This window comes from Calypte anna, chromosome 1, assembly GCF_003957555.1.
Source record: "Calypte anna isolate BGI_N300 chromosome 1, bCalAnn1_v1.p, whole genome shotgun sequence".
In the NCBI taxonomy this organism is placed as follows: Eukaryota; Metazoa; Chordata; class Aves; order Apodiformes; family Trochilidae; genus Calypte; species Calypte anna.
The window spans coordinates 114,578,335-114,643,873 of record NC_044244.1 but is presented as its reverse complement, the minus strand read 5'-3'; the positions used below and the strand labels follow the sequence as shown (position 1 = coordinate 114,643,873).

The 65,539-nt window shown below is 40.8% G+C and overlaps 1 protein-coding gene across 2 annotated transcripts; it reads right to left on the bottom strand.

Annotated features, from left to right (window-relative positions):
• Positions 1-11,380: 11,380 nt before the first annotated feature.
• Positions 11,381-58,323, bottom strand: SRPX (sushi repeat containing protein X-linked). 2 transcript variants are annotated; one of them, XM_030452321.1, is made up of 10 exons: positions 58,210-58,323; positions 32,742-32,801; positions 26,341-26,532; positions 25,567-25,743; positions 18,643-18,769; positions 16,606-16,727; positions 15,899-16,078; positions 15,340-15,473; positions 13,958-14,079; positions 11,381-11,918 (listed from the first exon to the last, which is right to left on the bottom strand). In XM_030452321.1, exons 1-10 carry the CDS (start codon positions 58,277-58,279, stop codon positions 11,738-11,740), a joined length of 1,365 nt encoding a protein of 454 aa, XP_030308181.1. In that variant the 5' UTR covers positions 58,280-58,323; the 3' UTR covers positions 11,381-11,737. The 2 variants fall into 2 exon arrangements, with proteins under 2 accessions (XP_030308181.1, XP_030308187.1); XM_030452327.1 differs by lacking the exon at positions 13,958-14,079 and having other exon boundaries at positions 11,725-11,918; positions 58,210-58,303.
• Positions 58,324-65,539: the final 7,216 nt, after the last annotated feature.

Below are 65,539 nucleotides of genomic sequence, written 5' to 3'. Positions count from 1 at the left end.
CTGTCCCTTCTGGTGACTGGTGTCCAGCTGATGGGCACCCCTGCCTCTAGGGGGCAAGAAGTGAGCAAATTCTCTAGTTAGTTGTTTAGTAAGTGATGCCTGGTTTACTGATCTCCTTCTGGGTCCAAGCTGGCGTAGAAGACAGCAGTGATACAGTACAAGCAGATTCAGAGTGAGTCTGTGCTTTGGTATTTGAAAGAAAAGAAGCCATAATGTTCTGAAGGATAACAAATTATATTTCTTCATGTTTGCCTGTCGGGCTGTGGCAATGAGCAGGATGGCAGCCTTGGGAGAAAGCAACCCAACAAGGAAGGCCACTGCACTGTGCTGCAAGCTAGAAACAGGCAGCAGGTAAGCTGGTGCACAGTGCATGTGTTCTGGCTTTCTCTGGGTTGTTGTAATGCACTGTATAAAAGGCAGACTTGGTTCAACATAATCAGAGAGCCTCTAATGAAAATAAATTGTAAGAACCCCCCAGTTGCCAGAACTATGTAGTATTAGTGTGTTTTTCACTCAGTTGACAACTCTAAGCAAGATCTTCCAGTTGAACAGAGGGAGTGTATTTGCATACCTGTCCCCATCTGATGTGACACTGAGATGAAACGTGCTGGGTTTGGGCATAGTTAGCTAAGACCTTGATTGAGTGGATGTGTAGTAAAGTGATGTGATTAAGACACATGCCAGACACATTTGGAGAGCTGTGGAATTTTCTCTGAATGGGCTGGGATGCCATTGCAACATGCCCATGCACCATAATTATTAACCACAGTAGGACTTTTTTTTTTCTCCTAAACATAACCCAGTGAGTTAACAATCTATTGGACTACATTACATTGGGTTTTGGTCGATTCAATCTTTAATCTTAATTACTGTGACTGTTGTTCAACAGTAATTTTACTGTTTGGTTTCCTAAAGTGATTTTACACCTACTTACATCCCCCGTCCTTTAGGATTTTAAACAGGTCAGATGTGAAGACCTTCCTATTTTGAATAGTTGTTGTTGGCTAGTCCTACCATATTGAGATTCAATTATAATCTTTTTACAAGGACAGCACCTATCTGTGTGCAAGACTTGATAATATAATTGTATGGCATGTAAGACAAAAGATGATCAGTAAAGCTAGCAAACAAAATTTCTTCTGAATTTTTCAAAATTAGAACATGGCTTCCTATTTGATCTGGTCAATTTGTCTATAGTTATTGTTACCTTTTTATTTTTTTCTCCTGAATGTTTTCTTTTTGGAAGCGATGCAGTATTAGCACTAAGGAAACAAGATGAAATATGTGGAAATATAATTCTTACATAAATACATAAATTGCTTGAAAAAAACAAACTTTCAAGTAATGTATAATTCCCTGTAGATTAAAACACCAACATTCAAAGATTTCTATGAAGAATAAAGGCCATTAAATCTGACTTGTTTGACAGATACAGGTGGTGTTCTTCACAGTCAGAAAATTGCAAGAAACTTAGGTTGAACAACAGAATATGAACTGATAACTGAGCAACCAAAGCCAGAATTTTGAAATCTGTAGCTGTCCTAGTGTACAATTATGTCCATGTATTTAGAGTTGAATTCAAAATTTTAAGATTTAATGTCCATTACTTTTTTTAAATTTAATTTTTTTAAGATTTTTTAAAATACTGTTTTGGCTTGAATGTCTTGAAACTGACTACTAGATTAAAAATATATTTATTTTCATTAAAAATAGTATCTTAGTTTTAATAAGACAATTTTTCAAATGAACATTTTCCATTAATATTTTGATATGGCTTTACAAAGTCATTGGAGGTATTGCTTGCTCAGTTTGAGACTCACAGTTTTCAGAAATTACCTGCTCAAACTGGGCAGTGAAGCAAGACTGGTTTTGGCTGGCTTTTAATTTTATGCCATAGATGCTGTGAGCTGATAAATTAAAGCACAAATATCAAGCACACGTATTTTAAAACCTTTTTTTTAATGTAATGGTCTTTAAGGCAGTGTGGCTTTTTTGTTTGTTTAGTTTGGTTTGGTTTTGGTTTGTTGGTTGGGTTGTTGTTTTGGGTTTTTTTTGTATCACTATTCCCCAAATTAGAACCAAACCAAACTTTTGGCACCTAAACTACTTCTCTTTAACAGAACTGGTCTGAGTTGTCTTGAGTTTTTTTACTCCAAACTTGCATTTATTTTGGGAATAATAATATTATATTGATATGGAGGCAGAAGCTTGAAAAAAAATTTTTTTCAGGATAAAATTCCAGCTAGAGTTGTAGAGGAACATGGAGCAGTGGATGTTTGATTTTGTTTAATTTTGATGGTGAAACTGTGAAAATTATAAGAACACAAAAATTACCCCAGGCTGGACCCTGATATGGAAACCTTTTTCTCTTGCCAAACTGAAAAGCTTTAAGTATTTTTGAACTGACCTCTAAATGTTTTACTTCTACATGGAGTACAAGAGTTTGTCTAATTTTTGAATGGCCTTTTCTAACCTCCTAAGCATTACCTTTTTTTGCTAAATAGAATCTTGCTTTGAAAGGAAGAAGTCAGTGCTTTACGACTTGAGCTTCTGCCTCTTTTGGTTCTGTAGCAGGATTTGTGATGAATGGACTCATCTGGGGAGTGTCACCTAGCTCAGACATGGACTTTAAGTCCTGCTTTTTCCTTCCAAAGGTCCAAAATGTCACTTTCTGCCTGCACTTGAAATCATGACAAGGCAATGAACAGTCTGGGTGTCAACTGCAGTTCAGATACGAAAGGAACAGTTTCATCTGGGAAGTAATTTTGTCCAAGGTGATGGTGTTTGCCATCGTGTTTGCCATCGATGGGATTTGGGGTAATACAGTGAAATTACCTCCTAGGTTAGCAGTGACAATTCTGCATCATGGTAGGGTATATTAGGTATCACACTCCACCTCAAGTGAGGCTCAGAAAGAGGATGAGCACCATATAATCACAGGAGCAATTTGGAAAGCTTTGCTGTTTTGCGACTTTATTGGCACATTTGTAGGAAGTGTTTGGTTTGTCGAAAATGTCACATATAATTATATCTCTCATATCTCTGTTCTCTTCCTTTACAAAAATGATTTATGGCTTTGGAAAAAAAGCACGAGATGATTAACTGCAGATGTGATTTCTTCTTTCCCGGATATTTGAATTAATTGCCTTTAATTGTGCGTCATCACACACTGCCTGTTACCAGGCTGAACAAAAATACAGAAAGCCAGGAATTAGGCTAAAGCCTTCCTTTTGTATGGATCTTTATGGTACTGAAGGTGCATGAATGGCTTATTCAAGGCTAATTTTTGTAGACAATAGACAGAATTTTAACATTGATTCATAGACTCATGAGTAATTAGACATAGCAGAGTTGATGTTTCTGAAGTATTTCTTCACACAGAGTTGAATAAATGAAAATGCATCAGTAGAGAAGAAACCTCTGCTGTGATTTTTTTATAATGTGTTACATGATGCACTTTACCCTGATACGTATTTTTCTAGCAAGGTATCTACAAGGCTTTCATCACTAACTTCTTTCCCCTTGTGATTGGAGTTTAAAGGTTTGACCCATTGAAGAAGAATAAAAAGTACAGCTTTTACTGTAAAATGTCAAACAGCAACAGTAAGTACATCTTTTCACAATGTGGTTATTGCCAGCAGCTGTCAAAAAGAGATGAGGCCAAATGCTCTTCAAGCCCTGCCATCAGATTTTGGTATCCAGACCTATTCACTGGAAGTTTCTTTGGTCAGTTTATGAGCTATATGAGGGCTGTAGGCTTCTGAACATTGATGCTTTTTTTTGCATGCTTAGATCAAAAGCTGTCTGAACTAGGTTTGAAAATGGCCTCCTCATCTCCTCCACTGCCATCATTCTGTGTTTGAGCAAGGGTGGAAAGATGCTGGAGAGACTCTGACAGGCACTATTGCTGTCTTCCTGCACAATTCTAAATGCTATCACCTTCACTGAATGCCTTTTAGATGCCCCATGTTGATATTTCTTTCCCAGCTGGATGACTTAGCAGATGATTTAAGAGAGGAGGCATTGGGATGGTATGTTTTGATCATAATGCATTAGACTGGAACCTTATTCCTCCTGTGCCTCTTCCAATGCAGATTTTAGTGAAGTGGCATGAAAGAGGCATTTTAATGCATTATTTTTTATTTTTCTTTTCCTACCTGGCTAGGTTCTGCCAAGTGCAATTATTCTAAGTTGTATTCTGCAAAACACCACCTGAACTGTAAGAGCAAAGCAGCCATTAAGCATCCTCTAGTGCTAATTGCTAAGGAAAGGTAGCAGGAGTGTTACATTTAGACTGGCATCTTTTTGTCTTTGTGAGGGGTCTGTGTATTGCACAGCTTCAGGCATGTATAGCTTGCAGTTTGCTCTGTAGAGTCCGTGAAGAGAAGAGAAAGGCTGCTTGGATCTCTTACATCTCTGAAAAAGAGCTCAGTCTTGTTTCCACAGCTGTCTAATTTGTGGATTCACACCAGGTAGTAAGGGTTGTACCCAAATCTTCGCAGGGGTCTCTCTTCATTTCAGGAACCCATGCCAGAACATTTCACCTGACCATTAATCTCCACTCTCTAGAAGGAGGCAGTATGCAGCAGTTAAGGGATAGCCCCACCTATTTTCATCCATGCAAGGTAAAAACTAAAATATTGTTTTGCTCACATAGAGTATTGATTTCCTGCACGTTGTGACAATGACAGAAATAATCCTCTCCTTGAGAGCTGGTCCATGCAGTTTGTAACCCCTCTTTTGTTTCCATAGTTATTAAAAATTCTTATTTATTTATTTTTACACACAGAAATGTTACCACTTGAGAACACTAGAGAAATGGCAGTAAGAACATGTGCTGAACTCCCAAGTAGAATACAGACTTACTTATTTACAGCAGCGTCTTTTACCATAACTCAGCAGGAGATGCTGAGAAGCAGAACCTTACCACTGTGTCCTGTGGATTTCCTGCCTGGTGATTTCATGTTTGCAAATGCTGTTTATAGGTGGTGGTAATACAGTGTTAATTATACCGTGTATATTGACACTGAAACTGTAAACTTCACTTACTTTTTAGGTGGTTTATAGGTTGCTATTGAAAATCACCCTTGCTGTGTCTTGGTTCTTTGTTTAGATAAGTTATATCAACAATTCTGCTTTGTGGCAATAGCATCTATACAGCTGTCTGCTACTGTGCCTAAGAGCTTGATGTGTATTTTTGACAATAGTTCTAATTGTTTAGGTTTGCCTAAAGCCAAATGTAGTTATTAGTAGCAACAATTAGAAAATGCCGTGTAACCCTCGTTCTGACTTTGTTCTGGTTAAAATCTGTTGCTAACTATATGTTTAATTATTCTGCTGGGTGTGAACAGTAGTAGCAGTAAATGGCATTGCAGTATGATCAGTTCTGCCCAAATCTAGGCAAAGCAAAATGTTTCCTGCCCACAGCATTTTTGTACTCTGCAATGCATGTTCAGTTTTGTGGACAAAGATGGCTGGTAATATATTTTGTAGCTGTTGTCAAGATTATTATTCTATCTTTTAAATTAAAAGACTGAAACATCGCTGTGTCCTTGTCTCTCCTAAAATGCATTACAGCAAACTATAAGCATGTCTCCCAGGAATGTCCCATATAATCTCACTGAGGTAAAGATATTATTTGGCTTATGTGATGAACAGCCCAAGAGTCCTGTCATGCAGTCAAAGGGACTCCAAAGACAGTCTCTCTCTCTCTTTCCCAAGGATCCATGCTGTTTTGCTTGCCTTAATTTCTACATGTATTTTTAAGACAGTTTTTACTTCATAAGGATTAACTCTTTTCTTTTTAACATGTATTTCTAAGAAAGGGAAAAGCACTGTTCTCTTCATTCTTGCTAGAGAATAATTTTACATGCTTTAACCCTGCACGTTCAGCAGGTTCTCCTCTCCCAGTCTGAATTTCCAACCTCTTCCCTAGTTCAAGGTCCTGCCACCTGAAAATCCAGGTATGTTTAAAATTTAGCATTTCCATAATTACTGGTCCTGCTGTTTGTTTTTTTTCCTTAAAAAAAGCATTTGATCACTCTGTTCAGCCTTCCAGCTGAGTCATGTTCACTTCCTTTTACCTCTCAGAGCTGAGGGCTCTCTTGCATAAGGTAAGAACAACTGATGTCATCTACCTGGACTTGTGAAAATCACTTGAGACTGTCCCTTTTGACATCCTTGTCTCTTGAGTTGGAGACATGGACTTGGTGGATGGACCCCTGGGTGGATAAGGAATTGGCTGGATGGTTGCACTCAGAGATGCAGTCAATGGTTCAATGCTCAAATGGAAACCAGTGAGGAGTGGCATTTCTCAGGGGTCAGCACTGGGACCAGCACTGTTTAACATCCTTGTCAGAGACATTGGCCATGGGACTGAGTGCACCCCTAGCAAACTGTGTGGTGTGGTGGATACTTTGGAGGGAAAGGAGGCCATCCAGAGGAACCTTGACACCTTTTTAACAGCAGCACAATTGAACAGCAATCTCTCTTCCACTTCTCTTTGAGGTGGTAGGTGCCAAGTTCTCCTTGTATATTCAAAGTATGGGCCAACTTAGTTACTGAAATTCAGGTCTCGGTTCCTTTGGGCATGCATGGGTGGCAATGGGAGATAGATGGTGGTAACCAGACCTGCACTAGCACCTTCTGCATGAACACTGGCTTTCCCATCTGATTCCCTTGCATTTCACAGAGCATGAAGCAACTGGAGCACCTCTTGAACGAGCCCAGAGAAATGCACATGCTACCCACAACTGCTGATATTCTCCCTGGGTCCTCCAGCCCACCCACCTTTGTTGCTGTCTGCCTTCCAGGGTCTGTAAATGGTTTCCCACTCTTCCCTTTCCCAAGCTGCCATAAAACCCCCCTCTAGCCAGAGATGAGGATGGAGAGATGGGCAGCAGCTCCATGGCCAATGAAGCTGTGCCATCTCCTGATGGAGTGAAGCACTCTCTCCGTTCTCCCTGTGGATATGCAGCACTGGCAGAGCTGGGTATAAGTGGCTGGAAGTGATCTAGCACTGAGACTGCACAGCCTAAGCTCCATTATTTCGCCACCTCAATTTTATAAGTGGGTTGTGATCAAAACAGTGCTTAAAGGTACTTCAGGTTACTTTTTAGCCTCTGTGTTTTTGTTAATTATGTCAGGCAGTCTGACTCATGCTCTTGAGTAAGTACTGAGCCATAAGGAAGCTGCATGTTGTTGTCATTTATTGCAGAGCTGCAGCTCAGAGCTGTGAGGGTCATTGGTGTGTTCATTAAAACCTAACACTTTCTGTCCCAGAGAGGATGGTTTGAACTTCAAGAACTTGAAGGGATTTGCAGCTTCCAATTTTGTCTCTCCTCTTCAGGCAGAGAGGAGGTGTGTGACAGCAGGGGTTGCTCTCATCAAATTATATGGATCCTTGGGAGAGATCTGGAGAAAATCAGGCCATTTACAAAACAGTTTCATGCTAATGAGAAAGTGCTGCTTCCCACAATTTATCCCCAGTAGTTTTGATTGAAAAAGATGTGCATGACAGAAACATTAATTCTTTTCTGGTGTAAAATAGGAAGTCTTTTGGTTCATGTTCTAAACTGAAAAGCAGCTTCACATTGGTTTAAGAACCTTCAGCCCATGGCTATATCTACATGGTGTGATCTGTCACATCTCCTGCAACAAAGAGCCTGGAGATGGGAGTAAAAATTGCAAGACTTGGAAGAGGTCTTGCTTCTTGGAAACAGCCTTTAATCCTCCCAACTAGAATCCATGTTTAAAACAGTATCTGCATTTTGAGAGCAGTGGTAGGATTAGAGCTATGGCAAGAAGAGCCCCATCAGTACTACAATAAATACTTCACCCTCTGTGATTGAGGGAGCAGAATTTCCTGTTAAAAGTTAATAATAAATGCACTACTGTAGATACTATACCTTGTTTATGCTTGGGAACAGATGTCTACAGGATGAATTACTAGAATATATTTGAATATTTGGAGTTTATTTGAATAAACAGATGCTGGGCTAAAGCCAGAAATACTAAGTCCCTTACTCAAACATTCCTTTCCCAAAAGGCCAATCTGCCACATCCCTGCATACCATACAAGCAGGCTGTTTTGACTCCAAAAGCTGTGGCACATGATGTTTTTCACTGTTCTGTTTCTCCCCACAAAAATGCACAACAGAAAATGCCAGAAACCTTATATAACTAATCAAGAACAGCTTTTCTTAATCACAAGGTTTTAATAGATGTTCTGTGTACAACTATAACTAGTAATCCAATCACTCATGCACTTAATTCAATTTCCTGTAACAGCCTAGTGATTGCAATCACTTTCCTGATTGTAGCAATCATAAAGCCCCACTCCTGTTCAGCCAGTCATGAAAGAGGGCTGGATGCACTGATTTTGTACCTAAATTGAAATGGAACACCAGCAAACTGACAGTGCAGCAAAACAGTGGAAAAATCAGACCAATTTGATTTCTTTTATTTTTTTTTAATTGGAAATCAGTTGCTGTACTTTTTGGATGAGGAAAGGGGAGGGGGAAGCCCTGTCCAGCTGTACATTCATGCAATAAGCATAGGCATAGCAAAGCACCTGTGCCAGAGAATTGTGTCTAGCACACTATATGTATGGATGTGTCCTCAGGCTGTCTCTGTTCCATGTGTGACACTTCAGGCATTTGATGTGCCCCCAGCCATGCTTCATTTTCTTAGCCACCCCTATTACACAGGCAGCAGAGGAAAGGGAGTTTGGGGTACAGCTATTCATGTCAGCATCCTCTTTGCTCCTCATATTGGGTCCGAGGCTTGCTTTTTGCTTTGGCTAAGGTCTGAACCAAAACTACTGTCTCTGTTTTTGTCAGCAAACCTGGTCTTGTATCTTACTCCTATCAGCAACTCTCGAAACTCTCAGTCAGGGTCTCCTTGCTGTCCCATTGCTCAGCTTTGCAAACTTGGCATCACCACTTGCAGTGTTCAGGGTGTATCTAGATCTTCTTTGCCTTTGCAACAGCACTGCAGGCAGTCATCATCAGGACTGTGCAAGCCATGCTGTCATTCCTAGTCTTGGATATCCATTAACTGTCTCCTGATACTCCCAGAAGTAGCCCATCCTGTCCAGAAGATAACCTTCTACCCCCCCCCCCCTTGGTGCTGTTGCACTTCAGTTCACTACTGAGGTTTTGCTACCTAGGTCAGGGCTGACTTTCCTCTCTTCTCATTCATTCTCTTTAATTCAGCTGAAGGAGAAGCTTATATTAAGATATTTGCTAATTTCAGTGGGTGCATGACTCAATTCTTTGGTAAGGACTGCTTTGAGGATGCTGATCAACTGTTCCTCTGCTGCCACCAGAGAGTAAAATTAAATAATGTACCTTCCAGTCAAAGGCAAGCAAGCATTTGGTTGTAAAAGCAGGGCTGTATCAAGACTGAACAAGCACAGGCACTGGACTGCTGCATTTCAGCCATGTCAAATTATGCATCAGATCCTGTAAGCAGGTGACCAGAGCTGCAGCTCACAATTTTCTCTCCTTGTATGTTGCTTTCTTCATACACAATGTATATTCTTTGCTGCAGGTATTCAAGATAGTGGGCTGTAGTGAACCAGTAAAAAAAAAAATCTTGGTTTTTTGTTTTGTTTTGTTTTGTTTTTTTAATTGGCTCCTAACAATTTTTTACTGAGCAGGGAGCACTTTTGGATAATTTATATATGATGATTTGAAAACAAATATTTTCCCAGCTCTGGAAATGACAAAGCCTGGATTCAGTTTCCCTGCAATTAATGTTTCCCTGCCATCAAATCAACAGCCTGGTCTGTCTCCAAGATGCGGAGGGGAAAGAAATCTGTTACTCTGTGTCCTTTGGACATAAGGAGCCAGAAGCATGACAGGTAACAGCATATTTTTCTATCAAACACTCCAGTATGTGGCTTAAAGTAATTACTGCCCATCTACTAAACTATTTGCTGGTCCTTTATCATAATTCTTCTGTCAATGGCTTCCATAATCCCACTCTGCTGTTTTCTCCTCACTGCTGCTGAAAAGAGGTATTTGTGTTGCCTTTGTCTTATGCTTTGTGTATGTGACTGACTATACTACTAGTGAAACTGAAAGACACTGCTCGATTACTTGTGGACTTAAAATTCCTCTTGGAGATAAAAGTTGATGCATTAACTCAGCATCCTCCCACAGCATGTCTCCCACAGCATCCTCATGAAAAAGCTGTCAGCCCACAGCTTGGACAGGAGCACCCTGTGCAGGGTTGGGAACTGGCTGGAGGGCCGGGCCCAGAGAGTGGTGCTGAATGGGGCTGCATCCAGTTGGCAGCCGGTCACTAGTGGTGTCCCCCAGGGATCAGTATTGGGCCCAGTTCTGTTTAATATCTTTACTGATGATATAGATGGGGGCATTGAGTCCATCATCAGCAAATTCGCAGACGACACTAAGCTGGGGGGGAGTGTGGATCAGCTGGAAGGCAGGAGGGCTCTGCAGAGGGACCTGGACAGACTGGAGAGTTGGGCTGATTCCAATGGGATGAGGTTTAACACGGCCAAGTGCCGGGTCCTGCACTTTGGCCACAACAACCCCATGCAGTGCTACAGGCTGGGGACAGAGTGGCTGGAGAGCAGCCAGGCAGAAAGAGACCTGGGAGTCTGGATTGACAGGAAGCTGAACATGAGCCAGCAGTGTGCCCAGGTGGCCAAGAAGGCCAATGGCATCCTGGCCTGTATCAGGAACAGCGTGGCCAGCAGGTCCAAGGAAGTGATTCTGCCCCTGTACTCAGCCCTGGTGAGGCCACACCTCGAGTACTGTGTCCAGTTCTGGGCCCCTCAGTTTAGAAAGGATATCGAGGTCCTGGAGCGGGTCCAAAGGAGGGCAACCAGGCTGGTGAAGGGACTCGAGCACAGACCCTATGAGGAGAGGCTGAGAGAGCTGGGGGTGTTCAGCCTGGAGAAGAGGAGGCTCAGGGGAGACCTCATCGCTCTCTACAACTCCCTGAAAGGAGGGTGTAGCCAGGGGGGGGGTTGGTCTCTTTTCCCAGGCAACTTTCAACAAGACAAGAGGGCACGGTCTCAAGTTGTGCCAGGGGAAGTTTAGGTTAGATATTAGAAAGAATTTCTTTATGGAGAGAGTGATCAGCCATTGGAATGGGCTGCCCCAGGAAGCAGTGGATTCTGCGTCCCTGGAGATATTTAAAAAGAGACTGGATGTGGCACTCAGTGCCATGGTCTAGTGACTGCAATGGTGGTTCAAGGGTTGGACTCGAAGATCGCTGAGGTCCCTTCCAACCCAGCCAATTAATAAAAAAAAAAAAAAAAAAAAAAAAAAAAAAAAAAAAAAAAAAAAATTTGGATCAAAATAACTCTCTGTAGACCATTATAAAAGACATTAGCCTCAGATTTTTAGACAACCATTTGTTTGCAAAACAATATTTTATTAAGAAAAAGACTTATAAACAGTAAGAAATAAACCCCAATTTTACACTGAAAGAAAAATCTAAAATACATTTCTGGAGCCATGCTGCAGTACTTCGCTGTCTGTACAAGAAATTCCATCGGGCAATAATCCTACATACACCTTTCTCTAAATGAACTGAAAGTATAAAAAAGCATCATGCATACTTCTATGCAGAGAAGCTACACAGACAGAGGGACTTATCAACACACACACACAAAATCTGTACATCAGTGATTAAAAAAGCCATGCTTTGTGTAGCACCAAGGGGAGAATTCACTGACAACTCCAAACCCTGCCATCCTGAATTAGGGGCATGACTGGCCAATTTCTGCTTGCAGTTTCATCTCTTCTTTTCTCAAGGGGAAATTGTCAATAAGTGCAAAGAGCTCGGCTGGCGTTGCTGGGAAGGGGTAGCGCTCCTTGTCCATTCCGTGCTTGTCCATCACCACGATGTTGAAATTGTAATGGGGGATCCTCAGCAGCAGCCTGCAAAATAAGGAACTCGTTTTGTTCTACTGCCTGGGTTCTTCAAGCTATTAAACGGCAGAATCAGCTTGTTGGGCCTAAGCAAGAGAAGGTGGGGGTGGATGGTCAGAGGGGGCTAACACAGGGTCAGCTTTGCTTCAGCTGTAAGAAAAAGGAGTCAGGTAGACAGCAGTTGTCTGCATCTGTACCTTACCATGAGAGAAGGGCCTAGGTAACCACACTCAGCTCTATTTTCTTCTCAGATTGCTGACTGTTAGTACAGCACATGCTATTGCTATCACATGAGGGGGAAAAATAAGTAAAGCAAAAAAACTACTATACCTGTTGCCTAAAGAAATGCACTGTGAAGGAGCTAGACTTGAGGCTAGATGTTAGGAAATATTTTTTCACTGAGAGGGCTGTTTGTCAGGCACTGAAATGGCCCAGGACAGTTGTGGAGTTACTATCCCTGGAGGCATTTAAAAAGCATTTGGACCTGGTCCTTAAGGAGGTGGTTTAGTAGTTGATTACAGTGTTAGTCAAAGGTTGGACTGGAGGATTTTGGAGGTCTCTTCCAACCTAAACACTCTGTGATTCTGTGACTTACAGGTAGACTGTTCCCTCTCCTGGCTGGCACATAGTATAAAACCACAATGAAAAAAAGCAGGAAAAAAAATCTTTTGATTCAGTTTTCATCATTTCCTAACAATAAACATCAACTTGATAGTAACTTCAACTTAGGAGGACAAAAGCTGCGGCTAAGCATGTCAGAATCCCTTCCTTCTAAGGGGTAAAAGGGGTCATTTGAGCTTCTCTGGAGGTGTGACAGTAACACAAGTATATCCTTGATGCGCTTTCAATCTTTTGCTTGAAAGAGTAATGAACTAGAAGATCCTTAGACATGCAGTCTGTCAAGATAATTGCTGTGGGGAAAATAAACTCAGGTAGCTTTGACAGAGTGATGTTAGGACAGGAAAGCTGCCATAAAGAAGAGGTTCTGTGGAGGATTTCAGTAAGGTGGGAAGCATCAAATAGACCTTCCTCATCTTTCTAACAGGTTTGAGTACTCTAGGTATCTTCTTGTTGCAATTAAGGAACTTGGTTATTAAACTCAAAGTAAAATAAATTTGAAGCCAAGCTATGGTGATAAGAAACTATATTCCTCTTGTGCTTCCTCTCACCTAAGAGAAATGCTTAGCTTGTACAAATCCAAATCCTACCCTTCTGAGGTTTCTAAATTTTTAACTGGGGATATATGCTCATTGGTTTACTGACTGCCAATTCTGGACAGTATCTTTCTTCAAGATGTTAATTTTGATTTAAGTGCCTCCTGGAAATGGAATGCTATAATTCACAAACTGCAGTAACAACAGAGAAAAAACAAAAATCAAATAGAAAGCTAATTTGCACTAAGTGCAGAGCAGGTTACACCATACCAGTTTCGAAAATGTAGCCCATTAAATGTTGAAGGAGGCAGGGAATAAGGTGTTACCAGAGCTAGAGCTTGTGTTTCTAGAGAGACACAAGAAAATAATTTTGACTTAGCAAAATACTTTTACTTTTTTGAGCAAGAGAGAAGCTCTTTGTGGTCTCTTTTACTTTTTATAGAGAACAAATGCTTATGCTTTTTGCAATCAAAGAAACCCCTCTGCTTTGTCAGTATTTTTTATTGTCCCGAATTAAAACTTGCTCTACCTCCACAGACATATGAGAGAAGATGTTGTACTTGAAGTGTTTTCATTAGTAGCACCCAAAAGTACAGACCTGTAATGGATCAAAGGGACTCACAGAGAATTGGGCACACAGCCCAATTAAATGTGAAACAAGCTGAAGTCCATGCTCATAACTCTGTAAATACCAAATGCCTATTAATTTGCAGTAGCTCTTGCTCAGATAGACAGGAAGCTAATCCTAAAGCTTACTAATCCACCTTCCAGTGTCTAGCTGTGTACGTTAGAGTAAGATGTGTGTATTTGGAGAGTAAGATGCAGAGAATCAAAGCAATAAATACACCATGGATGCTAAGGTGCAAACACAACAGTAGCATGAGCTTACTTTACCTGAGTTGCAGGGCAAGTGAAGGGGGCAGGAGCTTCACACCTATTCTTCCTATCTGTGCAGGGAAGACACCGACCAATTCAACTACAGTAACATGTCGGAGGTCTAAACCACACTGTGCTGGCTGGGTTGAAAGAATAAAAAAGTGTTTTAGCTGTCAGAGTACAGGCAGTTGCTTTGAGCATGCAGTAAGCATTCCTAAAGAATCATGATCTCCTTGTGTTAGATAGTTTAAACTGAAAGCAGAGAATACTTTTGAAAAGTCTCTAATTCTCACTGTGGAGAACTAGAGCCTCGTGACTCCAGGGGGTGTTAAATAACATATTCTTATCTATGCTAAGAAAACAAACACACAGGGGCCACCAAAGAGAAATATAAACTTGTCTTTGCAATGACATGAAAATATGGTAGGGCATTAAGCACTGTGCCACTGATCTAATTGAGCAATAAATGTAAGGTATGTGAAGTGGAAGTGAACTGCAGAGAGTTTTTTTCTTATGCCACTGTCAAGAAGTGGGGAAAGTACTATAGTAATTAAATTTGGTATTTTAAACTATTGCATTTTGATCTATATATTGAATTTCCTTGCCAAGTTAATCAAACAGGAGAAAAGAAAAAGCTGTTGTTTTTTTTTTATTGCAACTGTAACTTCAGCCAGCACTTAAAAACCATCATCATGTTATATCACATTGACTGTTTATACTGAATTCTGTCACAGTTGTAAGATAAGAAACAAGATAGAAGCACTTGCTGAGGTGAAAGAATGCAGGACTGGCTCCTTTCCCTGAGCACACAGATACATTTCTGAGATAAATCCCAAAGTCTAGCAAGATTACCTCATTTACAACACATAGGAAGGGCAGTTACCCCAGTGCTATCTCCAGCACTCTGGATGACTTCCACACTGAATCTCCAGTTGTTTGTTTGCTGGTGCACTGGTTATTTCTGACGTTATTCCCACTTCCTTGCATTGTAGTTACAAAGTCACTAAGCCTGGTTTGCATGAACTGCAACCACTGACATGCTGGATGGTTTGGGGTTTTTTTCAGCTTCTTTAAGAGCTGAGCTAGGGAACAATTATCGACCACAAGTTCATACTAAATTAATTTGGAAAGGATGGAAGAGGGTTAGAACTGCCTGGGATTCAGCAACTGGTCAGTTAGAGGCAGCTCAATCCAGAATCAGGCTGAATTAGAGACTGGGGAGACATTCCCAACTCATACCCATGTAAAATAGGACTAATCCAGAACCACTTCTGCTTCAGCCAGGTACTGAAACTTAACAGCTGAATTTTGTGTATTTATACAAAACAGTGGAGCTTTTTACCTTTTGTCTTTCCTTGAAGAAAAAAAATAGTTGCACCCCCCAAAAATGTGGTTTTTACCTGCAGCATTCCCAACTGCATCCTGTAGAAAAAGTTGGCTGCAGTAGGAGTTGAAATAATTAGCAGTCTCCGCTTCTCATAAAATTGATCCAGAAGTGCAGCTGCAGTCCTCACATTCACATTAATATTCATGGCTAGAATTAAATTTAAAACAAAAGTTATAGGGCATACTGAAAACAGACCTATTTCTAAAAGCATAAGCTGTTAGACAGCAGAAGAACAAGAACAAGGAATAAAGAAGATATAGGTGAAATACTGGCTTCATTGAAGCCAACAATTTTATCTTAGGTTGTTCTGGCTTGCAAGGTGAATTGACTCCAGAATGAGAAGTTTTGTGAGATCTTAGAGCTAAAACACACCATCAGTTGTAAGGTACCATCATCATCCTGGGAGAGAGTACCCAAAGGTGGCAAAGACTTCAGCTGGAAGTGCAAAGTTTCTTTCAGGGCATTAAAATTTGCAGCTGAATTCCACCCCACACTTACTTCCTGAATTCTCAAGCCCATGAGAACCATTGCTCTTGCAGTCCTTCTGGTCAAGTGGTGAAATACTCACTTACGTGCACAGGTTGGCTCCACTCCTGACCACCCCAAATTGTACTGGCATACTCTAGCTGGGCTTCCTTGCAGCTCATAGCCACCAATGCAGGAGAACTCACATGTAGCACCATAGTTATTTCCATCACCTGAACACTTGATGTAGCCATTATCTGGGGCGTTTAATTTCACACAGCGCCTGACTTGGAGCAGGAGACAAAAAACCCAAACAAACAAATAAAAACAAAACAAGAAATCATTAATCACCCTGTGTGTTACTAGGGTAGCACAACCAGCAGAATATCGATATATATTGACAGACTTTTTTCCATTTGCTTTTTGTATTATTAGAGCTATGTTAAAAACTCCAAATGAGCAAACAAAAAAAACCACCCCTCGACTCATATGTAAACTGAAATGATACAGATGCATAGGTGTAAGAGTGTGATCGTGGTACCATGGTGGCAAAAGGTCATGGAGCACAAGAGGGATGAGGCTGAAACCTACAGGTATCATCTCTGTACACTGAAATCCAGATTTCAAGATCTGGACTTGGTAAAGGGTAGCCCTGCTTCATAGATGTGAGTGACAACTGAAAAAACCACACAGTTTATGCACACATATATATATATATATCAGACAAATACAGAAATAAGGACATTTCTCAAATTGCCTGCTAAGCCAGTTGCCAACCATTGACTGTAGATACAGGGTAAAACATCATTCTTACCTCTGACTTTAACAAGAAATTTGCACGTGCCTTTGTTTTCAGCTCTGTCATACACAGTATATTGTATTTTGTGATCACCTTCTGGAAAATGTGATCCTGGTGAAAGGCCTTTCAAAATAACACTGAAACAGATAAAAACAGCAGACATTCATAAATTCACTGGTATTTGCCTACTGACAATGCTGTAAATGCCCAAAGAGTGATGTTTGTGGCATGCTGGGATTGTCTGACTCACAACTGAGAGTAAGCAAAGAAAGAAGCTGGGCAGCAGAAACCACAGCACTGAAACTTGCCATGAACTGCCCACCCTGGAGACAGGCAAATGGGTCCAACCCTGCTGAGATAAGGGAGGCAGAACAGGCAGAACCTGCTCACTTCTACCCACTGTGTATCCAAGTGTCATGTCATGCCCGAGGAAAATCAAGCTTCCCTTTCCTTACATAAGGGAAATTAGAGATTGATGCTCCTTCATTTTAATCTGCTGTCAGGGGTGTAGGGTAACCCAGAGCCAGTGGAATGTAAGAAAACTTTCAACCTCTTACAATGGAGATATACTCCATCTGGCTGCTCCTATGACTGTCACTGCTCCTGTTAATATGTACAGAAATTGAACAGAAAATGAGATTTATTGTCACAGCAGAAGGGCGTAGTGATCCACAGCAGCATTTTCACATGGAGCTGTCCTGCACATTTTCCTGTCCTGCAAATGTGGCAGGAAATTTAGATGTGTTAAATGCATCCTCAGTACCAAAGCAGTGAGGCTGAGCAGTGTTCCACGTAGCAGAAAAGCTCACCCACTCACGGGACCACAAGACTCAGTGCATTTAAGGATAGCACTACACACTGTATAAACATCACAGTTTAGCAAGATTTCATAAAATAGAGATGTGATTTATGGAAAAACTTTCACAGATTCAACAGATTACCTATTTTGGGCTGGGAGCAATTACCTGTATGACAAAGTCTATTTGTTTTGCCTGTCAGACATAACTTCATCAATAAGACTTTGAAATTCCTTTATTCTGACACTTTTCAAGGATTTTATTTTATCAGGCTGATTTTTTTTAAATGCTGCTAATTGCCATAAAGTTATTACATCAGATTTTAACAGCAATATTGTTTTTAATGGTGCAATGGATACTTCTTTCTGATATTAGTTAAATGATGAGTATAAAAAGGCAATGTCATTGTGTCTTTCAACAGCTTTTTTGTATTCACATAATAATAATATATATTATATGTAAGCTTATAACTTTGCAATTTTAAGATTAATATACCACTAAAAGATGTAACTTGATTACTGAAAAATTTTCCATGCCCTTACCATTACAATAATCTAGACTGACGAAAATCCTACATGATAATGATGGGAAAATCAGAGACAGTGGTACCATATAAGCACACCTCACACTTGTGGAAAACATGACTGTGAACCCATACAAATTGATGAGGAAATGTTGAGGAAAGGGTTCTCTTTAAATCCAATGTTTAAAGCTAATGAATTTCAAAGAAACACTACTTTAAAGGTAACTGCAAATGGTGGGACAACAGTACCTAGTACTGCTTCAGAACGAAGCCTAAAGATGACTGCAGATATCAGTTTGAAACAATTCCCACAGGTTTTTTAAAGACAAGTAAAATTGCCTCTGCTGCTACCTCCAATGCTTTATTGTCTTTTCATTGTAATGTATACAAGGTAACTTGTATAAGAAAATTTGCTGACTATGAGACCCACAAAGAAGCTCTGGAAAATTTCACAGGTATAACCAAAATGCTGGTCTTGTTTATTCCATCAACTCTGAAATAACCACAACAATCTGCTACCCTTCATATAGAAACCATTTCCTGAAAGATTCACCTCCAAATTGTCAACTTACTCAGTTAAACATGTAATTCTTTACAGGCCAGTGACATACGACAGCTAAAATAAGCACCTTGAGTGAATTAAGGGGAAAGGGTGCCTAGTGACCTTCATCAGCTGAAAGGACCCAAGGAATGAAAAGAAGAAAAAGCAGAAGACTACAGGTTTGCACCTACTCTGTCAGAATCCCATCAGCAGTGTCCCGTCCCTCTGGGGTGTCCCAGAACACTCTGGCTGTCAGCTTGTTGGGCTCTGCGGTTTTCTCCTTCACGCTCGGGCACTGGATTCTTGGAGGTTCAGTATCTGTTGAAATAGATGTCACAGAAATGGGAACCTGTGTGTCTGTTACAGCTATGCCTTTTCTTCACACCTCTTGCCCTGCTGTTATAGCATGCCCTGGGACCACTTTCAGACAGCCCACCTTCAGGGACCCCTTCACCTTCAGACCAGTCAGCCTCACCTCCATCCCTGGAAAAATGATGGAGCGGCTCATTCTGGAGGTCAGCTCTAAGCACATGGAAGAGAAGAAGGTTATTAGTAGTCAGCATGGATTTACCAAGGGAATCAGGCTTGACTAATCTGATAGCCTTCTATATACTGAATGGGTAGATGTAGGGAGACCACTGGATGTAGTCAACCTTGACCTCAGCAAGGCTTTTGACACAGTCTACCATAATATCCTAGTGAGCAACCTCAGAAAATGTGGGATAGAAGAATGGACAGTGAGATGGATTAAGAACTGGCTACACAATAGAGCCCAAAGAGTGGTGATCAGTGGTGCAGAGTCCAGCTGGAAACCTGTAACAAGTGGAGCCCCCCAGGGATCAGTGCTGGGTCCAGTCCTGTTCATCATCTTTATCAATGACCTTGATGATGGGACGGAGTGTCTTCTCACCAGGTTTGCTGATGATACAAAACTGGGGGGATTGGCTGATTCACCTGAAGGCTGTGTGACCATTCAGCAAGATTTGGACAGATTGGGCCAAGAGGAACCCAATGAGGCTCAACGAGAAAAAGTGCAGAGTCCTACACCTGGGAAGGAATAACAAAATGCACCAGTACAGGTTAGGAGGAGATCAGCTAGAGACCACCCCATGGAGAAAGACCTTGGGGTCCTGGTGGACAACAAGTTATCCACGGGACAACAATGTGCCCTTGTGGCCAGAAGGTATCCTGGGGTGCATTAAGAGGAGTGTGTCAGCAGATTGAGGGAGGTTCTCCCCTCTACACTTCCCTAGTGAGACCACACCTAGAGTATTGCATCCAGTTCTGAGCTCCCCAGTTCAAGAGGGACAGGGATTTACTTGAGAGAGCACAACAGAGGGCTATGAGGATGACTGGAAAACCTGCCTTATGAAGAAAGGCTGAGAGACCTGGGGGGTTTTAGCCTGGAGAGGAGAAGACTGAGAGGGGATCTAATTAATGTGTATAAATAGATGAGGACTGGGCATCAAGGAGGCATCTTCTCCTTGTGTCCTGTGACAGGATGAGGAGCAATTGATTCAGGATACAGCACAAGAAGTTCCACCTCAGCATTTCTTTATGGTAAGGGTCAAAGAGCCCTAGAACAGGCTCTCCAAAAAGTCTTCTCTGGAGACTTTCAAGACCTGCTTAGATGCATTTCTGAGTGACCTGCCCTAGTTTTGGTCCTGCTCTAGCAGAGGTGGTTGGACTCAATGATGAGGGCCTTCAGAGGTCCCTTCCAACCCCTGACATTCTGTAATAGCTTAGTCTGATGGTTTTGACCATCTCTTGGGTTATGTCCAAAATTAAGTCTAAATCCAGAGGGTCACATACTAGCTTTAAAACTTAACAAAGAGACATCACTGCTCTTTACCTGTAATTAGAAAGCAATCCCTAAAACACTGCTTAAATTTAAAGGGTAGGTTATCTTTTCATTTGCAGGCAGATACAAAACATAATCTGGCTTGTTTTTTAAAAAAAATAACAATAATAAGATATGTAGGTCTTTATAAAGTAGCAAATATAAAAAATAATGTAATTCACCCTCATATTCTACAAGCAACACAGAATGCTTTCTACCAGCTTAACAAGGGCAAGTGCAGCCCTGCTACATCCCTTCAAATGTCCAATAGTATTCCAAGAACTTGGGATCCTCGAAAACCATCTTCTCTCTATTTCTACAATAAGAGCTTTCCTCTGATTCCAAACACTGCAGCTTTGTGAGGCACTTCCATAGGGAGAGCTCCCATCTTAATTTTGCACAGAAGTGGGTGGGGGAGACACAGGCAAGTTAAGTGTTGTACCAAAATTATTCAGGAAACACCAGGCATGTTGCAAAGTACCTTACACAAAAGCTAATTTTTTTGCTATTCTTTTGGTAAATAAACAAGAAAAATACATCTTCTTTATCTCCTTCTGTAGTATTGGGAAGAAAGCTGTTGATTTATTGTAGATCCTACTAGACAGTATGTGTAGCAAGCAAGAGTGGGTTCCAATGACAGGGAGTGGAGCTATGAAAAAAGAACAGGAGAATCCTCTAAACAACTTTTGAAGCATCCTGTACTTTACAAGAACACCCTTCACTAAAGATGCATAAAGCCCTTAGTTTTTCATCATGTTGTTTTCATTTTGGGAGTTCATTCACTCTTCCTTCCTTCATCTGCTATAGCCTGCAGATGAGCAAGGTTTTCAAGCATCCACTCTGGCTGCAGGGAGCACTTTCTGCCTCCTATCCTCATGGTTTTTACTCACTCCCTTACTCTTAGAGTACCTTCCCATTATTTGTGGAAACCTGTTCACAAGTCAGCCAGCAAGAGCTCTGCCCTCCTCTGCAAAGCTCTCTGCTGTCAGTAACCCCTCAGTGCAGTTGAATAAGGGCAGAAAATAACCCAGCCTCACCAAGGCTGCATCTGGCTCTGGTTAGTTTACTGTGGTGACAGCTCACCACAGTGCTATGGACAGTCTACAGTAAATAAACATAATGGTGGAATGAAAGAAGGAACAGCATTTCAGGATCCAGTGTTTCAAGAAAGTAATTAAGCAGAAAGCTCATTGTGTGCAGAGAAGACTGGTTGCTACAAACCAGCTTGGATTTCCAAAGTGTAAATATAAAAAATGTGGTTACTTTGGGAACCAACTCACCAAGAACCCAGGGGTCAGACAGCCTTTTTAGCTGGACTTAAAAATTCCTGGAAAGGCTGCTTTCTTTGGTCATTTCAGCTGCCTCTCAGCATTCAACAGGCACTAAATCAACCCCATCAGAATAGCTCTGCTTTGAAACAGACCAAGAGAAAGCAGCTGTCTGCCAAAGAGGCTCTTCAGCTGCCGTGCCCACTGGGTTGTGTTAAACCAAACAGTGCTGAAGTCTTTCTCTTTGTGCCCTTGCAAAAAGTTGCAGCCAACCTACAGCATACTAAGCACCTTGGCCACAGCTTGGCAGAAGGAAGACAAGTCTAAGAAGACCCGATGTATTTAAATGCAGAGAAGGTAACCAGAGGACATAAGGCAAATGCACATTGACAACGCAACCCTCCTCCCCCCCCTCCAAACAAAAAAACCCCCAAACTTCAATAAAATGTATGACTTGAGCAAGGTGCCCACTTGCAGCTTAGAAAACTAAACCAAAACGAACCCCAACAGAGGAACCCTCAGGACTGCTGATGGCTGGGGAGATTTTACCACAGGGAAAGTCCATCCAGTAAGAACCAGATACTTAGTAAGTATGCCTGGCCAGAGTTAAAGCCAGAACACATTGCAAGGTATCTGACCCTGTATGGCTATTCTGACACTTTTAGTCCAGTGTCACTACTAAAAATCAGATGAAAAGCCTTATTTAAACTGTTTAGAAGGGCTATGAATTGAATAGGTGAATCTAACCTGTTTAAATTGTGGGCAGGGAAATGGAATTTTCATTATAATTTGGTGCTGTTCAACTACATTCTTGTATACTGTTGCTTTTCTTGGCTACTCGGCAGCAGCAACTGGTGCTCTGTCTCCAAGTGGAGAAGTGGCATTGCAGACATGGCATCAGGAGGTGAGCCAGGGAATACCAAATTTGAAAGCAGCCCTTTTGAACATTGTGGAGCAAAATGCTAAGCTTTCAAATAGATTTTAGTTTAGTTTTGGTTTTTATTTTGAACATAGTTCTGGCACTGGCCATATTAACAATTTTGACAAAAAATAAAGAGCTTCCCAACTGCCTTTCTCTGAATTTGTTAAAAGTTTACATTTATTTGCTTTTGAATTTGGGACTACAAGGGGGATGAAACAGGGATGGTTTCTGAATGCCCACTGCTTGCTTATTCAAGAGTGGGATAGGTCAACAGTCTGCTGCTACATAAACACACTGCTATTACTGATTGCTGATGACATTAAATGATGGCTGGAAGTTAGTTCAAAACTTTAATCCTTAGTGTTGAAAACATAGAGATGAAGGGACTGGAATTTGTAAAAGGGGGAATGGAAAACATTCTCCTGCTCTCCCCACGCCCCTCCACAAGGCTTCACTCTGTATTTCAAAAGATCCACTACCAGGGCCTGTGTAATTAATGACTCAGAGCACAAAGACTGTTTCAGACATCTGTAGCTGGAAGCTGCTAGTTAACTACCTATCAATACAGTTTTTAGGATGTGACAAAAGGCTGACTGAGCATGGTGACAGCCATTTCCCACAGCTTCTGTTAAAAAAATCACCAGAAAAATTAAACCTTTATAGAAGGCAGTGATATTCTTCAATCTGCTGGAGGAAAATACCTATTTCAATCCATGTTACAGTGCATGAAGGATATAATGGAAATATTATTCAAGTGAATATTACCATTTTTAACTATCTGATAACCAATAGCTGTACGTTGATCTTTTAAAATCATTTATTCCAGCAACATGAAAAATATCCTTCTTCTAACAGGATGGGGACAGAGAACAGAGTATACTTTGTTAGGACAGAATACTCATTGTCTGTAAGGACTTATATAAGTGACTGCCAAAACATACCTGATTTTCTTTAACTGAAAAATGTTAGTATCTTTTTCCCCCTTTTAGTACCTGTCTCAGCAACGATGCTAGCCTTATGCCTTTCCCACACAGACCTTCACTACTCCACTGTGAGCCCCACAGTTTTGTGCAAAAATGCTAAACTGCAACTGTAGTACAAAAGGGTAAAGCCCCTTTTTTTCAGGAAGATTATAAATTCAGGCCTGCAGTAATTTTGCCATACCTGATGACATCAGCTGTGGTGTCCCCAGGCCACTTCCTTCCCTATTCAGAATGACATAAACATCACCAGCCCATTCCTATGACCACACGTAACATCCCCACTGTGCACAGGGCAACTGATTTCTTATAATGCTACTGTAAGGAATAAACCAGGTTCTTCACCTCTGTATTCCATTGCTCCTCTCACCTTAATTTTACTTCTCACTTGAAAGTGAGCTGCTCAGCCAATTCTCTCCTGGTCACTGGTAAGCTTTCAGAGGCTACACCTCACTGATGACTCTTCTGTAACTACTGAATTAAAACTCTTTCTCTGCCCCTCTGCAGGGGGTTGGAACTCTATGATCTTAAAGGTCTCTTCCAACCCTGAAAATTCTACAATTCTATGATTCTGTGAATTACACTAAGGGATATGTGTTTAGTTGCAAACTGCATTATACTGTTAGGGTCATGTCTGGTCACAAAAAAATCTCTATCCTACCTATCAGGAGGCCAGAAGATAACCTTATTAAACAGTTTGCTAACTGTGTAGATCCCTATTTACACAGGAACTGGGTGCATAGGTTTGAAGGGGTCTTCTCCATGCTGTGTAGTATTACCTGAACTTAAAAAATAGTATTCACAATCATACCCTTATGCAACAACTATCCTGCATTTTTTGAATAAAAAAGAAGTGTTACTGATGACTTAGCCTCTTTATTTTTGCTTAAGGCATACTTGTTTACTCTGGTCTACAATACAGCACTCCCTGTAATAAGCACCCTCTCTCTGCAAAGAGATGAGGTTCTGGAAGTACCAGGAAATAGAGAGGACAACATTTTATCACTCTCAGACTTAAAAGGGCTTGTTTTTCTTCTTATGCCCACACTATTGAGAAGGACCAAGCTTGTTTATGTAAATAAAAACAAAAGACACAACAAACAGTCTAGATCCAAGCAGTAGGCTAATTTCTTCATTTCTACAAGGTCAAATAACAGGAAACCTAAACAAAAGTCTACAAACATAAGCCACACTGAAGAAACTCCAAAGCCAGTCACTAACCTAGACTGAGCCACAGGCATTCTAAGGAAAACCAAGTTATCATACACAGAAAACACTGTGCACAAATACTCTACCACCCATGAGCTTAAATTACTGGCAGCCAATTCAGATGGCCAAAAAATACTTTCCTTTGTGGGTGGCTGCTGAACATTTTACCACACACTTCCCAGAAAAAAAGAGCAGCAGCAGAGACCTCACTATCTGCTAGAATCTCATTAGTTGGAAGGAAAGTTAAATCTCAAGGTTTGTTTATCTCTCTTTTGATTTATGCATTTAAAAACAATTACTCCAGCTGAGGTTCCTGGGAAACCACTTACTATGTAATCAAAGCTGCTGGCATAACTAATGTGAACAAGGCTGAAATCCAGTTTAGCTCACTGGAACCATGCTGGTAACTACAGTCATTAATATTCCCTGGATGTATTTGAAAACCATAATCCCAAGATTGAAAAACAACATAGGGGCTCAGACAAGGAGTTTAGTTTCAAACTTGTTCTATCTTTAAGTTGCAGAGAGCAGGGCAGACTCCAACACAGAGAACATGCTAGAATAACAGCACAGTAATTGCAGACTACCAGCAATCACCCAGGAGATCACCAAAGGCTGTTATAAGCTCTGTAAAGCACTGAGCATTTACACCAGCCTCATCTTTATTGAAGTGGTAATGCTTGGAGCTGATAATGTGTGTTTAAGGGACAAAGTACTAAGTGACAGGAAGCATTCTGTATCCCTTCAAAAACTGCTCTCTGCCTCCTCAAGACAGCTGCTTTCTTCCCCCAGGAAGTGGATAAAAGAGCATTCTGGAATTCATTTGGAGGACTCAGGCATCAGCAGATACCTCAAGACACAGAGCTCCCAGACTGCCAGCTCCCCATCCCACTCACCAACACAGGATGCTGGGCGGCCACTCCAGACTTTGTTATCCATGCAGGTTACGATGCGGTCTCCCTTCAGCTGGTACCCAGGTGAGCAGTAGTACTCACACCTTGAGCCAAAATAGGCACCATCCAAACACTTGAAGCCCCCATTGGTTGGCATGGACAGGGTGGGGCAGCGCTTTTCTGCAATAGAAGACAAAGATGTCTGGAAGCCTGTTGTCCCCCTTCAGAGCAATGCCAACTTGGCGTATTATGCAGAAACAAGGCAGCAGCTAGCAAGCCACGAGTGGGAAAAAGCCATATTCCACATGAAGCTTTTCAAACTGCTCTTATTAGCTGCATTTCAAATTTAACTCTACATACACAGTGGCCTAATACAATATTACTTGAGAAAAATATGACAGGTACCTATTCCTCCTCAGAAAGTGTTTACTTCAAGAGCCCACTTAGACACTTGACACAAAATCCAAGATGGGCAATATGTTAAAGCAGCTCTATGGCTCAGCTGTAAAATTATTCCCCCAAATCAAAATCCAACACTCATAAAACGTTCCCCATCTCTGTGTACCGTCTTCAGAGTATTTGTACCACTCATGATATTTACCACACCATGCACCACTGTAAGATATTCAGCAACAAGCAAATATACATATCCAAGTATCCTGTCAGTGTTTGATATGCAGGTAACAAGCCCAAGATTACTGTTTCAAAGGCAAGTGAAGTTTATTGTCTACTGTATCTGAGGCACAAGCCTCACACACAGATTTCACAGCTACTTACGTTTGCACAGCACTTTCCCAGACCAGCGTTTGCTTGACTGACAAATAAGCTGCTGAGGACCATGCAGTTCATAGCCTTTTTGACAGCGAATATCACATCTTGTCCCCAGTACATTCTTGTAATATTCCCCTTGGGGTGTCCTGCAGTTTGCATAACCATGTTTCACCTTAATGGGCGAGCACCACGGTGTTTCTAGCACAGTGAAGAGAAAAACATTCATAGTATTTTACAAAATGAGAACGGTCAAACACAAAATCACTTTATTCAAGGTCACAAAGAAGAAATTGGAAAAAAGGTCTTATTTAAAAAGCCACCAATCCTCAAAGTGGAAAAGTAACAGTTCAGCAAGGTGCACTAAGTCTTACACACCAGGTCAGCCCTGCAAAAACTAGCTGCTCTTTCTTATTACAAACATCAAAGATTGCACCCACTAAATTTGGAGGGGTATGGAGTGTGGTCTATGTTTTTCTTTGTTTATGGAATAAGTGTGCCACCACGTGGACATTTTTATGAAAACCAGACTTTTTTTCTACTCCAATTCCTCTTCGGTAACAAAAGTTTGCATTAGGGACATCTCTGGTCAATCTGTAGTTGTAGCCTTTACATCATTTACCCCTCACAACTGCCCATTTAAAATACAAAAATCTGCCATAATAATTTCTGCAGCAAAAGACACTCCCTTGGCTGAATTCTGTGATAGTTTAAGCTCTCCCAGAGTTAGAAAGGATGTGACTTATATCAACCATCTTGCCAATATGTCATCCTCCAAGTATCAGAATTACTACTCAGGGCTAAAGTATTGCTCAAGGTTTGCAAAGTTACTTCTCAAGTTAGCACCTAGGATGAAGGCTGAAATGGAACTTGTGAAGTATGCAAGAATTCTCAGCAGCTGGGCCATGCCACACTGAAACACACAAATGCTCTTTTGATTGCCAACAGAATAGCCTTTGACCAGCAAATGGACACAATACCATTGCCTTGATTAAATCTGAAGGCAGGTGCCCAATCCAAAAGATTAAGAACCCTTGAGAATGAGAAAGACCTGACCTTATTCCTCTCTTTGAGGTAGTAATTTGCAGCTTCCAAGTGCAAGATGCATTCAAGCACAATGCACATATTTAACAGCACAACCCCCTCACTTCCTATTATCAAATCCTTCAGAGAGAGTCAATGTTCATTCATGAGCAGACTGTAAATTTAGCACGTATTCAGAAAAGGGAATGCAAGCTGCAGAAATTTAAATCCAATTATAAATGTTCTCAAAGGTCTGGAATTCATGTATTACACTCTTCACCTCAGAAGACGGGTGGAGGATGAATGGACCTAGTACCAAGGAAATATAGCCTAAGGTACAAGAATCACTTTCTAGTAGCTCCTGGAAGCAGGGGAGTGACATGGATGGATGTGCCAAGTTGGAGGAAAGATGGAATTTGGTTGGGACTTCATGGCTATTGCTCCTACTGAACTCATGGGAAAACAGGGAAACACATGTACATAAAACTGAACCTCGTATAACTGGTCAGGGCTACACTGCAAAATATTAAGGATAGGGGTACCTACTTTTTGTGAGGATTTAACACCATACTGTGATACTGATGAGTGCGGTATCAGATAGAAACTTTCTCTTCCCAGCCAAAGCTTCATAATCTATTTTAGCTTTGACAACAGGGTGTACCACGCTTTTTCTGCAGCAGGCAGCTTCTCACTAGGAATTTCCTATACATGGAGTGACTAAGCTCCCTCCTTCTCAGCTCCAGGATTTCAAAAGGACAAATCAAGAGGGAGCCAGGAAGGAAGGGTGAGACTGCAAGGCAAAAAGAGAAAACGACAGGTCCTGAAAACCTGTGTGACAGTGTATGATATGGGAGGTACATGACAAAACTTTCAAAGTCAGAAAGACAGCTGGTGGAAAAAACCGAAACAAAACACAGAGTTTTAGCCTTCATCCTTATGAAATCACAGGAGACATCTAAAAATAATTTCTTGAGTATCTCTGGCAGATATCCACATCTAGCTCTTAATTCCTATAGTTATTGTATACATTTTTCTACAAAATATGGATAATCCCATCACATAAACAAACAAAAATCAATACAGACTGTTATATTTCTCAAACATGGAATATATATTCAGTGTGCAATGTCTCTAGGAAATAGTTACACTTTCCCAATGGAAACTACAGTTTGGTGTGCAGGTCCTGAAATAACCATCTAAGGACTAAAATTAGGTACTAATTGTCAAGCTTTTGAGTAGATGAAGACCACGTTCCTCTAGACTAGTCTGTTTCTGAAGCAGTCATATTATACTGACATACTTATTTTTGTATTTCACCAGTACACAGTTGCATAGGTGGTATTATTTCCAGTGTCACTAAGTATGCATTAACAGAGGCAGGAGAAACAAGTAGTCCAAAAAAGCCAATTAAATACTCCATTATTTACCTTACAGTTATGAAAAGGTAGTTTGGTGAAGAGTGGTTTCTGTTTGAGTTTTCTTTAAGAACTATTTCCTACCCTTCACATCCAATAGTTATGAAAAGACATAAAAAAACCCTAAACCTACCAACTGACTTGGACCACTTTGCTGACGAGTTGCATCACAGCAGCTCACACTTTTCATGCTTGCTGTGAACAAAATTACAACTGGGAGAGCAAGTGGGGAGTGTGAGCTATCCAGAATAGAAGTTAATTCATGGGAATTACACTGAAGCAATGAGTAATGATAGAACCCATCTCTGCAGCTTCTTTGGCTGCCTACCCCACTACCACTGTTGCAGTCTAAGGCACCATATCCAACCACTTTCTGGAGAAAACCACCCATGTTAGATTCACAAAGACACTCTCTGACTCATTCACCTCCTGGAGAAATCCTTCTTCTCCTGAGTTAACAGCAGCTTTTCTACAATCTCCCTTTCAGAGGTCTCATACGCAAAATTTCCAGCTTTTTCACCTCATTTGTTGTTCTCATGCCCTGAGACCCTGAACTTCTATTTATTTATTTACTTTTTTTTTTTTTTTTTTTTAATTGCTGTAGGATCTCCTTAGCTAAGGAATACCCAGTTTTTCTGCAGAAGGGTTTAAACCTGAAGTTACCAGGAGACCACTGACTGAAAGGGCACAAGGGGGCTGAAGAATCAGCCAGGCTGAGCTTTTACCTCAGCATTACCTTGGTAACACTTTAGCACATCAGTTCAAAATATTTATGCCTCAGGTCTTCCACATATATAAAGCACATGGCACGTTTCCTTTGTAAAGGGTGTTAAGGCAAATAGACTTTGCAACATGATAAAGAGGCTAACAGTAATTAAGGAAAAGCTAAAGCAGCTGTTTCAGGCATCGCAAATTGAGTTTTTCTGTAAATTTTTGTGGCTTTACCAACACGCTTGCCTTGAGGAAACTGCTGCAGATATATCTATTTAAAAAGTTGCTAACAGCTCACAAGTGCAGCTTAATGCATAAACTGAATACTGAATAAGTAAAAGCCCTTTGTGTAGTGTCATTGCAGCTATGGTGGTCTACAGAGAGAAACAGAGGAGGGCTCCTAGGGGGGTGTAATATGTCTTCTACTGGACCAAATGATACCATCATAAAGAAAAACAAAACCAGACATGCTTTTGGATGCAGATAACTTGAAAGAACTTAGGAGGAACATGTGTTTGATCTAAAACATTATTATTCTTACTCTAGAAAGGAATGTGATTAGAAGAAGGTGGGTGAAGAAGGGTTTATAAGGTTCTGAGTTCAAGTATTTGAGTTATACCAACTGATGTCACTGAAAAAAAACCCAGCTAACTTGAAAAGCTTATTTTCCTGAAAACAGATCAAACGATATAACAAAGTTTTAGATCAAAGTTTGTTTATTTTCAAGTGAAGGCACATATTGGCTTTCAAAGTCTAAGAAGCTACATGGAGTATTTATGGAGAGTATTAGTGCTGGATGGGGCCCCAACAGGTCACGCGCTGTTCCCTGCCAAAGGACAAGATTGTTGCTTCAGGCTGTTGCTGAAGGCTTTGGGATTAAGAAAAGCTACAGGTTTCCCAGGCACCTCTTCTGGAGCTTCACTATCTGTACTGGGCTCTGTTCACTTTGTTTTAATTTTTTAGGTACCAAGATTTATGTAGCGGTTTTTTTTTCCGTAGAAATTGTGTGACATTCCTCAACAATACAACAGCCTGCATTATCAGGTAATAGCAGAATACTTCTGAGACTTAGTCCTGTTTGAAAGCACTGGGAAGCAGTCAGCAAGCAGAAATGGTTGAAGCCACAATGCTGCTTCTACAGGTAGGGCCACCATTTGACCATTACAGTATTTGAGAACACGTACTAGGAATGAGGATCATCAGAACAGTGGCACTAAAGCCATGATGAACACAGGAACTGCTGTATTTGAAAAGCCCTTTCTCATCAAACATGATCTGAGACACCCATGCCAAGTGGCAGGAAGGAAAGCATTTATCTAGAGCATCATTTCCCCAGCCCCTCACTCCTTTCTCAGCTGAGCATTTCCTTCACACACAGCATACAAAGTGACTGGCTCTACTGTTGCTTGCTGGCACAACAGCAAACAAAGCTGAGGGTTCACTAGGGAAGAAGAGAAAAAGTCTTTAAAAATGCAGTGGGCACAGCAAGTCTCAGTGAAGTTTCTCTGGAAAGCTGAGCAAGATGAAAAACATCCAGATAAAGACAAAAGGATTTGGTAGGAGGTCAATTCCCCCCCCAGTAAACTGCTATGTTTTGTTTGCAGATGCCAAGAAGGATGAATTTGTGTGGTCGCTTCCATTGTTTAGTGAGAACATATGCAAAGACAAACCAATGCTGCTAATGCATGTAGACATCAGTTAAATACATTTAGTTATTTCTTACAGGGAAGATTTATTTGCTGAAGAATGGGCCATACCCAAAATGCTGGACTGCATATATAAGAATTAGCTATGAACATAGCTACTTAGCCCATATTTCCTTGCTTTGTCTTTCTCCACTTCCTTTGACCCAATCCCAACTTATTTAGGAATGCTAATGCAGTGTGAGCCTTTTCCACTCCAATGGTTTCTGCTCTTAAGATTCACATTGTCTGATCTTCAGCTTTTGGCAGCAGTGCTTCCAAACTTGGGGCAGTTTTTAATATCTGTGTGAATATCTGAATGAATCTGTGTGAATATCTGTGTTTCACTTACCCAGGTGGTATTTTGGCTGACATGAGCCTAATCCATTTGGGATTGCAATATAAAGGGAAATTACACAGAATTCGCATTTCACCTACTTGCCTGCCCTGGCATGAATTGGCATTGATTTCTCTTCATGATCTCTGAAATTCCTTTTCTATGTGTCTGCAGAGGGCTACATGTTAAAAGGCAGAGAAAAATGAGTTTACCTAAATAAATCTTTAGAGAAATATTTCTGCATGTGTTGGAAAGCAAAATTTTATACTGCAGTATTTTACTGGGAGGAACATAGGACATTTATGAAAGCCATACATAGCCATAGCACCTGTGGTTTCCTCGTGGTCATAAATGTCTGAACTACTTCATTACTTACCTAAGGTCGATTGATTCTTTGCAGCCAACCAGTAACAAGAAGACACCAATGCCCAGGTTTTTTAAGTAATCAAAATTATTACTTTACAATTCTATCATGCCCACAAATTAATTTACTAAAAAGAAACAAGTTACCACTTAAAGAAGCAAATTAAATACTAAATTTCTTTACTGTCCAGCCCTCCTCAGCTTTGTAGCAGAGGAGAAGGGTATGAGAAAGAAGCAGACTTTCCAAGAAAATGGACATAGAAAATGGAAGATTTACTGGCAGTGGCAAAAAACTTCTCCATCTTGCTGACCTGTAGATTAATCTCTAATAGGAAAGAAAACCTGAATTTGCATTATAAACTTGTCATTCCTTTTACTCATTCATCCAGCTACATAATTTGTTTTTCAAATACACATGTTCATTTGTTAAACACACTTCACTTGGCACTTCAGGTCGCTGGTTGACCTGTAATGTAAGCAATTTTGCAGGGAAAGAAAGTCATGAAAATCGGGTTCTCTTGCATGTACATACATTACCATCAGGCCCAGTTTTTAAGTCAGCTTATCATTGATGGTTTTGTCGGGATGTATGAAGAAGAAAGAGAAGCTCTTCCTAGATTTTCATGATTTAACAACCAGGTCTTCCAAGAGCAAAGACAGTGCAAAAGTTACTTACTCAGATGTATAAAAGAGTGGTGATCAGTGCTTGGTCGAATTTCCATTGTTAAAAAAGAGCAGAAATTAAATCTTGATCTAAAATTCCATGAGAAAAACTATGGAGCTGGATCACCAAGATTTTATAATGCATAAAAAGGACAAGAATGAAGCTTTCCCTCAGCAATCAGCTTATCTTCTTTAGTATATAAGCAAAGCATTCACCTTTATATCTATTGCGTGCATACACATCTTCATCATCTTCAAGGGGTGAATATCCCGATCCTACAATACAAAACAGAGAAAAAAACTGCAGCAAGAAAGGAAATATAAATTAAGAATAAAAGAAAGCTCTGTGAAGAGGCATGCAAGATTAGGGTGCAATAATCTATGCAGTGCCATCAGCAGTGATTTCTCTGAAGCTCAGATTCATAGCAGACCCAATTTATAGTGAATTCAGAAGGGGCAACTTAATGTGATAATCAAGTGAAATAGTGTCTCTTTCTCAGTGCTCCTAGGGCAGTGCTGTGCAATGCCACATTGCACATGTCAAGTCACAGCTCCTCTGGTACAGAAAGCCCACCTACCATGAAGCTGATCTACTGAGCAGAGAGAAGAGAGGAGGTACAGGTGAGGGGCCACATCAAAGGTTTCACTATAAAGTGGTTCCATAGTGTCAGTGGCTGATAAGAGCCATCAGGCCAAACAGCAGAAGTAAAATGTGCATAACCAAAGAACAATGTTCTTTTACAGTTTGTATTATCTTCATAGCAAGAGCAAAACATGGAGGAACATTACTTGCAATCACAAGTTACACTCAAAGCAAAACCACAGATTGGTATCAAGCAGTCTTCTGGAGTTGTTCAAAATGAAGACACAGCATAGTTCTGTACTTTTAAAAACCTGTGCAACAGTTAAAAGCTTAAAATAATGATAGAAAGCTATAAAAAACAGAAACCATTTGGAGCACCACCATTCAAGTAATTAATAAACAAAATACAGCAGTTTGTAAAAAAGCCTTCAAAATATCCTTAAGCAACATTTATTTAAAATCAGCAGTTTCGGAGCATGAAGTCTACTGTAAATTCTAGATAAGTCTTTTCCAAGAAGAAGGGATCACACAAATCTCCCCTCTGAGAAATCTTTCTAAAAGCCTTCCAGGCAGGTACTAAGGAGGCTCAGCATTATACTAGAGGAGCTTCTCACACATAGTATCTTGAGTGACAGCTATGGGGATATTTCATCATCATTTCCTGATGTCTGAGTCCATGGTCTGTACAAGCTGGTGCTACGTTAAATTAAATAATCCAGGCACTTCCATAAGATACTAATTTCATGTGCAAAGCACACTATTTTTCTGTGGAAATCAAACATGAGAGACCCTACTGTCTAGGATGGTTTAGCATAAGGATGCTACCAAAGCATTTTTGTCTGTCAGCATCTGTCAACAGATTCCACTTCTCATAAAATAAATAAGCAAATAAGCAAAACCAAACCCAAACACCACCAACAAAATAAACTGTCAACAAACCAGTGTAACTTCTTACTCTACCAGTCTCAGGAAAACCAGGAAGAGGAACCCAGCCCACATGTCTGCTGCTGCTCCACTGGAAGTGTTTTAGTGCATGGGGTCCATTGCAGTGCCTGCCCCAGCATCATCAGCATCAGCAGCACTGCTCAGAGGGGTTGGGACCACTTGAAGACAAGACACTGTGCATCTCCCCTGCCCCTTATTGCTGCATTACCAGGCTACAGCCATCAGTAGCATCTTCTGGGTACATGCAGCAGATATGTACACTTCACATTGGACCAAAATCTTGCCCTGATTTTGCAGCTATGTGAAACATTTAGGCTCCTGCATGTGAAAAATAAAGAGTTGTGTTTGCATGTACAAAAAAAGTAGCAAAACCCCAGAGAATTCACTTGGTGCCTCATTCAAAGCTTGATGTTATCCCTGGGAATCCTTCCACCAGGTTTCAGAAAGCTTCAAGATGGGACCTGATTAAGTGTACTACTGAACAGCTTTTTTCCTCTGAAACTGAGGGCTTTAAATACAGCACAGGCTTCCCATCACTTAGGAGCCTTTTATGTGGATTTCTTGTGTTTATCACTGCAGTTGAATTTTTGATGACTAAACACTGACTGACATCTGAGAAACTTCTCAACACAAAAAATGTTAAACTTTGTTGCACTTGAAGTCTTGTTGTGTAACATGAAAAGCAAGCTGTGATCCCTGAGGGGATCTTAGCTAATTAAACAGTTTGAGGGTTATAACACTGTTTCTCAGTGTCACCACTCCTAATTGTCCAAATTTAAGTGTGCAGAGACTTTAGCGCTTAAAACCAGTAAATATTAGAGCTATGAGGGCTGTTCCATACATACCTTTCCTTAGACAAGAAATTATGAAATGCTTTTGAAAGTCTTCTAAAAGAAATTGGCCTTAAAATGTTACTCACTAATCTTGCCCTGAAACAAGGCTCTCTGTGCTCATGGAATTTGACATCTCCCACTTCCAGCTCATTTTTTCTAGCTTGAAATGAGAAGACCTGTCCTTACCAGCCCAGGCCTCTACTGCCATAGAATCACAGAATGGTTTGGGTTGGAAGGAACATTAAAGACCACCAAGTTCCAACCCCCTGCCATAGGCAGGGACACTCAGCAACCCACCAGCACACCTGCCTCTCTTCAGCAGAATGACCTGGCACCTCATTTCCCACCGGTGCCACCCCATAAACAACCTGGAGAAAACTGCCATTTTATCCTTCATTTTCTCAGACACAAACCAAAGCATTTCTGCTTCGCATATGCGCAAACTGAGCTACCGAGCCACATAAGGACAAAGCATTGTTCTGCATTCCAAGTGCTAAAATTGTCACAGTACAAAAAGTGGGTACTTGAGGAAGAGTGACAAGGACAACAAGCTGCATAGCAAGTGCCTGCAAAAGCTAGCATTTTGTTCTGGCAGATGACAAGCAAAATAACATGTGAATTTAAAAATTAATCTATTATGAGATTAATCTATGGAATCAGGCAATTCTGATTCTGTTTGGAAGAAAGATTTCTTCATTCACAAAATAATCACTATATTTTTGTAACCGAGGGATGCATAGGAAAAGTCTCTTTACATATTATTTACATTTTATTAGGGCAGAAAGTTCTAATGAAACTACACACGATCTAGTAGAAAACATCTAGCAGTGTCTGCCACCAATAGCCTGTTCCAAATTAGTAATTCCACGGACACAGCTGCCAGATGGGGCAGGAGGTGCTATGACAGCAAGCTGGCAAGCCTTCTCATGAAGTAAAAATCCTCCTACAAGAAGAATTCATTATTAAGAGAACACATCTACCTTCAGTGTTCTAACTGGCAAGCTAATGGGACACACTCAGACACGGAACAGTTACCCATTCACACAAAACCTAAATCAGACCCTTGCAGGATTAGTTTTGCCTGTGTTTTGTGGTTGCCAAATCCACTCCAAGTGTCCTGATACCAGTCTTCAAGCCAATTCTCATTCAGCAAAACACTTCAGTAACTCCTGAAGTGGTCACACCAGCCTCAGAGAGATTACTTGTTTAACCCTAAACCCATCCAAAACTGATTACAGATGTTTATGTTCAGCATCAAGCATCTGATGAAGCACTCTGCTGCTTTGGTACCTCAACCTTGGCCCAGCAGAGGATGCTGTACTCAGTTCCTTATCATAGCTCCACTTCCACACTTAGAACCCAGCATTTGCTCTCCTGGCCAGAGGCCTTGGTCAGCTGGAAAAGAAAGGGAAGAAAATGGAGCATACAGCTGCATTCATGAATAAGCACAGATTACAACAACACATTCACATTTGCACACAATACAATAAATACACACCACCAGACAGGCACTGAGCAACGTACTTGATGTATTTTTTGGATGGGATGGCCCTCCCTATTTGCCTGTTTGTTAATAAGCCTGCAAAAGCTTTGTTTGCTACACAAGAGCAACAATCAATTTGTGTGTGCTGAGCCAGAGAAAGAAGACAAATAAATAAATGCCATCAGTTTGCAAAGAAAGTACTACGAGGACTTCCACTGGCCCTCAGTTTTGCTCAAAAAGTACATTATTCCTTTGTGAACTGCAGATTCCTGAGCAGATAAAGAGACTATTCCAGACAAAAAGATCCCAAACTTCATCACACTTGTCAGGCATACCAATTCTGGCCATGGCAGACAAAATCTCTCTAATGGGTAGGTAACCTCCACAATCACACCTTTCAGATATTACATGGTATTAACCTTTAATTGGAAAACAGCATTTCCATTCCCAATTACTTCCTTAAAGTATGGAGTGGAATTCAAGCCAGCTGGTAGCCAGTCACAAGTGATATTCCTCAGGCCACTCCTGTTAATACCTTTATCAATGATCTCAATGAGAAGATCAAGTGCATGCTCAGTAAATTGGAAGGGAGTGTTGATCTGTTCAAGGGTAGAAAGGGACCTGGACAGGCTGGATCAATGGTTTGAAGCCAACTGTATGAGCTTCAACAGGACTAAGTGCTGGGTCCTGCAGCTTGGTTGCAACAAGCCCAGGCAACTTGAGCAAGAGCAGCTGGAAAGATGCCTGGCAGAAGGGGACCTGGGGGTGCTGATCAACACCTGGATTAATATGAGCCAGCAGTGTGCCCCGGGTGGCCAAGAGGGCCAACAGCATCCTGGCCTGTATCAGAAATAGTGTGGCCAGCAGGTATAGGAAGGTATCACTCCTTTGTACTTGGTGCTGGTGAGCTCACACCTCAAGGGATGTGTTCAGTTCAATATAGGTAAGACATCAACATGCTGGAGCAGAGAGCAACAAAGCTGGTGAAGAGTCTGGAAAACAAATCTTATGAGGAATGTGTAAGAGAACTGGGTGTGTTTAGTCTGAAGAGGAGGCTGAGGGAGAAAAAGGCTCATTCCACACATAATCTGTCCTTCAAAACAGTAAAGAGTGCTGGGAATTCCTTCCATATTCAAACAGCCTATAATTTTAAGCATGTGTAAGAAGAGGATGACTACTTTCCACCAATAAGTCTACATCTAGATTTAGTTTCTCCAGCGTTTCACAGTACCCGAAGACATACTAAATATATGAATTTTAAAACTTAGCTTTATGTGCAGCAGACTGTAGAGCTTCTTGCAGTATGGCAGGGTTAGGTCATATTAAGACTTCAGAAAGCTGGAAGATGTACATGAGGGGCACAAGAGGGACCAAAAATGGTCTCAATCTTCACATTAGAGGGCTTTATTTAGTATATAAAAATACTTGCACTGATTTTATGATGCTAATAAAAATGGAAAGCCAGGTTTTTCATCTCATTCTTTATTGGTTGAACATTATGTTCCAGTTCTGCAAAGCTCATGCTTAAATGCCATTGGCTTTGGTGGGATTTCTATATTTGTGTAAAAACTGCCAGCACATTCAGGTTTTTTATTGCATCTGGTCTTCAAGGCTTAGAAAATAATACTACCATCTTTGTTTTATTATAGTAATCAAAGCAGAACAAATAGCAGAGAAAGAGCTGGCAAAATCAATTCATAAATAGCCAGAGATACCGATTTGCTTTGAACCTTCCAGCAGATGGGTTGATATAGAAATGCAACTGCTATTAATAAACATGCTTGAATGCAGATAATCTAGTGGCAGTTGCTCATATTAAGCAATCTTCAACATGCACAGTAACTCAAAATATGTTATCTGTCCTCTTCCCTCAAAGAATGTTCCCACTTCTCAGCCTCCTGCTTGACTCAGTATTCCCACCTGTCTTTGCAATGCATGGGAAAGCAAGTTAAAGTGCAGAAACTCGACAATATTGTATTCAGCAAGAGTTGTGCTGAACTGAGAAGCAGAGCAAATCAAGATGGTCATGGCACGTTCCTGAATCAAAACACAGCTCACTCATCCAGACCAAGTTAATAATACTATGTGCAGTTTAGTAGCCCTTCAAAGAGGTTTTGGTATGTCCCTGTATTTATAGTAAGACACACTTGTAGAGCACAGACTTGAGTTTCCATGCTCACCCACAAGCTCTGTGTCATTGTTGTGCTTCTATGCCTTGCAGGTGTAAGGTCTTTGAGGCACAGAAAGCAATCCCATACCAAGAAGATTCCCTCAGGGCTACACACATTAATTCACTGTGTCTCAGTATTGATTAAGATGCAAACTCCATGTTTTAAAGCACAGGTCTTAACTTGCACCAAGAGAGATGCCTCATACAAGATCCCATCAAAGAACCATTCTTTCAAAGTCATCTTAATAAAAGCAAAACTGAAAAACAGAACAGACAGCTTCAGGAGTAGCAAGTTCAAAAGAGGCTGGGGATGAAGTTTGCATGTCAGCAGTAACTCATACTTTGTGAAATAAAACCATTTAATTACACACCAATAGTCCATCTGATTAGGAAAATGCAGGCACAGTTTCTTTTCCCAAAAGATAATCTCTTCCCTTCTCCTTTGCCATCTCTGAGCCAGTGTGACTACGAAGAAACTTTGCAGCTGACACCAAGCCATGAAGGTGTTTTAAAACATTAATTACACATTAAGAAAACAATTGCTTTATACAGAAGGCAGCTAACAAAATAAAACTTGCTTCCTGTGCTGGCAAATAGTGTGTGGCAAAGAAAATACTACCCCTGGCCTAAGAAATATCATTCATTTCACTGAAGTCATACCCAGAAGCCAGCAGCCATGCCCACCCCGTTTACTCTCTTTTATAAAAAAACAGTGGTGGGATGGAAACTGCATGTACACAGAAGTCAGTGTCAGTCCAGAGAAGTTCTGTAAAGTTCAATTCAACTCTGCTTTCTTTTATATACACATGTAGATGTCTTAGATACAGCAAATCCAAAGCAGAAGACTTTCCACCTCTGATTTTGGTTTATTTTTCCCTCTCCCAGACAGGCAATAAAAATTGAAGTTGTTTCAGTGGCTCCGAGTCAACCCAGGCATAAGTCCTGTAATGCAGCAGTCAAGGGAAAAGCTGGCAGACTTAATGGGAAGCTACAAACACCTCTGCCAACATGCACATACGGTCCAGGAACCTTAGTGCTGTTGCAGGCTGCTCCCAGATATCCTGCTCCATTGCTAATGCATTTGCTTTCACTGCAATGGTGTGTTTGCTGGTAGGATGAACAGTGTATTCAAATACTCCTTGCAACAAACATGCATAAAATCACCAAAGGCCTTGGGTAAGTGTTTCTAAAATAATATTCACTTGAGCCTGTAAAAAACCAATATCCTCCATGAAAATTGTGTCCTTTTATTCGATGAAAATAAATGAGGCATTTCAAAGATTCTAATCCTGGTTTGCTCTGGATTGCTCTTGTGATGGGACATTTGGAATGATTCAAAGGGAAGTGAGGATTTCACCACATTCTGCTTAAAATGTAATTTCAGAGTTGTAAAACATATATACATATATACAACTGGTTTTCAAGAGAAAATCCATTTAAAGAAAAACTAGAAAAAAAGGTGAAACATCCAGATGAAAGGACTCTGCTATGGAAATAAAGTGTTGATTTCTGTGGGGAAAAAAAAAAAGCAGCTCAACAGGCTAGAAAAGATACACTTGGGAGCTGACATTGGATACATCTTCAGAAGAAGCATCACTCATCCTCTGTGTTGTTCTTTATTTCCTCTATAGGCCCTTGCTTGCTGCAGAGTACAACCCACACTTTTCAGCATTACCAGCGAGGGCTTTTTTTGTCTGGACTCATTGCCAAATCGAACATTTAAATAACTAGATGCAGAGAAATATGAAGAAGTTTGTTTTCATCATTTTTTAAACCATCAAGAGAAGGCTCAAAAGCATCTGCCCTCCCTTTTAAAGGGCTCCATCTAATAAGGATCTTGCAAATAAACTGGAATCCAGCCATACAAAATAAAAAACCCCAAAAGACAGTCAAACAAAAGAAGTCCCTAAATATTTGGAATGGCAGTTTGTTATGCCAGGAGACTAAGAGGGGGGAGGTTGGAGAAAAATGTTTCCTTTGTTCAGTTCAGACCATGAGGAACTAAAAGTTTCCTTTTTGCTTAAGGAAATCTCCAATAGATAATGCTACAAAAACCTAAGGGCAACATCTATCTCCATGATCAGGAACAGTCACGTTACCACAGACTGGTAATAAAGGATAAAAAGCGTCATGAAAACTAAAATGTAAGTCAGTTCAGCAGGAGAATAGGTATATTCTTTAATCAATAGGTTTAAGGAGGGTAAACACACTGCACTACAGCTACAACAGGCAGAGCTATCGTATCCTCACACTGCATAATATCGTATTTGCTATTCTAAGCACATACGTGGTCTGAGCCAGAGGTTAAACATTTCAGGAAAGCAAGGCTTAAATTATTTACAGCAGCTATGGGATTGTGCATGGAAAATAGACAGCTCTGCAAAGGCTGTCCAGATGTTGCCTGTGCTCTGGACATTTGCAAACAGAACAAGTTTCCTTATTGCTCTAACACAGCATCAGCCACCAGTAATACTTGTCTACAGCTAACCCAGGGCTCTGTCCTATCCTAGCTGTCATCCCACTTATTTGCAGTTTCCTCAGGGCTCAATTGGACTACAATAGCCCAATCTACTTAAGCATCAAGTTCTGGGTAATTAAGGAAATTCCAGCTACATTTTAACCCTGTCCTCCATAATCTCCACCTGCCCTCTGTTTTCTAGGCTAGCTTCTCACAGCATTTTTACTGCTGATATGTGTTTGGTCCTTTTCTCAACAGCCTTGGCTGAGAATTGCCCACTTATATCCTGCTAGCAATCCCTTTTCTTCTGCCAGGACTTTAGAGATTGCATGACCACCAAGAGATACGTGTGACCATTGCCCAGAGGCACTTTATTTCCAAAGCAGATTTGCTAACGGGTTCTGTTGACATTTTTGGACTCATGAGGAAACAACAGGTTTGCAGGGACCTTGAAAACTTTCACTACATTGAAAGAAAGCAGCACAGGTCTGCTGACAGCATGGTTCAGGTGTGCAGACCCCTTCTCATTCAGAACATCTCAACAGCTGGGATGGCTGAAGCCCTCCAGGACAGGGTAAGTTGTGAACAGCCACAGTGACAGAGTCTGCCTTCATGCTATCTGAAAGTGTGAAAGACTACCCCAGGAGCTGGGATGAAACCCTCTTCAAATACACAAGTTTTAATGCTGCAGTGGTTTCTATCCTCATTGGAATGGCACAACTCCATCAGGACAGCAGATCCTGTGGCACCAACTCTTTTGGTATAAAGGGCTTGCACAGGCCATTTGCACTTTCTGTGCTAAGCAGAAGCAAAAGGTTGGTTTGAGTTGGTTTTTTTTTTTAAACAGTTCTCATGAAATTCAGATAACTGAGTTTGTAATAGATAACACTTGAATTATACATAAAGCCTTACACAAATGAGATATGTCAGCAATATCTTCAGTGGGGAGAGGATGGGAGGAGAGGGTATGTTGCATTAGATTTACTAGAAGGCTGCAAGGAAACGGAAACTGGGACTCTAAAGAGGCAAACAAATGCTACCACATAAAGATAAGGCTGTTCCTTTTTAAGATTTGGAGAAATAATTCCTGTGACCACACCTCAATATGCTTTATTTCGCTTATACTGAGATATTACAGGGTCTTTAATGTAGGCCTGCATTTTAAGAACAGATTGAAACAACAGAAAAACAGGAGACCACCTATAGAAGATGAATAAGGGACTAAAAAGAGGTGTTACTACTGATAACTAAAAAGAGGATGAACTACTAGTAACTGGTTAATCAAGTAAAGAATATTTAAGTTGAAAGTCTCCTTACTGACAAGTTCCAGTGGACTTCGGGACAACTTCACAAAGGAAGAGATTAAAAATTAATCCAGATCTATTCTGAATTGGTGACTGATGGAAAAAAAAATTTTTTGTTGTTTTTTTAAATGCTGACAGTAGAAACTGACACATCACTGTATCTAACTTTTAATACTACGACACCAGATGCACTGCTTTCCTCTCTTTATCCCCAAGTCACATGTTACTTTTGAAGTTCTGCCATTTTAAAAGTATTTTTTAGATTTTATGAGGAAACTAAAAGAAAAGCTCACCAGGAAAAAAAAATAGGCTTGAAATATCAGACACTACATCAACACTTGAAATCTCCCATCATGGGCTGCCTGTAACCTACAGGAAACTCTGACAAGTTCCTAGAAAACAGGTGAGCAGAAAAAAGTGAAGTTACTGTAATACGCTCTTGCTTTTTAGTAAGTGGAGTCACACTGTGTCTGAAGCAACACAGATCTACTGCAAACCCTATGCTGGCAACAGTTCTCTTGAGGACTTCTCTAAGAAGCTCCCCCCTGCACACCTTTTCCTTATCTTCTCTGCTTAAGTCACAACTTAAAAAAAAACCCAAACACGTGTCTCCTGTTGTGCCTTATTACCCTCAACTGGCTCAAGCAGGACTTCTGCCCAAGGAAGCTTTAACTTGTCAGCTTGCACTTCCTCACTCGTTCCTTTCTTGTGAGTAAATATGACTGCAGCCCAGAATAACTCTGTCACAGCACACTTCATGTCTCACTTCCATGAGAGCAGCTTCCTTTCAGAGAAACTGGAAGCATAAACATTGGTTTACACAGTCCCTGCTCTAGAAAACTTGTAGTTTAATCCATACATCTGCAAACACCCTGCAAAGAGATGAAAGCATTAAAAGCTGTTGGTATTAGTACCCGAGGCCCTTCATGGAAGAAAAATAGACTTCTAAGGACTTCAAGACTACTCATGCTTTATTAGTGTTTTGCAAAGGTAGTGTGAAGGAAAAAAAACAGTAATTACACCAGGGAGGAAGAGCTGAAGGAACAACTCAGAGCCACATAGGGCAGTCATCAGGTCAAAATCTGAGCAAAGATAAGGAATTTAAAATTCAATGGCAAGCTAATCAATTGAAGGAAAAAGTAAACAACTACTGTCAAGATGCAGGAATGTAATTTATTTCTGAAGACAAGATATTAAAGTCAGCCTCAAAGAAAACAGTATTAAATACTGAGTTCATAGCCAAAAGCACAGAAGTTGTACGCACCAACTGATGAGAACTAGCTTGCTCATTTTGGTTAAAATAATTAATAATACTCATATCCTAAAGCAGATTAAAAGTTCTTTGCTACAGACTGCATAAAATAATGCATTTTGGATTTTAAAGAAACATCTGAGATACTCCCTCCAAAACCTTCTTCATTTTTCATTATTATTCATGACAGTGGCAACTCCCAATCTGAAGGATAATGTCCAAGCTCTCATTTCCATTGGAAAAAACAGATAAACAATTTTCCTTTTGAACAGTGTTTACCAAGGTTGTTTTTAAGGATATCGCCTTAGATGCTGCAGTTTCACTGACTAAACATAAGTATCACATGAGTATTACCAAAAAAAAGGCACAGTACTAATGGCTTTTGATAAAATAGACTTTTACCTTTTGGGGTTTCTTCTAAACTGTATCTATGGAAGTTTATGAGTCTTGAGAAGCATTAGCTTTATATTAAATAAATTATATTAAATATACTAAATATATTATAAATATGTATATTTAATGTATTTAATATATTTAATATAATTTATTTAATATATATTATATATTTATATATATATATATAATATATTTAATATACTATATTAAATATATATAACCATACAGCCAAAGGCAATGCTCAGAAACTTCAACTGAACTAAAAAGTAAACAAAACTAAATCAACAGTAAACTCTTGTCCATCTTTGTAACCCTAAATACTGGTTTAAGGTGAGAGTGCGATCAGCCCATTCCAATGTCTGATCACCCTACTCCAGGAGTGGGAAAAGAGCAGTGAAAATCCACTGCCACTACCAGAAGCAGCAGAAGTGACTTGGGCACCTAGATTGGGACCCTAAAAGAAACATTTTTGGAGAGGAATGTATGTGCCAACCTATAGGTTTTTCAAAAGGTATGAGCTTGAAGACAAATTGGAAAAATGTTTTTTCCTAGCCCTCACAGCAAACACTAAGGGCTTCTCCTTCTCCCTGGGGAACCTGATCTCAGCTCCAGCAGAGCTCCTTCACCACTCACAGAATCACAGAATGTTTAGGTTGAAAGAGATGTGCAAGGTCAGCCAGTGCAACCTTTGATTAACACCACAGTCAACTACTAAACCATGTCTTTAAGGTCCAGGCCCAAATGCCTTTTAAATGCCTCCTGGGCATTTAAATGCCTCAGCTGGGCAGCGAGCAACTCGGGAAAGCAAAAGCCAGCACATTTTTTGGTTAGTGTAGGGCAAGAGATGGTGACTATACCAGCCTACCTTGCTCCTCCTCTTCCTCTTACTTGCACCAACCATTACTAAACACCAAGTAGCACCCCTTTTCCTGCTCCCCTTCCCTCCCATCTTGCAAGTCCAAAAGCAGACATAGAGAAGCTGTGTCCAGCACCACAGTCCCCAGCAAGAAGAATGATGCCTCATCTCCTACAGCTTCTGGAAACACCTCCTGCAGCCACCACAGTATTGACAGCAGCCAGTCCAGCCCCAGCCTCCTGACACCAGGACATTAGGGAGGCAGCAGAGTTAAGCAAAACAATACCAAGTCCCTACATAACCTCGGCATGGCTTTGCTCAAGGTCTCTTTTGCTAAGGGGAGACTGATGTCTTACACTGATGAACAACATCTGGCAGGACTGACCACATGCAACCAGTAATGGGGCAGACACCTTCAAATTACAGAGGTCAGGGTTCCCTTTTAATGTAATTAGAATATAATCCTTAAAAAAAAAAAAAAAATAAAAAATCAGTTCTGTGAATTTTAGTTGCTGACAAAGTCAGTGTAGTACCAAAAAACTGCTCAAGTTTCAAAAATGTCCTGAAGACAGTAACCAGATACTCTCAGAAGGTACAAGTCAAACTCGTAGCAGAACACACATTTGTTAAATAACAGATTTATGGGTTCATTTGCATTCTTGTCAAAATATGCTATTCAAAGAAACTATGAACATACAGCATTTGTCTCTTGAACACAAGACAGGGAAACCATATTTCAGTTCCTTCCTCACAAAAGCACTGAAGTCTGGAAAACTGACTTGTGAGTGACCCACAAGTCTGTCACACATAGCAGAGGTACAGATTTAAAAAGGGAGCGCGTCAAACACCAGGAAAGCAAAGATTAACAATCCACACAAAAAGTACTAAACTGGTAATAATTCTCACAGAAAAATGAGACCATTTCCTCAATTGTTACTAGGAACTAATACGCTGTAAATAACGTGGAATTTAATCCAAAAATCCAGCTGGAAGTCAAAGACATGAGACATATCATGCCCTGTAATGCTCACACCAGCCCCAACCCTGCCAGCTCCTCACCCATCAGGGCCCCTGGCTTGGCCTTGAAGCCACTCTGTCCCTGCAGCAGGAGCTGCTCCCATTCCAGCTCTGCTCCCTGCCTCCAGGCACTGTGGGACCATATTCTATGTAGAAGAGAAAAATTTGAAATTTCCTTTATTTATTTTTTTTAATTATTATTTTTCAATAATTGAATTAAGAGTATTCCATGCCTCTCAACAAAAGATGGTTTCTCAGAAGAAAAATTCGGCTGGGGAGCCTGCATAGATTCTAGAAAAAGCCATAATGAATTGAACCACCCCCACAGAAAAAACCCAAAATCAAGTGGCCAAGTTTCTTGATTTAGTGCTCTGGCCTTCCATTTGTGAATCAGACCCCATGTTATTAAAAATTTTAAAAGGTTTCACGTGTAGACAGACCACACAATAACCAATGAGAACATCCACTTGCTTACCTAAAAACTTTGTTGATTTTTTTTTCATGATTTAAAATTTCCATTCTTACATATGATATTTTACTACGATATGCAAAAGTAGAAACGTACTGTACAATTGGCTCTACAGTGTGGTGTGCCTTGTGTGCAAAAGAAAATCAGTATTACTCCTTCCCTGTTCATACACAGCCCTGTATCATCCTTCTTACATCAAAGACAAGGAGATGCCACACTTAGCATGAGCTCCTAGAAGTCAAGGGGTTACACAGCCTGTGCACAACAAACACTCAGCCATTTGCCTCACACCATCTGCCCCTCTGCAGAGGAGAGGCTCTTCAGCACCTCTTGTTTGCAAAGGCACGAGTTCAACAGCAGCCTGAGAGAAGTCAACATCTGCCAATAGGAATTCAGGCCAAGGGCAACCTCCAACAAGATGTGACAACAAGCTCCCTGGTTCCAGCTCCCTCATCCAACCCACTCTGAGAACAGAAATAATTTTCTGGGAAAAAGCAGCTATATTACAGGTCGTTTCAACCATCCCTCTGGAGCACTCTCATTGCAGGCAGCTGAGAACTAAAAGCCCAAAAGATTTGCAGCCCTGTATGAATTTGTAAGCAGCTGTATACCATGGAGCCTGCCAAGCCCTCACAGAGCACCTCGCTGCCATAGCAGGGATTCCTCACAGCTCCTTCCACACTGGAAACAAGAAATGACTAGGAATTAGACAGGATGGTTTTAAAAGAACTGTTTGAGCAAATACAATCCAAAACATAACCTAGTGCATCAGCTCACACAAGGGCTTTAGAGTGGGCAATGAGCAAAAGAGCCTGCAGTTTGTCAAACAGTACTGGTGTGCAAGGATTTTCCATTTATGCAAACTGTGCAATAATTAAACTACACAGTTTACAAGGTCTTATTTATGCCTTCCCTTTGCACACTTGTGTTGCTATTTGTCAGTCTCATTCACTATAGTGTCTTCATCCATAGAAGACTGAGAACATTTTGGGAGGCACAGATTCCTGTGAATTGGAACCCCAAGAACCACCAGAGAACTCATTAATTATACATAAATTTATTATCATGTGTCACACAGTACAATATTTTATTTTCTATTTCCCATCTCATTTTATCTTTGCACAATAAATAGCTTTGGTAAAGGCAAAGAGAGCAAAGAGAGACAAGAGTTGTGCTTTAGAGATGACATTCACCCACTGCAAATAAATCAAACTCCATTTTCCTTGTGAGGAACTTAACAAGTATGGAAATATTTTATAACTTAAATGGACTTATTTTCAATTCCTTTGTACTGATACAATTTGGCAAACCAGTATATTCTTCCAACAAGGAAATTAACCATAAATGAATCATCTTTCTGATGAGTTAGCACATAAAATTTATTGAACACACAATATATATGGTGTGTGCTGTATGCTGTAACTAAAATGTCTGAGTCATTCTATAAGCATGCCATACACTGAAGATTTCCCTACAAACTGGTAGACAAAAATACAGCAAAGGGATGATTTTGGACCAGAATAAAGCAAGCCAACTTCTAGGACTACAATGAATGTCGTGTGCTGCTGCTGATGTCTAAAAGTTCTGAAATGCCTTAGAGCCATCTGAAGATATCACTTAATGTTCTTGCTTTGCCATTCAGTTGGAGAGAAGCACAGAATCCCCAATCAGAAGTATTTATCCTAAAAACAGAGTCAAAACCAATCCAGGTGTTCATATTTTCCAAAAACGTTCTCAGCCAGTTGAACACTGCAAGCTTCTAGCTTTATACAGGAATTGCCTCCCCTTCTAACAGAATTACTCATTATTTGATGCATTTGATTGGAAAACCTCTTAAACTCAAAGTCAAGACATGTTTACAGATACACTTAACTCCTATTTCTCCCTGGCACATATGTCTTACCTGATCACAGCAAGCATCAGGTACAAATGAAGAGCTCAGAGTGTGGTTCCTGATACCTACACTGAAATGAAAACACAGCCAGAGGCTGATAACTGAAGCAGTAATCAGTAATTCCTTAATATGTTGCACTGTACATGCAACAGCAATAAGAGTACTTGTCCCTCATATGAATGTTTTCAGCCAAAGATCTCCAGATAAACCATACACAGGCTAAAGAGCTGCCTTAATGTCACAAAAAGAAATGAGTGGCACAAACGCAAACTATCTTCAACAAGTTATCCTTTTTTCCTTTATTAAAGTAATAAAAAAGATCCCACTTTCTGAATAAAGTGGCCTTCTGGAGCCAACACATCAACTCCTTTCCCAGAAAAGCAAAGTGCGGGAAAGACCTTTCTATTATTTGTTGGGTTGTGGTTTTTTGTTTTGCTTTGTTTTAATTCAAACATTTCAATGCCACTGTAACTCAATGCCAGGCATATTGTTTCTGGTATCTGCCTCTGGGCAGCTCTGAACAGTGAACGAGAGCCAATATGTTCTTAATCTACAAGAACAGCTGGGCAGAGGCATGCTAATTCTGTCCTGTTTTACTTACAAAGTGGCACAGTATTAACTAGAGAGCCACAGTGGATGGACTCAAGAAGAGCAGAATCAAACCAAGTCTTTATTTTTAAAAGCACTGTCCCCAAGTTGAAAACTCAGAAGAAAACTGTAACTGGCATAGGCTCTTAACTCTGAGTTAAGAGTCGGAAGCTGCAGATCCCCCCATCTGACCAGTCAGTGTCAGGAAGTCTGATGAATTACCTCTGAGGGACACCAGGATGAACCACAGACCCTAGGAGATGAAAACTCTGATTGTACAGCCTAAAAGGAGACAAACTTTGCTAAGTGACTCTTGTTGCCAGCCCACACTGGTTAAGTGTAGGCTTCAAGTAAACCATGCAGCATGACAACGCACTGCTGGAGATACATGAATACATGACTACTTTCAAGCTGCAATGCTATTCTTAGTGAATATATATATGACATGTCTAAATCCAGTAGCCTTAAATGGCAATGGCATTTCCTGAAAAGAACAAGAAGAGGGTGAGAAGTAAGGAAGAATAAAATCAGATGTCTTAAATAGCATTGCTCACATTGTATGCAAAACTGAGTTGTGACAAATTTTACAGAACTGGGAAAAAAGGGTTTTCTTCTGTAACACCACCACAGTATTCTCAGAATCTTCAAAACAAATTTTCTTCATAGCACAAACTTCTAAGCTATCCAAACTGCGTATGTGAAGAGTGCAGGTTCTGGAGCAGAAGAGAGCAGTAACATTAAATGTACAGTTATATATTTTCATGTAGAGCTGTAGAAGTCTCATCTGTACCTCCCTGTGAAGGACACAGCTGCATATCAGAACTCAAAGACTACAGAAAGCAGAGACATATATAGATACATGCAGATATTTAGTCACCAGTTTAAATAAATGCATGCAATCAATAATCTTTATTATATACATCTTATGTGTTTCTGTTTTGGGTTTTTTTTCACTCCTCCTTAAAAGAGCTCATAACAACTTGTTCATGTCTCACAAAAGCAACAAAGAAAATGCATCTTTTCAAGCATTCTGATTTCCTTTTTAACTCTATGCATTGAGCAAAACTTGCCTTTTCTCATCAGCTAACCTAAAGCTCACCAATGTCATCCGTCCTCAGCCGAAGACACATTTTCATCAAGTTAGCAAAAAGTGTGAAGTTGTACAAATTGTATCTGCTCAAATAGCAAAAAAACTTTGCCAAAAATGCCTGACTGCCCCCAGCTTGGGTTGCACAGGCTGGCAGGCACTCAGTACTCCAGCATGGCTGGGGGTGTTTCTCTCTTTCAGCCTGTAATTTGCCTTGCCTGCTGAGCTAGCCAGTTACTGAGCTAACAGCTGAAACCAGGGCAGGAAAAACCCACAGAAAACCAGATGAAACAAACAGCACCATTCAAAGCAATAAAATGGACCCCACCTTTGAAGCTTCTCACAGAATGTCTTGGGTTGGAAGGGACCTTAAAGACCATTTAGTTTCAGCCCTGCTGCCATGGGACACACAGCACACCTCCCACCAGACCAGGTTGCTCAAAACCCCATCCAGCCTGCCCTTGAACAATGCCAGGGAGGGGACATTTACAGCTTTTCTGAGCAACCTCTTCCAGTTTCTCACCACCACCACCCTCATTATGAATAATTTTTTCCTTATGTCCAATGTAAATCTATCCTCTTTCAGCTTAGAACAGTTCCCCTCATCTTATCCCTCCATATCCTTGTGAAAAGTCCCTCCACAGCTTCGTTGTAGACCTCTTCAGGTACTGGAAGGTCTGTCTGGAGCCACCTCTTCTCTAGGCAGAACAACTCCAACTCTCTCAGCCTGTCTCTACAGGAGAGATGCTTCATCCTTCTGATCATCTTCATGGCCCTCCTCTGGACCCTCTCCAACAGCTGAATGTCCTTCTTGTGTTGGGTGCTCCAGAACTGAACACAGTACTCCAGGTGGGATCTCACAGGAATGGAGCCCAAGGGGAGAATCACCTCCCTTGACCTGCTGCTCACACTGCTTTTGATCCAGCCCAGGATATAGTTAGCTTTCGGGGCTGAAAGTGCACATTTTACACAAAACAGCACAAGAGGATAAAAGAAGACACCCTAGAGAAATTTGTGAGCTACATCCTGATTTGCCTTCTCATGAGGCTTCCAGCAACTCACTGTAAGATCACACATGAAGCTCACACACAGCAAGTCATGGATGCTCACGCAGGGGCAAGTGGGAAAGCTGGGCAGCCTGCCTCAAAGTCAAGAGCTAAGTTAAAAAACACAAGCAGGAGAGTAGAAAAGAGCTGAAAACAGCCACTCGGGTGAGAGAAGAGGGGACATTTCCAGCAAGGCAGAATAGGAACAAGAGTAGGTTTGGGAGAAAGCCATTTTGGAAATCTCTCTCTTGCTGTAGACATGCCCAGGAGCCTTAGTCAGGGCCCAACCACATTTAGCACCTGAACAAACAGGGACTGAGGAGAGGGATCCTGCCCAAGGTCTTGCATGCCAGGAGCCAGGCAGCAGGGATGGGTAGGAAGAAGCCCAGGAAGCCAAGGAAAGAACAGAGAGTCCAGCCTTACAGATAAAACCAGGCCACATTTATCTAATGTTCCCTGTAGGGAAAGCACAACTCCCAAAATTTAACAAAAACAAAAACAAACAAACAAACAAAAAAACAAACAAAAAAAACCACAAAAAAAAAAAAAAAAAAAAAAAAAAAAAAAAAAGGATGCTCTTGAGAAGGATACAGAAGGAAAGTGAATTAACTGCTTTTGCAAAGTTAGCATCTGCTAAGTGCTAGATAAGAAAGCTCAAATATGGCACTAAAAAATAAAAACCAGGAGTTGGTAATGAAAGCCAGCCAGCTCTACTGGGGAACTGCAGCACAGCCAGTCCAGTAACTTCTGTTCAGGAAACAAGCCCGTACCCATGACACTATCTCCTCAAAAAAAGCTTCATTTTAGCAGTAGCCCAACACCAAGGCATTTTGACTGACTCACTTTGGAATGCTGGGAGCAGGCTCTTAACATGCTTCCATGCAAAATGCATTCTGCCTCCATCCTCACAGAACTGAAGAGGAGTATGTAGCTGTAGGCATTTCTCACAGGAAAAATCCCTGCAGCGGCCAAGAAACAGTAGTTATTGATAATGGTCTTACCACTCTAATGTTGTACTTAACAGAGCTTTACTCTCCACATTTCTTCTCATTATGTACACAACAAAGGTACCATTTATTTCCTCAAGCTCAACAAAATCTTATCAAGATTGTTCAGGCAAACCAAAGGGAGATCTTGGCAAAGCTGAGCTTCCCATATTTATTAACTGGGAAAATTTAATTCATTTCCATGGGGCTCTCAAGAAATATAAAAATTCTTTCTTTAATCATGTAAGCAAACAACAAGCTGAAGTGGTTTCAAACTCTGGCAGAACTCCTAAGTGGATATTTCAAGTTACAGGAAAGATCAGAATTGCTTAAGTTAATACTCATAATTCGGACCCACTTTCAAGGTACTGCAGCATAAATTTTCAGTTTTAACAGCCTTAATAGTGCTCCTTTAAATGCAATCAATAGAAACAGTGGCTCTAGAGAACTGCCAGCCCAAGAATGTTCTATATGTTGAGCTCTTCATTTACCACACTAAAAAAATTAAGTCAATGCCTTGTGAAACAGATGATCCCCAGCACAGCCTTTAACCATACACCATAACTTGAAATAGTGAATAAATAAGCCCAACACAAACACAACCATTTCAGAAACAGGAAAATTATCCAAGCATTTAGAGGAACAAGTAAGTTCCCCCAGTTGGGGAAAAAACATTTATACTTTAAGAAGTTTCACATAAGTACCATGAAAGGCATAAAGACTAACATTAAACTACAGTCTGTATCACAATACAGGATGTATTATAATTTAATGAAGTATTAGATTACTGATACACTTTTTTTTTTACTAAATATTACTAGTGTGATGGGGGTGGAGAAAGGGAGGGATGGGAGTGTTGGAGTTTGCCTCTTCATTGCTCTTCATTCCAAACAATCATACTAGTGGGCTGTCGATCCACCCCTTGGAAATAATCTCTCAGAATGAAGATGGTCCTGGAACCCTTACACTACCTAACTGCATGTATGGCAGCGTAGTAGTTCTCAAGAGTTAGGACCATTTCACTAGTACCCAAAAATTTACGAAAAACTTTTATATATCTTACAAGCTGCCAGAGAACCTAGCTAGCCTCACCTATTACTTGAGTGACACCTCTGAGATGGCCTGCCTGAAGTAACTGAATTGCAAGAAATTTCAGCCTGGAGTCAAAAAAAATGTGAGGATCCAGGATTCATCATCTGTGTCTTCACAGAACATCCATGCAAATGGTGCCACTCACATCCTCTAACCTTCAGTCAATTACAGTTTATCAGCAGCACGTCAAGACATCTAACAGTCTGGGCTGAAGTCCATGCCCATCTCCAAACTCCACTCCTCCTGTAAATCAGTACACTGCAGTATCTAAGTAACAGATTTTTACACAGGTTTCTCCAATGGAAAAAAGTAAGAAACAGCAAGTCAACACAACTTGCATAAGGTTATGTAACAAATATGTAAGAAATCTGAATTTTCAACCCAGCAGCTTACTCAACCAAATGACAATACAACAATATGCCAAATCTTGTTTCCTGAACCTTCATCAGCCACAAATTTGAACTGGTTGATACCCATCCTGTTGATATCTCTACAGTGAGAGGGAAAAAAAACCCAGGATTTCAATAATGTTCATTTACAACTACAAGTTTCAACTGAGAGAGGAGACTACAGTAAAATACACCTGAATATCACCATTTACAATTTGTTTTTAGAATCAATGTTTTACATAATCTAATTGAGAAACTCATCAATACTTTTCACAGACAAGAACCTCACCTGTACTGATGACAATCTCAGTTGCAAGCTTTTATAAACCCTGTAGTTACGCACAGGGTTTGGGAAAGTGTTTGGGAAGCTTGTATCGTGCCTACTGGCATTTACTACTGCAGCCCATCAGCAACAAATAGGAAACAGCAGCTTGCAGGTGTGCAGAATAACTGCTATTGACCATTCTACTACACCTGCTGTACCATCTCTAAACCTTGCCCAGATATAACTACCCAAGCCACTGCATGCAATTAGTGTGTCTGTGCTACCTGGGAAAGTGTTTCTCACTGCAAGAAAAAGCTGAGCAACTCAGTACAAGAACCCCGCAGAAAATTTTCTTAATTTCACTCTTTGTTTATGTGATCTCACCCTGGAGACTTCAGCTGTACTAAAGCTCCCAGGTGCTACCACCTGAGCAGGCCTAGCAGAGAGGATGTGATGGATGACCTGATTACTTTAGGATAATTCAGTAAGAAAAACAGTGCTTTGAAAATGCATAAAGGCACAAGGAGTTTTCAGCAGGGAATTACTAGAACTCACAAAGAGGGCCCACTTCATGTGAGTAAATATGAAAGCAGCATGAAGGGATGAGTTAACATTATTGATTGATACAAACATGACCTGTCTGTTGAATCTGAGATCACCTGAGAATGTAATTTCTATCAAGCTTCTCTGCTGCCAGAAGGCTTATTCATTCCTATGCAATTATCCAGCTAACCAGAGATTGTTTAGAGGAAGCTAACCCATTCAAAGCTCAACTCCTTGGATAAAGCTGTGCCTTAGGACATACTTATCTGCTTGTATTCATATATTAGTTTTATCCTGGTCTGTCTGCAATGGGTCTGTCTGTCCTGTGCTCTGGCAGCACAATGCTCGGGTCTGTCTCCACCATCAGCTTCCTTCCTACCAGTGCACTGGGCTTCAGGGGACCCACACACACAGAACCAAGAACACAAGTGGATCCTGCCTGTAGTTCTACACAATTTGACACCAAGGACTAATAGGCAGACAGCAAGCTGTATTAAAAAAAAGAAAGCAATGATAGAAAAAACAACCAAACATGAAAAGCCACAGCTGATACAATGGGCCCCACCCTTGGCACTGCAGAACACCAGCTGCTTAGGAGACTGGGAACAGGTTCTTTAGCATTTTGCAGCCTGGTCTGATGGATAGGAGATACCAGCAGGAATGAAGACATTAATTGCAATGTCTTTTTTTTTCCTCTCTCTTTCCTTTTTTTTTTTTTTTTTAGAGCCTGCCATATGACTCTAAGCAACCTTAAGTATTTAGTTCCTCCAGCTTTGTCGTCCTTTCCTTTGTCTATATAAAGCATAAATTCACTTAGGCAAGGACTGCCTCTCTCTGAATGGTGGCAGCACTGAGAAGTCTCACCCACAGATGCACCCTTTGCTCTACAATGCATCTATGAGAAGAGCTACCCTTTCCACAACCACAGAGATTTTCATTTACTTGTATTTAATCCAAATAAATACATATGCCTTACAAGCACACCATATGTATGATTATTTTTCATTTAACTAATTCTCATCCAGGCTTTGAAAATAGTTCTATAATGTTACATATTGTATGTCATCTCTCAAGGATCACAGTCTCGCCACACCAATATCCTGCTCCAATGAGCAGTTTCTTTTTAGTGAAGGATTAACTATTTTCCAAAGACTGTCATAAGTTGGCTTTTCCTTTCAGCTGTCTACTAAAAGTGTAAAGATATGAGTACAACAGTCTTACAACTGTGCAGTGCCACTTGATGTCATCTCCATGTGCCCACAACACCAAAAAAGTGACCTCTGTATATGTATGTGCTTATGTATAGCTGTACCCTCATTTGACACTACTGGAGGTCAACAGTGCTGAGCCTCAGGCCAACAGAGCAAGGATTTATGCTGGTTTCTCAGAGATAAAAAAAAAAACCAAAAAACCCAGAAGAGATGATAAGAGCTCTGGGGAGAAGTAAAAAAACATGATAAGAGTCATTAAAGAGCACAAATGCCATCTCTCTCCTTTGGGGAAATGGTTTTAAGGCTGTTTTAATTCCAAAAAGTGTATCTCAGATGTTGAAGAGCAAACAGACTGTTCTGCCACCAGAGAGAGATTTCATCAGTGCATGATGAGCTTTGAATGGAACAACATAATAAGACCGTGGGCAATCTTTAAAGATTTGGAACTAAAGTTGTACTACAGTTGCAGCTGCTTCACATGCTTCCAAGTATTTTAAGAACTCAGATATTTTTCAATCACCTTCCTAATGCCAAGAAGATAGTTAATTCAATTACACTTCCATAGACAGAAATACTGTCTTGATTTTGACTGTCTACCATAGAATGTTGATCACAGAACTCCATTTACATCATGTAAATTATTTCTATTTAGTTTGGTGTTCACCACAGTATTTGGGTTATGGAGCACTAAAAACTTCAGTGTTACCAAATGATGAATTCAGGAGCTGATATTTAGATTATTTCTGATGTTTAAATAACAATCTGCTGCTGAAAATAAACATTTTGTATGAATAAAAAAAAAAGATTGGCTTTGTCTACAAAATAGTAAACTTCCTGGTTCACTAAACTACATGTACCTATAATCTGTATTCAAGAAGGACATTTATACATGCATCCTGTGCAGATTTTTTTAAGACATACTTTAGTTTACTTAATGGCAACCTGTACCTAATGTGCAGTATATTCTGACACAATACCATTATAGAAAATATCTATTTACAATTTCACTAGATTTCATATTGAGAATGAAGACTTCAAATAATATCACATTCTACTTAAAAAAATAAAAAACAAAAAAAAAAAAAGGAAATTGAATGTTAACTTTATGTTATGGTTTGCAAATACAGTTGCTGTGATTTAAGCTCTTTGGAGGCTCTGACACAAAGCATAAGAGGAAAATTGGACTTTCAAATGAATGAAAGCTGAAACAAGCAGGCTATTGTGCAGCCAACTTGAAGATTACTTGCAAAAACTGGATTTTTCAGATTGGAGAAGGTACATTTGGCATCTTAGAAAGAAAGAGAAGGACAGGATATTAGCATCCTCTGCAAACGAATTGAAGGCTAACATTCACACAAACTGCAAAGTAAAGCATTCAGTTATCTTCCTAAGAAAATAAGGAGAGTTTGGCAGAACAGTAGTCCTCAGAGAAATGTCAGGACAGAAACTTCTGTTGTCTTTGTTGATTTAGCAACTGATGAGTCCAATACCTTAGTGTTTTGTAAATAAAGAACATAAATGTGTGTTCCAGCATCTTTCATGTTGGAAAGAAGCCACTTGAGGCACGCCAACAAAAATAAGAAAAGCTAACTTGAACTCTCAAATACCATTATTATGCCATTTTATGCCCCTCCAAGGGCAGAGCCATGGCTTAAGAAGGGATGACTCCTAGATACTAAAAAAACCCAAGTATCATCCACAAACAGGTTTCCCGCATGCACAGCTGTGAAGTGTATCAGACACATTGTTCCTCACTGGTGATTTACAGTAATGCACCTCAGTTTGAAGCAATACCCACTTACTTTGAAGGCTCTGTTCTGACCACAAGTGTTCATTGACTACACCTGTTAAACCACCATGGCATGCCAGTTTTCTTTGGCATTGCAATGTCCCATGCCAGGCCTGAGATATTTAATCTGACAAGATGCAGCTGCTTTTAAAAAACAGGCACATCTAACATATGGTTTTACTTTTGACATGGAAAAGGGCCTGAATGTAAGGTTATTTCAAATTTCTCTAAAAAGCAAATTCAAATAACTACAAGTGACATGGTATAAGCATACACTTTTCTTAATTACCAGGAGGGTAGGAACCTAGACAGATTTACCCTTCCATTTTTCAGACTAAAAACTGAGATTAGCTTTACGCACACGCAGACACAGACAGGCAACAAAAACTGCTTAAAGACTTCCAAGTGCCGAGGACGGAGCCAGGGCTGGTGGATCAGACACAGACTCGCCCGCTCTTTACAATCAGTCTTCACAACACAGTCTTCATCCTACTGATCCCGTCTGGACTGTCTTCTCCTTTCTCAGTCCTCTGCAAGTTTGCCAGGATAATAGTACGGAGACGCAAATACGATGGTCAATACGAAAGCGTGATGAGCTACCTCTAACCTGCAGTCCGCGACTTGAAACCCCCAAAAACCAGATTAAAGTTTTCATCGCGCTTCATAACCTGGGGCTCTACATCAAGGCTGAGCTCTACACCCGGGACGAACCGAAGGAAGGGCAAGACGCAAGACGAGACAAAGCGCCCCGGGCGGGGAGCGAACAACCAAAGCTCCCCGCCCCCGGGGCTCCCGGGGCGGCTGCACCCCTGGGCTGCCGAGGACACCGCCGGGGACACCGCCGCGCTTCTCCGCCACCCTCCCGCTGCCCCGGGCCGAGCCGCGACGGCAGGCGGGCAGCTTTCCCCTGCCCGGCGGGAGGAGAGGGCTCCGCTGCCGAGCCCCTCGCTCCCCCCGCGGCTGCCGCTCCCTTCGTTGGGCTCCCCGGCCCCGCAGCCCCTTTCCTCGCCTCCCCTCCCCTTCCCTACCCTCGTAGGCCAGGCTGGGGCCGGCGCCCAGGGCCAGCAGCGCGGCGAGGCACATCCAGCAGCTCCCCATGCTGCGCGGCGGCAGCGGCCCTTCCAGGCTGAGGGCTGCGCGGCAAAGGGGCAGGAGGAGGAGGAGTGGGACGGAGACATTCTCCGAGCGGGCTCCCGGGAGCCGCCGGAGACTCCTCCTCCTCCCGCCGACGGGGCTGGCAGCCCGCCCCGCTCCGCCTCGTCGCCTGCCGGCACTGCGAAGGGGCTCGGGTGATGGAAATGGGCTCGCTGCTCCTCCGTGTCCCGGGGCTCCAGTGCTGGCGTGCCCCGCGCTTGCCTTCCGTGGGGCCCTCCCGTACAGCTCTCCTCCGACGTGGCCTGCGGGAATCGCCCGGCAGTGCCCTGGCTTGGAGAGAGGTGTGGGGTCCCTGGACATGGTGTGTGGCTTGGGGTCCCCCGCCCGGTACCGTGTGCCCTGACCTCAACTCCCAACATCTCGCGGGCATCGAGATGGCCGGGACGGTGTTCCTTCCAAAGCTGGGACAGGGCCAGCCCTGGCTGCATCCCTTTTCCAGGCCTGGAGTTCTGCTTCAGCAGGAGGTGATGGGGAGGAATAGCTGGGCTCCCTCTGGTCCCTTCACTGGCAGCGTGGGACCAGGCAGGGAAAGCATCTGCTGCCAGCTCCCTTCCCATCGAGGGTGGCCGCGGCTCCTGGCACAGGCCTAAAGAGTTCTGTGGGCAGTGGAGCAGGGAATTGGATTAACTTTCCAGGATGAAGTGCTCCAGTTGCTCAGCAGTTTGCAGATGGCCAGCCTTAAATGTTTAAAAATCATGAGTCAGATCCCCAAGTCATGAGATGAAGAAAAAAAGTTTGAAATCTTCACATTTCCCATTAATTTTTTGAGCTGCTAGGGTGTTGCGGGGTCACATTTTCAGGCTTTCTTCCATAACCACAAAAAACTCGAGGCTTTTTTTCCACTTTCCAGATGAAAGCAAATTCCCCAATCAGTCCTAGCCTACGGGAGCAAGGGCTTTATTCAGTGCATCAAATGATCCAAACTCTGAGATCTGTCAACAGTGCAGCTTGACTTGGATTGATTTTTTTTTTTCTTCACTTTCCACAGTTGGAGGTAGCATATCCTGTACACTATAAATAGCTGAAGGTGCAGGAAAGCGCTGTCCCCCGCTAGAAATCTATGTGCTGGGGGCAGTAAGGGAGAAGAGATTCCAGGAGTTCCTAAGGTCCCACCCACATACTGCATGCACCATTTGCAGCAAAGCAAACACAAATAGGGGAATACTATCTCATCAACAAGGGATATTTTTTTAAAAATAAGGGATACAAAGTTCCAAATTTTCAGAGGTAAGATAGTAATCTCAAGGGGAAATGTTGGTTTGGAAACACAAGAGGAGGTGCCAATTTTGCCAAGCTTTGAGGCTGGCTATACCAAAGGGGCCTAAAAAACAAATGGGATCTTGCTGGTAATTCAAGTAAAAATGTGTGTGGGGTGCTGTATTTTGGGAGCTTTTTCCAAAATATTTTTTTCTCATCACATTTTTAATTTGGATCAGAAGTGCCTTTGAAGTATACCTCTCTGCTTTAATTACTATGTTTAGTGTCTGAAAGACTTATTGGACATAGTACCCTACCTGCACCCATGGGGCCAAGCTGGAGCTCGTCCTGTGTAAATACCCATCTGGGTGTGGGTAAGCACCGGATCCTCAGAACCAGCTCTCTTCCAAGATGGTCACATTCTGCCCCATGCAGATGTAGACTGAATATGCTAGGCTTTCAGTTTTGACCACCTTGATTTAATAAAAACAGAGAGTAACAAAAACTATTCTGGTATCATCTGAGTCACTGCAGCTCAATAGCCAAAAGAAGATTAGATTTCCATGTGAGTAGAGATTAAAAAGACTAACATGACAATGTCTGAAAGCAGAAGAATAAGGAAAAGGAGTGCTTCAGGCTATTATTATTGGCAGAGATATAATAGAAAATATTAATGCAAAATGTTAGAAATCTGCAATAAATAGTGATAATCTGTAGTTTATCAGAACTGCAAGGCTTTGGTAAAAATTCAGCACTCGAGTACACTAAAACAGCAGAGGTACTTGAAGCAGATCTTAATGGGTCAGGTATCTCTTGCTTTCTCATTGTGTGTGTCCTTCTAGTTTCCCATTTCCAAAGCACCAACCTTCATTTAGACATTCTTCCTATGAACAGAAGGTCTATACTGCTAGTGGGATGGCATCGCAGCAGCTGCTGCCAGCAAAAATCTTGATGCAGCTGCAGCTTCTTCATTAGCTGTCCCTGTATCACCCAAACCATGGTGCTCACAGTCTCTCTTTTGGGTGGCCTTTTCTCACCATTTAAAGTCACATTGACTCAGCACAGAAACTTGCTGCTGGTGACAGATCCTCGTTGTCTGCTTGGTCTCCAAATGTGAGAAGCTAAATCATTAGTGGCAGGCACCATCAGGTAACTGCTGCCTGACACCCAGATCAGTGGATCATCCTATTTCATTTGTTGTAATAATTTTAAATTACTTTTGTGCTGCTCCTGATTGTGTAGGTGCAATTCCATCCATTCAAACATCTTAGCCATGGGTGTTTTCAGGCTGCTTTTTCCTATGTCTTGGCTGTTGACTGCATGGGTTTCTGCAAAGCTTGCTATGTGTGTTGCCTGTGAGCTCTAACACCCAGCTCCTGGTGTGTTGTAGCTGCCCTGAGAAAGTCAAGAGATTTAAGAGTTTATACAGTCTGCAAGTTAACAGCTCAAATTCAGATGCAAGCGCAAGCTGAAGTAGCAGTGTGAATGTATCCTTCATGGGCTGCTTGAAATTAGCCTTTTAAACACGCCAGGACTGAGGTGTGCATTCATTCAGCTGCAAGCTGGCTCTAGAGTTTCTCTGCAATGTATGTTCTACATCCTTGTTAGAATGACAGCTACGAAAAACCTTCCAAAAGACTGCAGCTTGAGGGACAAATTCAAGGCATCTTTAAAAAAACTTCTAAAAAATTCGTAATACAACTTAGCTTTTAGTAAAGTAGTTTTCTTAAGGGACCTTTTGTCAGGAGACAGCATTTGGAACTAAGAATGTATTAAACAAATGCCACATTTATTGAATTTGAAAGCATTCTCCTGGTAATTTTTTCCTTGCAGTAAAGATTTCAATTTTTGTAGAAAAAAATTCCAGCTACTAAAGCTTGTGGTTATTTGGAGTTCCAGGCACTACTGACATTACACAAGAAATAACCAGCATGCTTTTCACTGAAGATTCACAGTTTTTGATGTTCAGCACTAAATGAAAGGCAGTCCCAGATTAAATAAAGAAAACTTTCAAAACTGAATTAAGCAGTACAGGATGAAAGTCTGTGAAAGTGTCTTAGTTTAATAAACAATAGCACCCAATGCAAAGTTATGTGCAGTTGGAGACTAAAAGATGCATTTTTATTATGCCAAGGAGTTAATTTAGGCAAATAATTTCACTTTCACGTTTTTCTTAAAAGCGGTTCAGAGTACAATTGTATTAATCTGTAACAAACTGCAGTTACAGTGATAAAAATACAGCTTTTGGTGGAGCAGAGAAATTAATTCAAGTATGATTTTTAATGGCGTTTACCAATATAATAATTCTACTAACAACTCGTCTGGGTGTAATTAGGTTTTGGAATCCTTGACTAAAATTTGATTAGTCATGATAAGAGAATGACAAACTGGGGGTTCAATCCAAACTATGCAGTGTTTTCAGCCTGGTGAATAGCCTTACTGAAAGAAAATGCTCTGATACTTCGAGTTACTTATGTAAATATCTGCTGAAATAAGAGGCAGTACTAAAATAACAGCAAATAATAACAGAATCACAGAATTGTTCTGGTTGGAAAAAAACTTTAAGATCATTGAGTCCAACCATTAACCTAACCATACTGAGTCCAGTGCATTCCTAAGTATCAAATAATTTAAAAATTATTTAAATCATAAATTTTTAAAAAAAATCTCCAGGGATGGAGATTCAACCACCTCCCTGAGCAGCCTGTTCTAGTGTTTAATTATGCTTTCAGTGAAGAAGTTTCTTCTAATATCTAATCTGAACCTCCCCTGGCACAACATTTCCTCTAGTCCTGAAAAATACAAAATTCTGTACAATTCTTAAACTTTGTGGTTAACAAATTATTGTCTTATGATGCTTAGTGGCAGCAGCGGTAAGAAATAATAATTTGTTGATCAGTGTTTGCTGTTATCTGACCTTCCTTTCATCTGTTTCTAAGTGCTGGCTCCAAGGGCCATTTTTTTTTCTCTCTGCATGTCAGGCTGTTGCTTGTGGACTTTGGTAGGATGCTGGTCCCTGCAGTAACCCACCTTGGGGGTATTCTGAGAGCATGCAGGTTGATGAGGTACATTCCAGCGTTGGGATTTTTCTGCAGATACGAGGAAGAGTCCAGGAGAGGGAGACTCCAGGGATAAAAGGCTGAAAGAGAAGATCTGCTGTGGGCACTGGTGTGGTGAGGAACTGAAGGCACCAAAGAAAGGCATTGGAATGGGCTGCCCAGGGAGGTGGTGGATTCTCCATCCCTGGAGGTTTTTAAGAAGAGACTGATGTGGCACTCAGTGCCATGGTCTGGTAGCCACAGTGGCAGTGGATTAAAGGTTGGACTTGATGATCTCAGAGGTCCCTCCCTACCCAGATGATTCAGTGAAATCAAAAAAGAGTTGGAAGAAGATATGGTCATAAAGAGGCAGGTGGATGTGTGCCATGGAGAGCACTGTCTGGCAACTGACACAGAATTCCTCCCTCTTATGATGCTGCTGCTGTCAGCATGTGCCTGTCAAACCTCACTGCCAGCACATGTGCTTCAGCTCATGCAGAGTAGATGCTTCACTCAGTGCCATTTTCCAAAAGGAATGTCCTCTGCAGATAGTTTTCCTGTCAAAGAGCCTTGGCTTATTTTGCTTTTTTAAGTTATGTATTACTTTTTTCTAATAAAAAGCTGAAGGATGTAGACCAATGGAAACTCTTATACTGTAAGCTTAAGTAACAGATAATGATAAAATAGTTTTATGTTATATCCTAATAATTTTCTTTCTCATGTCAGCCATAAACCTTAATGACACTCTTTGATAAAAGATACAAAACAATATACTGCCTGGGCTGTAGAAATAGCACATTTAAGGAGAATAAGGTGTTTTTCAAGGAAACACTGTCTGTGTGATCCATCCCTGAGCACTTATGTGCTCCCAACACCCTGAACAAGTTGTTTGTTCGTGTCTTTCAAGTCATTCTAGCAGAAATGAGATGGCCATGCTAACTTTACCTCAATTTCTCTGCTACCAGAAATCTTGCTATGAAAAATTTCAACATACATAGCATGTTCATAGTATACAGAAGTATCAGGTCTTCAAGAACAGCAGTTGCCTTTTGCCTCTTCCCCCCTGGCTGGGTGCAGATGTGCTACTGACAGTGTCTTAGGCAGCCAGAAAACCAGAAATTTTGAGGTGGAGACAACATTGCATTTTTAGATATTGACTGATGCATAAATATTCTTAAGAATAGTATGGTATATATGTGGTTTAATATTTAATAGATACACTGAGGAACAAAACTTCCATATTTTTTGGTTTTTAAAAGCTGTTAACATCTCTTAAAATTTTGTTAATATTGCTTCAGCTTTTTGATGAGTCTGATTTAAAACAGCTGTGTGTAAACTGTTTCAACATCAAATGAGAATGATTTTTAAAAGAAAGATTTCTTTGTGTACAAATAACAGTTTTGCCAGATTTAGATTTTGCAATTTTTTGTTGAGTCATTACTATCCAGTCCCAAAAACAAGAGACTGGGAATAATACAATGTGATTAAAACATAACTCTTACACAGTCTTAGAAGACAAATAGGTATAAAGTTTGAGATCTCCTGAGCATGAGATATTGAGCAAAGCAGACTTACTACCAAAGCATTAATTTCTCCAATTCTCACTACTGTCAGTGGTGTCATCATGTTTAAGCAGGACACTATATTCCTGAAGGACTTTAGACATCAATGGTTGTGAAAATATTGTAAACCCCTGTGCATAGTGAATGATACAAAGTGAACTTTATATGATAAAGTTCTTAAAAACACTGTAGGAATTTAGAGATGGTTCATTTATACTTTAAAGAGAGAACATAGTTGAAGGATGCAGTAAATGTTTATAACTTTCCTACATGGCTTTTGGTATTTTAAAGGTGTTCAATATTGGATTTTAATATCTAACTCACATGGGTTTCCTTTCTACTGCTAATTCAGATATTTTAGGTATATTTGGAACCTTTTTTTTTCTTTTTCTGTGTTGTTAAGCATTGGGGTGCATGTTCTAAGTCCATGTTAAGTGTTACTCCTTCAGCTGGGGGTAGAGAATGTAGAAGAGAAGAGACAGCAGTGTCAGCAGTGTCAGTGTAACCACGTTGTTTTAAGAACCATCCCTTCCTGGGTCTGCAAGGAGCCTGGCCAGCAATGTCAGCAGAAATTGAGCACAAAATGAGCCTCCTGTGCAAGAAAGCATTTCTGATACACTATAATAAACGTCATGATGCTAGATGTCAAAAGGTAGTTGTCAAAAGCTGGAGAATACCTGACTCATAAATACTTTTTAAGCAAAGCCCTACTTAGTTTATCAATAGTCACATGAGAATAGCTTGCATATACATGATTATAAGGATGCAGTGGTTCTCCACTGTGATATTAATTTCATTTACTTCAACTACCCCAATGTCAACAGCATGACTTAAAAATCTTCCCTAGGGACACAGACTGGATATAATTTGCCTATTATACAACTATTTCCTGGAAGGAAAAGGAAAAAGTTGCATAGAGAACATGTGATATGGTACAGAAAATACTGTCTAAAGAGAAAGTTCTCTCCTTTTCACCTTCAATCATCACATAGGAATGGTATCTGCGTAAGAAAATGTCCTATGCTTCCAAGAGATCAGTAAACTTGCATTTGTAAATATGTGGATGAAATGGAAATTTCAGGGTATCAGGTATACATGCTTGAGCAGTAGTAAACATACACGTGTCTCTCTCTCTACATATGTTAGTAAATGTCTAGAGATGCATATAGGTATCAGTGTATGGATGTGTGCTTGTATGTGTATATATATATATATATATATATATATTTTACGTATGTATGCAAGACACATAAATAGCAAATGTATACCTAAATTTATAATCATGTAGCAGAATTATCTATGCATATCTATGCATACATTAAGAATCATAAATAGGTTTATTTTTCTGTCTTTCTTTGTTTACAAATATATATATATACTCTACATCTTTAAAAATGCAATAGGTA

Bases quoted from the DNA above. Each gene is read 5' to 3' on its own strand.
- SRPX (XM_030452321.1), bottom strand. From the start codon at position 58,279: ATGGGGAGCTGCTGGATGTGCCTCGCCGCGCTGCTGGCCCTGGGCGCC. The intron at 26,533-32,741 runs GTGAATGCTTTG...TCACTGTGCTAG, and splicing joins TGCACGCAATAGATATAAAG to AAACACCGTGGTGCTCGCCC. The intron at 16,079-16,605 runs GTAAGAATGATG...TCCTGCTCCAAG, and splicing joins ATTTCTTGTTAAAGTCAGAG to TCAGGCGCTGTGTGAAATTA.